Here is a 72,089-nt window from a genome sequence, read left to right on the forward strand (position 1 = left end):
AGGAGAAAGAAATGTAAGCAGTGCGGCTCAGGACAGACCGCCAAGTATTGATGGTTTGGGCTAAGAAACAAATAATAATAATCTGTTAGCCACAAGTGTAATAGATAGAATGCTCTGTTTCTGTAAGGATGTCTCCTGGAGCTGAGACATAAAGCAGAGAAACCTTACAACTGTCTGTCAAACCAGCTCAACAGAAATAAGATGAGTGTCCTGATAGCAGCAGCAGACAGTCAGCTATGTGACAGGCTCTGAATAAATTGCTATTTTCCAAAGATTTCTTCAAGAACAGAAACATAAAAGCCAAAGAAAAGAATACAAACAAAAATCCTCCACACAGTCTCCTTATCACCTGTGCCTGATTTTTCAGTGAGAAATACTACTTCTGAATAAACGTACTTCTGTGTCTGATCTCTCTTAGAATCTCTGAATTTATCGCCAGTACCTTTGCAAGCTGACTGAGCCCAACAGCAAAGGCTAGACACTGCTCTCCACTCTTGGATAGATGTCATTTCTTCTGGGTCATCCACAGCATGGGGGAAAGAATAAACTAGTAACAGCCTGAGCCCTGGAAGGAGGGGAAAAATTACCTCATTTGTGCAGAATTTCTTTTTCACTAGACCTCCAAGGGGGCTAAAAGGATGCATAAATTACAAAACTGTTGGCTCCCAGATGGGGAAATACTGGACGAAGAGCAACCTGTATGATCGTAACTCACGTTCTCCCTGCTCTGTTTCCATAACCAGGCTCTGCTTTAGCTTTTCCCCCTTATCTCTTCTCTTACCTCCTCATGCAGATGTTTTCCTTCCTCCTCCAGTCTGCTGCTGCCCACTTCTTCAAAGACATTTCTCAGGTCCAGGCTTCAAACTCCTTGTGCAGTTTCATCCCTTTCCACCATCCTCTTGTCTTGAGGCCATCAGTCAGCCAGTGCCTGCCTGAGATGCTGGTCAAACCTCTGTTTTCCCTTTCTTGTTGTCACTCACACTGATGTCCTAGCCTGACCTTTTCCAGGCTCTTCCTTCTCACACCAGTCCCAGTCTCCTTGTCCTCCTCTACTCCACCTGCTGGTTCCTGTACTGGATGCTGAATAATAACATGCAAGGACTAGGAGCTTGTAACACTGGTCATGGAGAAGCATTTCCCGAGCAGCTGTCATGCATGCTGCAAGTGAACAGGAGGACCTTCTGCCACCTTCTCCAAGTAGATTTTGCTCCACTGTTGATTTTTCTTCCAATAGATATAGAGCTATCCCTGAGCAATTCATTTTGGTATTGAATGCAGTTTAATCACTTCAGCAGAGCTTTCTTCCCAGCTTTGTTAGCCTGTCTGTTAGTCTGGACAGACTGCCGGAAGAATGGGGCCATACTGCTTCTCACACTTGAGAGAGAGCTCAGGTGTCATAGAATCACAGAATGTGTTGGGTTGGGAGGGACCTTTAAAGGTCATCTAGTCCAACCCCCCTGCAGTCAGCAGGGACATCTGTAACTAGATCAGGTTGCTCAGAGCCTCATCCAGCCTGGCCTTGAATGTCTCCAGGGATGGGGCCTCCACCACCGATCTGGGCAACCTGTTCCAGTGTCTCACCACCCTTGTGGTGAGAACTTCTTCCTAATGTCTAATCTAAACCTGCCCTGCTCTAGTTTAAAGCCACTGCCCCTCATTCTATCGCTACATGCCCTCGCAAACAGCCCCTCCCCAGCTTTCTTGTAGGCCCCCTTCAGGTACTGGAAGGCCGCTATTAGGCCTCCTCGGAGCCTTCTCTTCTCTATGCTGAACAACCCCTTTGTGTCCCTATAAAGGGTTCGATTTGTTCAAGCAACACCGTCTCTTTCCCTTCTGATCTGGGCAACCTGTTTTCTTTCCATGATACCTGAAAAGGGTATTTACAGCATAACAGTGGAAAGCCTCCCTGGTTTAGTCTCTGATGTCCAGTCTGTATCATCCCATCCCAGTCTTTTGTTTCTAATAGTTTTCAGGTCAGGAACTATCTGTGACTGCAGTTAGAATGACAACAAAAGGAAAAAAAAAAAAAAGGAGGCGGAACAGGAATTAAAACTGTAGAAACTCTTAAAAATATTTATCTGACATACTCTTAATCATATATATGTGCTACCAAGTAATGCCTTGCATATCCTTTTCCAATGCTTTAAGCTTAATTATAATAGTGAAAGTTGCTTTATTTTTCCTTTGTGCATGGACTCAAAAATGATACTAGAACCTCCTAATGTGACTGTGGGACCACAGAGTTGTTCATTTGACTTTTGTGTGTACGTGCGCTGAAAACAAACATAAAATAGTTTGCAAAGACCAACCCCATCAGTTGTGACTGTATTACTATAATAGGTAACGGCGTATTGGGGTTAAGGGTATCTGGTAAACTATAGCATAAGTCTTTCCACTCTGATTTCTATTAGAGTCGCTATCCATCCTCAGCTTCTGAAATGAGTTTCACAACTAGTGTATTTCCTAAGGATCTCTCCAGTTTTGGTTTTCAACTCTTTTTTGGGGCTGCTGTTTTATTGCTTATTTTATAAGGGAAATAATGACAGGCTGGCCTACATAGTGATCAGTGGCAAGACTCCTCGTGATTTCAAGTTGCAACAGAATTTAGCTTAATGAATTCAATAACTTTTAGCATGTCTCAGATGTCCGCTAGTGCTATTTTTAATCAGCCTGCTGCCAGCTACTTGGACAATAGCTCCTTGTTCTTCATAGCCTGTTGCTTAATCAAGAAAGTATTGTTGCCTGAGAACTTGGCAAGGACTTTAAGCCAGATTCAGATTTCATTTACTTCTGTGTGAACTTTGAGAAATGGCGTGGACATAAGTGGTGCTATTCTGGGTTTGCCTCTGTATAAATGTGATCAGTATATGGCTCTTCAGTTTTTAAATTTTTCTCGAGAGATTTGTCACGTTCACAGGAAGCTTTTGCAGCAAGCTCTTCAGCAGTGAAAAAAAATCTTTGCTGTGGGTGTGTGCATGTGTGTGGATGTGCATGTGTTTATGCATGTTGCACAGAGCATTGAATCTTACCCTTTTCATTCGCCTGGTCCCTGCAGGCCAACACAATACTAATTACCTTGGAAAATGATTGATGTTTGTGTTAAAGCCAATATGCAGGTGGAATATGTGTTATAATTTTCCATTCTTTAATTTATCTCCTGTTAACAGCTGATTGCTGCCTTGCACATGGGACTGTGAAAGGCTTTACAAAAGGAAATATTTGGATACATACAAATTTAAATCACAATTGTGTGACTGAAAGGTCTTTTATTTCGTTCAACATTTTGTTTTTAATTTTTCCCCCCGTATGATTTGATTGTGTTCGTGTTGGCCAATCTGAGAGGGACCTTTCAGAGAGCTGACAAGTGGATGTGCTATGAAAGTGCAATCAAGTGAAGAGGCGAATTAAGTCTGTTCAAACATCTAAACAGACTGTGGTGAAAAAAAACCCTTCCCATTTAATCCTTCATGCTAGTGAGCAGACATTGCAGGTCAAATAATATAAAAAACCAAAGTTCATTATACATACAGGAATGCATTATTTCTATCTCTAATATCCAGCATAAATCTCTGTAAAGTTTTGATTGTAAAGCCGGGATTTATCAGTGGTCAATGTCACCAGCTCACTCTGTTCTTAATAGGAAGAGGAAGAAAAGGAGTTGATAGGAGACTGTCTCCTTGGACTGCCAAACTTTGTAGTCCGCTTCCTACTTAACTCACTAACTACCTGTTTCTTGCCTTGTCTGGACTCTTTTTCAAGTGTTCTTCTAGAACCTGTAACTTCTCACAAAACGCTCCTTTTATCATACAGAAATGAAGAGCAAGTGCGTAGAAGAATCAGAAATTTTACTCATCAGAAAAGTTGGATGCATTCAAGTTTATGCCTCTGGACCTATCAGAAAATCCTTAACTGCTCAGGCCATGTCTGGCAGTGGGATTTCACTCTGGTTTTACCAAGTGAGAGTGTAGTCAGGCCTGAGTGATAACACAGTATCTTTCAGCTGAAGTAGAGCCTTGAAGCTATTTTGGCCTCAACGCAAGGAGACCTGGATCTTTCTGTCTAGTTCTCAGGTATGTGTTATTCTGTTTGAAAGATCAGAAGACAAGGGCAGACAGCTAATAGTTAGCTTTTAGTGGTTTGCTGTATTTCAGAACATCAAGAGAACAATCTGTTAGTTCTGCAACTTTTCAATGAATAACGTAGAATCTCTTTCATCATTTCTTCTCCTCGAGCAATTGGTCTGAAATTATATTGGTTCACAGAAAAAAAAAGAATTAGAGGTGACATGGAGGACGACTGAAGTGACCCAGAGGTAAAAGCTTAAGCCTTATCCTCGGGTCACCCAACTGTAAATGGATCATTCGGGCAAAGGAATCAAATGCTTCCAAAATCCTGGATGTATCCCATCAGCTCCAGTAGATGAGGTGGATAGCCACACCTGCCCAGTGGGCCAGCTAGACTTGAACACACCGTGAACAAGAAAGTAAGTAAACTCCAGAGCTATCACTTCCACATCAAACGTACCTATAATTACTTTATAGTACAACAACATTAGGGAACAAATTTAGTATTATTACCAACAACGGTGCGTGCTACACTTTAGCCATTGGACTGAATCCTGTAAATGTTCCACATGAGAAAATCTCATTAAAATTAATGGCAGTCTTTTTGGTATAAGCATGTTTACTACTCTCTTGTGTTTGACATTTTAAAAAGTATTTCACTTAGGTTTTGCCATTCTTACTGGAGTTCAGTAGTAAGGATCCTTTTCCAAAACTGTTCGCGTAAAAGTGGGGGGTTACGGGAATGTTTTAAATAAATAAGCTTTGCATAGCAACAGAATAGTATAGAATTCAAAAACACAAACGGTGTCTGCTTTGTGGATTTAACAGCTAACCTAATTCATGTGCTTGTTCACCAGACTGGCCTCTACTGTTCCAGTCTCTTCTCTCATTTTCAGTTAGTGACACTTAAGGTGCTTCATTTCCCTACGTTATCTTTATGGGGTTCTTTTGGGTTGCCTGGCAGAGTTTCAGGGTTGGTTCTGTGCTTCTTATACATCTGGAATAAGGCTAACAGAATAATTTTTACTTTTGGAAAACGTCAATTAGGTGTCCTGAAACTGCTCTTGAGGAAATAACATTTTCATGAATGTACTGTCCTCACTGCAAAAAATAAGTTCTGAAATAGTCCCACCCTCTTGTTTTCTTTTTTCTTTTTTTTTTAAATTAAGATTTTCAATGCTTTGGGTCAAAGTGACTTTTCTTTGAAATTTTCAGTTACTGTAAAAAATCATAAATCTTAAAAATTCCAGATTGAGGAAAAACCTTAAGGTTTTTTATTGAGTTGATCCAATCCAAGGCAGTTTTATCACATTACCTGCCTGCAAAATTTGTATGCCTTTTCCAATTATAGAGTAATAAACCAGAAGGTATTATTATCATTATTATGCATTTTCAAAAATATTAAGAATTAAATTCTGCCTAATTACTCACAGAACTATTGCTCTCTTTGCACAGAAGTGTAATGACAGGTTCCCATTGCTTCAGTCTTTAAGCTGCATTTTTGTTTTAGGAATGACATAAGTCACAGCTACTCGGCCTGCTTTCTCAGATGCATCATGTTGTACTTTTTCCTACCTGGGTAATTAATAGCCAGCGTACCCCAGTGAATTTGATTACTGCCAATGACTTTGAGGCTAAAGAGTTTATATCTCCTGCAGAACAGATGATATATTACTCAGTTCTGAAAACCAAGTAACTTCAGGAGGATAAGAAGGAGGGTGGGAAACACATTTTCCAATAGATACAAGCCCAAATATTTAAGTGGAACATGAACAAGGTCTCCTGGGAGATGTTTATGTTATAGCTATAGGAGGAAAAGCAATAAAGGAAACGCTTTAGCAGTGTTGAAACAATCTGTCACAGAACTGACACGAGGACGTTGGCGTACCTGCAGATATCTGTTTCCCGCGTGCACTTGTAGAATTCCCAGGATCCTCCTCCTCTGTGCTATTGATTTCTGTGCTATTTCTTTGATAGATACAGGCACCTCATGATACTCTATCATTGCATGTTTATAACCCTGCCATTTCAACATGGCAGGGAGTTATATTAATGATGAGGGTGAAGGGAAAGGTAAATGTTTAATTGTATTGAATGGAATCCATCTCATGTCTGATAAAATGATGCTTCCTTGATCTATGCCATTTAATCATAGTAGAGAGATGTTTCCTAACTTTAACAGGCATTAGCTGAATTTCTTCTATTTGTCCTTCCACTCAATAGAAAACTGTGGGTTTTAGTCCCTGTGTGAGTATCAACATGTAATTTAATAATACTTTGCTTATTTCAACTAGCTATTTACTTCTTTTCCTAATCATTCACATCTACATTTTTCAGCAGCTCATTAGACTAGAAACAAGAATGCAAAGCACTTGCGGTAACTTGCATTTCTATTTTGTTACTATAGAAGATGAATTAGCTTTTTTTTTTCTTCCCAAGGCTATGACTGTAAATATGAAAAACATTTTCAGTCTGTGCTCTGCTAGCATTTAAGGCTGGGGAGAAAGTGGGCAAACACCTACCCGTGTGGAGACTGTCCACTGCTCAGCTTCTGCAGAGTTGATTGTAAGTTTGGAATTTTTCTGGGGGATGAAAGAGTTCAGAGCACATTTCTTTACAAAAATCTCAAAGAACTTAAAAACTGGTATATGCTGCCAAAAGCGTTTTCTTTTTTTTCAAAGATCTGATTAACAGGGGATGTAAAAGTATTTGCTACTTTTCACAAGCTTATATGGTATTTTCTTGGTTTTGCTGTTAAAGAAATCAAAGCAAAGCAGATCCAAAAGGCTCTGCAGTTCACTAGACATGGGATAAGTACTAAACTTCAACAAGACCAGTCCAGGTTAGCCATTAGGTAAAAAACCAAACCAAAACAAACTAGTAAAGATAGTGAAGTGCCGGAATGGATTGCCTAAAGATGTGGTGTCCGTATCCTTGGAGGCCTTGATTAGGCAACCATCTGTCAGTAATGATGGAAGTATACATGATCCTTCTGTGAGTAGAACAGATGATCTTTTGAGGGCCCATATAGCCACATTTTCCTATTATCTATGGCAAATATTGCTGTTCTTAACTGTGTAGGCACCTCAGACTACAAACTGTAAAACCCAGTGCACTGAGCACAAAGTCATCTGAAATAGTTGAGGGAGTTTCGTGTTTTAAAGCCCAGGTCTAGACATCCAATATAGTTACTGGAAGCAATTTAGGTTTGTAAGCCAAAGTTACGTTTTTCACATCTCTGCTTCATCCGCAGCCTAGCTTTAGCATCTAACCTAAATTAACAGGCCCTGTAGCACCTCAGCTTTGACCACTGTGTGTGCTCAAATGCTTTTCTGCACTGCTGGAGCGTGGCAGTGTGGTGTCAGCCTGCCCCCAGTGCCTGCTGTCAACCACACGCAAAGTGCTCTCCCTTACCATGTGTGAGTGGTACTCTCAGGCCGTGCTTACCAGCTGGGACTCAGCACAAGGTATGGTGATACATGCCGCTTCTATATGAAACCTAGCCAGAGTCGAAGATGTGTTGTTGCTCTGTTGAGAGAAATAAATAAAATATTATGTCTCTGAATTGCATAGCAAAAAGAGCAGTAGATCAAGCTGTTGTCAGCTAAAGCGTGAGAGGGGTCAGTGCTCTAGATGTTCTTCTCCTGAAGGATTATGTATTTGTTCATCAGAGCGATACCAGAGCGATATGTGACTTGCTAGTTGTAAAACTAATGCCACTTTTTCTGGGCAACAGTCTGAGGGATCTGGCCATACTTGCCACTTGCTTAACGCTCCCTGCTGAAAGGTTCTGTGCGGAGGGGGTGGCAGGTGCTGGAGAGGCTGGTGGTACAGGGCTGATGCTGGAGGGAGGGGGGCGTGTTATGCACAGCAGGCACAAAGGATTGTCAGGGCTGGGGAGATCCAAGTGTAGTCTGGGAGAGCACCGTAAAAGGGGGATGTAATAGTAAAAGGAGAAACAGCCATCCTTTGTGACTCTTTCTGCTGCAGCCTTTGGCATGGGGTTTTCCTCCCATACCTCCCTAATTTAACAGAGTAACAGCACAGAGGATTTTTTTATTTTTTTCCTAACTGGAAGTTCTTCACAGAACTAATACAATTTGTGTACTTCTTAAAGGATCAGAGGAACCTCCTCCTAATAGGAGAGGTACCTAATAACACCAGTACAGTACAGCTGCAGTGATTCATTTTCAGCTAACTAGCTCCAGCACCAAGAGCTTGACAGCCAGGGTCTTACCTGGAAAATATTCCTGCAGGGCAAACGGCTGGGCTGTTTGCTAGCGCTGAGCTCCACACTGTTGCCGGTAAACTGCTGCCAGCTCCTGAACTGACTAATTTAAGGCACGCTCGGATACAGCTGCACTGTGGCCATAATGCAGTGACTAGCATTAAGACGTGTACTGCAGAGTATGTTCTCTCACTAAAAGAGAACAGGATCAGTTGACTGTTAAGTGGAAAACAACCAAAACCACATTCATTAAATACCTGTATGCCTCTCTAAACATTCTGATGGAAGTTATTAAACATTGAAGTTATTAGAGCAAGTATTGTGCACTTGGACAAGTGAAAGAAACAAAATGCAAGTTCCCAGTCTGTTGAGAAAATCAAGAAATAATTTGAAATTTTCAGTTTCTTATACTTAAAATCTCCTTGACTTCACAGGAGCTAGATATCAGAAGGTTTATTTTGGGAAAAGTCCTCTCAGCTCTTCCCCTCCTGCAAACACTCACTGTTAGCTCCTAAAGACACCTAGGGCCTTTACTCGCTTCTTAGCTATTTAAGATTATGCAGTCCATAATATACCTTAAGATACCTTATTTTATCTGTCAGATGGTAAATTTAATTTTAAAATTAACGTAATGCATAAAAACTTGACCTTCTATCTCAAAATGTATTATGGTGAAAATCTGATTACACTAATATCTTTTAAGGACATTGGCTACTTAAACGTCTTTATTACCTTGTCTGTACATACTTCAAAATAACATATTAACACATTACTCATTTTATTGTTTTATTATCCCATTAATAAAACTATAAGCCCTCTCTTAAATTACAGTCCTACATTTATTTCTGTTATTCGAACCCACAAAACCCTTAACAAGAGAGGCTTTTCAGCAGCAAATTGGTCTTTTATTTGCAGTGATAAGATTGAGTTTCACATGCTCAAGCTTCATAGTTGGGATTCATCTCCCGTTTTAGACATTTTAGGCTGCTCTATGCAACCAGGTGCCCATCAGCGATTTGGCATTTCTATAACATATTTGTTGTCTGTATCCACCAGGTTTTCAAAGGTCCCTGTAGTCAATGGTTCTCTTTCACACGTGTGAGATTTTTTTTCACGTCATGCTCACACCTGTATGTCTACGCATTAAGCCTTGCCCAGGCCTCACTGCAAGATGTCTCTCATGCCATATTCTTGCCCTTGTCATCTGCCAAGCTCCTATGTTCACCTGTGTCTGGACCACGACTAGCTTATGCTGGCGCGTTTTTAAATCAGAGACCTGGAAGACGGAACAAAGCTTCAGCCTTGAGAACAAAGAGCCAGACTCAGATGCCTGGTGGTATTTCTAGACCTTAACCATCAGTATGGGTGAAGACAAATAGGAGACGAGGACTTCACAAGCCTTTTACGTTACCTAATCATCTCCCTCAAGCCAAGCAATGAAATTAGGATCTTGTTCATTTGCTGCTGGCAGCACCTGCCCGCTGACTAGCCTCAATGAGTCAATGCCCTCCTGAGATCTCTGGGATATTTGTAGATGCTTAGAAGATGCTGAGCAATCCATTAACTTCTCCTCGGACATCAGAACGTGAATCCAGATCACTGAATGCCTGCTGTTGTTCAGGTAGTAATCTTAGGTTTGGATTCCCCACAGTGATGTCAACATCCATGAGTGGGCTGGTGTCACAAGTATGTGTGATACACCTCTCTATTAGGCTGCTCTTGACTGCTCTTTTGTCACTGGGGTCAGAATATAAACCACCCTGTCTTTGTCTTTTGTCCTTTATCTTTAATTGATAATTAGGGCTACTATCTCAGTTCCCGATTCCTTCTGTGTCCTCTACAGCCTTTAGTGCCTAGACAGGGCAATACATGTCACAATTAGGTACGAAACCTAATCTGTAGCCACTTTGGATTCCTAGAACGTTCTCTTCAGATACGCCAAACATCCCCTGTGCCCAGCTGCCTGGAGTGCGGGTTGTCTTCTGTAAAGCAAGCATTTCAAGTTTTCCACCATGTATCTGAAAGCCCTGCAATGGTATTTAAGGATATCTGCAGGAACAACAGCTTTGATCATGTATGGTAATGTCTCTGTCCTAAGCATAAATATGGGCCTTTCACGGGAATTTATAGGAAAGCATGGGATTATCTCATAACACAAACTGATGCTGAAACAAGGCAGCCCAGGGAAATGGTGAACATTTCAAAATTCTTAGCAGTTATATTAAAGCAATAATATATGTTTAAATGTTTCTGGTTTGTTTATTAAATGTTACCCTTTGTGTATGCCAAGAATAAGTTATCTTGCTTTCAAAATAGAAAAAAAAGAACTGTTTTAAAGCAGCAACCAAAAGATGTAGATTAACTTTTTTGATCTGATTGCCTCTGTGGTGTGTTTTTGTAGAGTTATTATAGCAAGGATTGGATTACTTATTAGACAAATAGCTTTCTATCCAGTGATTTTGTAAACCCATCCATTCATCTTTTGAATAATTACTATGTTTGTAAGTAAGCAGCAAGATTAATAAAATGTAAATTGGAGGGAAAAACAAGATACATCACAAAGATAAAATAACAAAAACCATATTTATAGTCCCTTTTGAGGAGGGGTTTCTGCCTACAGATTTAATCTTTAATTAAATTTATGCTTTTATTTATAGTTCCTTTTATTATTTTTTCCAGAACATGCTGACACAGGAGTGGTTTTGCTAACAGAATCTATGGTATTGCTATAATAAATACTATGGCAAAAATCCCCTCTGGATTATTTCCCTAAGCGTTAGCATTTTGAGAGTGCATTTGGGTTTGGCCACCATGAATTCATGCATTGTATATTTGATTGTAAAATCATCATTGTTAAAATATATGGCCTTAATGGGTCTTGAACTGGCACAGAAAAACCAAAGGCAGAGCTAAGAAACAAGGAGAGAAATATATGTATTTTGGCACAGAGCAGCAGCAGCCAGCAGCTCACCAAACTTGTATTGTCCAGTGACTGAAATGATGTTTCTTAGTTTTGGTTAGTTGTTGGCGTTTTTTTGTTGTTGTTGTAATTAATTCCCTTCCTTGCTTGCTGGGGTTGTCTCTGGTAAGTCTGCCATTGTTACCTATTTTCCACCATCAGCTATGAAGATACTTAAGAAATAAGGTTTGGGGCTGAGGCAGGTACAGGAAGATGCTATGTTAGGGAAAAAAGAAGTGAACGCGCCTTTACCTCTGAAAGGCCAAGCCCTGAGGAAGAAATTCTCCCTTGGTGCCAGACCATAGACTAGGCTGAGATTGATAAGCAGCTTTATATGCTATGTGACTACCTCATTTAACAAATGTACCTAAACAGGCAGACTAAGTAACATCTTCAGACTCCATGTAACTATTTTCTTCTTCACTGGGGACTTTCCCTGTAAGGTCCCAGATGACTACTGTTACTGGATAGAAGGATGATGAGGGCGGCAGAATGTGATGCATCAGTAGAAGAAAGGGCAGATTTATCTCGTATATTGGTGGGATCCATCCCTCCTTACAGGATAAAAATTTTGAACAAATAAAATATGAGAGATGAAGACAAACACTAATGCCTGAAAACAATGGACTAATGTTTCAGAGAGTGATGTTGAGAGCAGAAGGAAACTTTGATGAAGGAAGGTGCAGATTGATTGATTTTGGGAGAGTTTATCACAGTGGAATAAGGTAAGAAGCAGTAAGCAAACTTTAGTAATGCCTCAGATCGGAAGGAGTTCATGGAGCACATTACTAAACTTCCCCTCTTTCCTTCCCAAAATATACACTACCAAAGGACAGTTTTGGAATAGAGCCCAAAATGAATTGGGAAACAGTGCAATTGTATAGGCTACATGTAAATTACTTTTCATTCAAGACAGCTTTATTCTGTCTTGATAGGATGAATAAATGTTGATCAAGGTTGTGAGATCAAGAGCTTTTATGAGTAGGTTTTGAATACGGTCAAAATACCAACACACTTCTCAAACAGCACAGCTTAAATTCAGGCTTCCCCCTTCTAGGTGGTAGCAAAAAGGAGAATTGCATGGATAAGCAAAGTTTTCCAGCCAAACAGGATGCTTTCCAAAGCACTAACTTTCTTTTGTCTTGAAGAAAGCAGTTTCTTAACTGCCGCTTTAACTCTCTTTAACCCAGTCACCTAGAGTGAGGTAGAAAAATACTTTAATTTACCACAGCTGACTAAGAGTACTAACACTGGTATCGTGTCCCCGCACTTAGTGCAAACAGCTGTGAATTTTCTTCAATGGCAAGAGAGAGAAAGAGGGGAAAAACCCAGAAAGTGAACTAGCACTTTCTTATCAACGTGTGTTTCAGGTGACATGACGTCTGTACAACTGGAATGTAAGGAAGTCAAAGAAAAGGCGATGGATGCTTTAGATATGGTAGATCTTGATGTGAGAAGGGTAGATCAAACGGTTTCATGATCTTCCAGGTCTATTTTGTACAGTTCTACAAAATGCTGGTGAAATATAGCCACTCGCGCTTGAAAATCCTGACAAGGTGGCAATACAGTTGACAGGAGGGCTGCTTTTGATTGTTTGTTTTTATTATCTGCTTGTAATTCTCAATACTAGACATACGAAGTTAGCTGCAATAGTTTCAGCAGTGTTGTATGACAATGTATGAAAAGTTTTTAATAATTCTGAAAACATAACAGATAGGGAAGAAGAAAGTATGTTCCTCGAATCTGAAAAATACTGGGAAGAAGTGAAGCAAGCAGTAGGTGGTGGTACAGTAATTAAAAACAGATCTGTCTACAGATGTTTTTTCCCCCTTTACTGATGTAATGTCTGAATTTCAGATGTTTCACTGACTGTATCTTGGAAGAAAACTTAAGCGCATTCTGTCAAGACAGGGAGAGAATCTGGGCAGATTATTAAAAAACACGTCAAAGCAACAGTTGGATAATATCAAGATCGAAGTGATAGATAAACAGACAAAAAGGAGAACCAGAAAGTGGAGAAGAAAGTGGCAAGATTTCATTCGTAATGATTTTTTTTTCCATAGGGGACACTCCCTGGGATAGACCAGGGGTGAGCCACATGAATAGAAGGATACAATAATTACACAGAGCCTGCACTCAAAACCAAACTCCTCTCATTCAGATACTTTGAACAAAAGGCTGTGTTCAGAGGTGGGCTGGAGCTAGGTGTTGGGAGCACTGGGACACAAGTGTACCAGGCTGTATACCACCACCTCACTCATCTACCTGTGGAGCAACTACAGCTAACACCAGGGTCCTTCCTTCCAGCAAATCCCCAGTGTCACCTGCTAGGATCTGTAGGAGCCAGAGTGCGTGAAGACACAGCACAGAGAAGAGAAATCCCTGGAGAAGAGGTTCTCATTGCAAAACATTTGGTAGGCTGAACTGGCTTTGAGGAATGGAACCATACTGTTCTCTTAGCCCCCGCAGGAGCTCTCTGGTTGTTCCTTATAGCGAAGCAGCCATTCAAGGGTCAGGTGAAGCAAGCTCTTAATGAGTCTCCTCTGCTGCCTGTGGGGGACCTGAGCAGTCAGAAAAAAAGAAATTTTAAGAAAAAAGTTGCTTTGAGAAAAACATTAATGGCATAATTAATTTTTGCAATGAGAAAAATGGAGCTGTTAGCAGCCTTTAACTTGCCTTGACTTATTGTAACCTATGTGTTTTGGTCAAAGTTGATGGAAATTAAAAATTTCTGTATTTTTTTGATGGGCTGGCATTTTCTAATGGGAAAAAAACTATTTTATCATAAAGTGCCATCAAGTCTTGTGGGAAATATTTATTTTTTTCTATATAGGAGGGATTTTATCATGTGTGTTATTGTTATTTAGCAACAATAGCAAAACTTTTAAGTGTTTTCAGTTGAGAGTGCTGGCCTCCCACTCTTTCTTTTTAAATCCAAGCTACAACAGACCGGTTCCCTGAAAGACTCTGCTTGTTCCTTTTTTGCCTTATTTAGGTTTAAGAAGCATTTGTCAAGCAGGGAGCTCAAGGCTACCTCTTGCTGATGGCAAATAGTGTCTGCAGGTTTGACTTTCCTGCTATGCACACGTGACTGGTACTGAACCTTCACCCTTATGGTAACTTGACTGACAGCAGTGGAGAAAAAGATCTGTACAACTAAATAAAGTATTTGAAAAGAAATAGACCCAAGTCTGGATACTTGAGAAGGGGAAGAAATAGCAAAACATGCCAGATTTATGAGGGGCCGTGAGGGGTATTGTACAGGTTTGCATGAGCAGTTATTTAATTTAGTGACTCTCATGTGATATTCTGCATTATATTTACAATGGAGACAGAGAGTGAACTGCACCCAACTGTATTAAATAGAACTATTTTTTATCAAGGGTTCCTGGTGACAATGTTACTCCGACAGCTTGTGCCTGTCATCAGAACTCAGAGGTAAAAAATATAGCGCTCTTTGGGTGTATTTTATTATTCCACAATAATTGGATAGCGTGACACCTAATGAAAATTTACATTAGGCAGACACCTAGTGTAAACTGCACACTTTTTCAGTCTCATATCCTTTCTTGGTTGGCTCAGTATACCTGTTCTGATATTTTGGAAAATAAGATTTTTGATGGATTCTTATGAAATTAAAATATCTAGGGAGTTTTTAGAAGTATTTTTCAGCAGGGAAACAATTAATAGCAGTGCTGAGAATGAGTTGTTTGCTTAAAAGTCAGCAGGAGTTTGTTATCATTAGCAGGTTCGGAGCACAGGTTCAGAGAAATGGTAAAAAAGAATTTCTTAGCCTCTGAGTCTACAAACAGTGATGTACTTGCTTATATTTATACAAGCAACTAATCTTGCTGGAAACCCTCCTAAACTTGAGCACATGTGTAAGCATTTGAAGAAGCAGCCCTCAGTTTGGTTACAACTGACTCATCTGAAATCAATAAAAATAGGTTCTTGAACTTTTTCTGAAATTTAAAAGTCCCTGTGAGTACTGAATGAAATTTAAGGTTAGTTCTCATTTTGGCTGAAAATCGCTTGGCCTTCCTTAATGAGAACAGTGTTTTGTTTTCAAAATAACAATCTTAATGGAAAGTGTTCGGGGGTTTTAATGGGATGTGCTTTCTAATAAATAGCAGTAACACATTGTAATTTTTATAATGCCTTTCATTGTAGGTTCCGAAAGTGTCTCGTGAATGTTTTAGTCTCACATCACCCTAAGTAGAACAGTATTGTTGTGCTTGTTTTGCAGACAGGAGGCTAAAACAGAGAGATTGTGTGAGAATGAAAATGAAAATATCGAACAGAGTCCACAGCGTAATGGCTATTCACAGACTTATTCTCACAAATAAATATCTTCTCCCGTATTTATTAGCCACTTTCCTTTGGATATACTTTTATGATTGACAACTAATGCCTGTGATGAAGATAACTATACCTTTAATTTGACAAACTATGCCTGGTTAGAGAATGCTTACTCATAGCCTCACTTTCTCATTGTTTTAAGCAGGACTTTAACAGGACTAAACAACCGTGCTCAAAGCCAACCCAATGCTTAAGTGCTTTTTGACTCAGGCCCTATTTGAGTGCTGGAGATCAACTCTGGTAGACAAAAGGACAGGTTTTATTTTCTGAATGGAGACCAACAAAACCCATGTTCATCTGGGCACTGACATTTGCCAGACAGATTAATGTAAATGTATGCAAAATGATTATTTAAATATCCATTTTCTATAAATGGTAGTAAAAACAGAATTCAGATCTCCTGTCTTTTTCTGTTTAAGAGAAAAGCCATTCCTATTGTCTTAAATTGACATGTTTAATGCTAAAATGCTGATAAATTCTGTATCTGAAATATTTTTTGTGCCTGTTTTCAAACTCTGAAACCGTTACAAGCCAAGGGCTGAATTGAGAATTCTGAACAATGGATATTTTACTGTTTCACACAAATGTTTCACTATAGTATGTGAGATTTTATAAAGAAAATTGTCTACTCATATATGAATCTGATTTTAGTTTCTAATACGGCCCTGCTAGAGACTGAATGAGCTTGAGTAATCTATCATATAATTACACAAAGAATAGATTTTGGTTACTTCACAACAATCTATTCTAAACTTGCACAGCTACTCTGATGAAAAAATAAATAAAACCATACCAGATAATTTACAAATAAATGTATTCACAGAGTGGTTTTTTTCTTCCAGTGAAGACTTCAATTAAAATGAGACTTATAAAAATTGTCAGTGTGCTTGACCAGTGTTAAAATTAGCAGATGGTTATTATACCAAAAGAGAGTATTTCAAGCAAATAATTCCACTTAAAATATTAAAAAAGCACATTTTTCAATTTATACTGTTGGAGGTTATGGTGGCATGTTTGATTAATGAGCTGTTTTATTGGTGATGCAAATAATGTGTAATGTCATAAGACCCATATGTTGTAGATTAGAGAGGTATTAAACTTACCTTGGCACAAAGTGAAAAATCTAAAATATCCCTCTGGTAAAATATATCATTCTAGAAGAAAAAGACATGTTGGCATTGCTTGTATTTATGCTTTTGATAAATTACATGTCATGTTTACTTAGTTTTAGTATCCAATCAAAATCTATTCTTTTTCATACTTCTGCTTCTCTTCATTTGTCAGGTTCCTCCTTCAAGTTGTGCTAGCAGTGGTCAACAACTCTGTGTGAAACCAGACTGTTTGTTACCTACCAGTTATAAACAAAGACATGAAGGAAGACAACAGTGTCCAATTTTTCATAAAATAATCTTGGTATTTTATTGCTATTTATCTAGAATGGTGTAAACTACAACAGAATGAGGAATGCATGTGCTTGCAGGAAGCACTGTGGGAAGGACCCTCAGCAAAGCTCCAAGCCACACAGCGAAAATTCACCTGATTCCATGTTGCATGGGAAACCTGAACCACAGATCAGGGTCTATTTAAAGATTAACTGAGATTCTGGGACCCTCTGGTAAAGTTCAATTGGGAAGTGATGGCCTGACTTATGAATCCAGCTGGAAACTGTATGTAAAAACCCCAACTAAACCCAGAAAAGGATGAAACTCAGTGGTTTAGGTTGAATTTTACTTTCAGGTTTTGAATTCTGTTGACACCACATTGTAGACAGGGAATCAGAAGGTGCACTGGAACTTTGTGTGCACTGCAATGCAATGAATCTGCCAAGTTTCATGTTATCCTCTCCAGGTCTATATCTGACCTGGAACAAAATCTGGCTTTCGGAAGTATTTGTGTTATTTGTTCCAGGGCCAAAAATGGCTACTTCTGGTGATAAAATTCCAAGTGAGAACTACCCCTCAGAGGAACACAACTATCTCCTCTTCAAATTTCATCTTTCCCTGCCAGTAAAGTAAGCCTGATTCTTCTTCCTTTGTTTTTTTTTCCCTAAATTTCTGTTGGCTTTGGTAACGTGGGAAATGCTTCCTTACTGATCATGACCTCCCTAGATAGGATGTCTTCTGCCATGGATGTCTTCTACACTGGGACCTTCAACTACCAAGGTAAAATGCACCAGCACATGGGACTATGCAGCCCATTTCTAGAATTTCTGCTCAGATGCATGTGAAAACAACCAGCCATCTCTCCTTATTTAGAGCAAAATGTAAACAGATGTCGTTTCCTACAGAAAAAGGCACTTCTGAATGAAGAGGAAATAGACTTAAAATCTTTAATTTACCTCACCAACATTTTTACACTTGTGTTATAGTCCAGTACTGTGATCATGAAAAAAGTGCACTATAAAAACTGATGCTTTTGATCCCATAACCACAGTGGTCTTTCTTTGAGGGCAGGGACCCTGTACTAAAATTCAGCCTGCGGATTCAGATAAAAATGAGCCCTTCAATAAAGACTGGAGTCAGAGCTCATACTACACAGACATAAATCATCTCTGCTTTGCCATCTTGGTCATCAGCATCCCAAGGAGGCAATCTCTTCAGGGTCTGCATGTGAGACCACTGCTCTTGTCTCTCTCAGGTTCCCTCTGAGGCTGTGTAGCTTTAACTTCTCTTAAGATCCACTGGCAAAAACTGTCCTGTGCTCTAGCTCTTTCAGGCAAAGAAATTGTTGGGTGGTATAACCTTGGGCTGAATTCAGTTCCTTGAAATTTCCTTCTTCCAGGAGTGCTGGTTCCTCCACTCTCTTTACAGCACATGCTCATCTGGAAATGATCATCTGGGCCCTGGTCTTGCAAACACTTACGCGTGTGCTGCACCGTACTATAGCAGATTGCTTCAAGGAAATCAGTGGGTCTGTTTGAAAGATTAAGAATGTGTGGAAGTGTTGACAGGATTTGGACCCTATTCCCCACAAGAGGATGTTAAAATACCAAGGTGGTGGTGGGGAATGCAGACAGAAAGGGCTTCCTTAGCCAGAGATCCTGTTTTCATGCAAATGTGCTTAAAAAAAAAAAAAAAAAACAGGGAAGAAATATACTGAAAATGTATTTTATGGTAAGTAGACCTTTCTCCCTAGGATATCTCTCATAATTTTCCAGAAGGATCCAGCCATGCATTAAGTATAGGATTAGTTTTCTCATCTTGGTAGTATTGTGACAGTTTAAAAAAAACCTCTCATAACTAATGTAGCCTCCATACATTGCAGAGTGATCATGTCCAAAGAATAGACATTGACAGATTTGAAATAATTATGTAAATTTACCTAGGGTCCTATTTAAATGCACATTTTTCAGACTTACAATCAAAAGAAAGAAAACACCCTCAACCAACCCTTAGTGATTGCTGAGGAAGCTATACTGACATGCCTACATTAAACCGAGCACAATATGCTATAAAAACCTCATTACACATCCAAGCTGTCTTTGTATCAGCATTAAATGCGCTTCCACACACATTCTGTAAATTACACACTTATAAATTACTCATTTATAATAGCTGCAGGCTGACGGCTACAGTGAAAATTGTACACTTTTTTTAACCATTGCTTTTTTGTGTGTGGTTTTTGCTTATCTGAGCACCTGACGATCCCAAACTGTCTGTCAATGGAAGGTAAAAAAAAAAAAGACATAAGGAAGTACTCCTGATACGCCCTCTTTTCATGATTAACTCTCCACTAATCAACTATGCCTCAAACTGGAAATTTGTAGTGGCAGACATGATCATATCTTTCTCCAGCATATTTCTGCTGGAGTTATGTTGAATAGTTATTGTTAGGTTGATAATTTAACACTCAGAAAACCTGCTGCAATAGCTCAGAAGGGCAAAAGACATTATACTGCCTGCTTTTTTCTTCATGAGGAATCACAATATGCATCTAGCTCTTTGGAACCATTAGGATCAGTGTTCCCTGACAACATACTGGGGAGGTTAACAGGCATATTAATCTTATTCTTTTCTACAAGATACTGTCCTCTGTGCTTCAGATGCAGATCCTCTGGTCACACCTGTAAAAGAATCTAGCTTTCAAAATGACCCATCTTCCAGGAGAGCCTCCTCTGCAGCTGCCCTTAAGGGTTGCTAGTCTGTCAGAGCTATAATAGAGATGCCACCATACTACCTCACTTTGGGTGTCCACTCTGGTATATGCCATTGTCACCTCCTTGTCTGTCTCATTTAATACTTTTTTGTGTATGATATTCTGGCTTTGGTAAGAAAGCTGGGAGGAACGTCTTTCAGGAGTACATACGTTTCTGTGCATGTGTATGCACACACAAATACATAGTCTTCAGAAGACTCTTACAAAGACCGTACCTAAGAAAGCTGAAGTTCTGCTGCCACAGCCATGTGTCTGTAGTCACATACTCTCTCAGTTAATGAGCGAGTGCTGCTCACTTCAACGAGCTCTAGATCAGACTCGTGATGCCACGTAGTGCATGCAATGGGCTGCAATTCAAAGTCTCTGATGCTGTAAGATTCTAAAAGCAGAAGATACGGTAATGAAGAACAAAAGAAGATATTATTTCACATAATATTTGTTTAATGTGTTGTAGCCTATTTGTGTAATATGATTGGAATCTTGATTAGAATGAAAACTTTCACATGTTAAGTCCATAAGAACCTATCATATCCAGCTAACCTTAGCCCCTGGATAATGTAGGCAGCAGAGTGCTACCCATCAACTCTCACTTTGCGATCACAAGCTGTGGCAGAGATACAGCTATATCTTTGACCTTGATTTAAATATTCAGGTCATAAAGAATCTACCACCTCCCTTAGTCTTGTTCCAGTGCTTGATTAGTTTTGTTGCATGCCCGTTTTGTAGCAGGAGTTTTCCAGCTTGGTTATGTTTCTAGTCAGGGACTATCATGTGATAGCAAAGATGCTTACAGACAATAATGAAGTCTTCAGTAATGAAGTTTTGAGGTGATTTGAGCTCCTTAGGCCTTTCATTGTGAGGGACAATCCCTCTGAAATATTTACAGAATCTTCCTAAGTGGAAGGAGGCATAGGAGAAGGAGAAAAGTCTCTCCATCACTATGTACTAAGGATAAAAAATGAAGTGAGAAAACGCTCAAGGAGAAAGATAGTCAAAGAGAAGGTGAAGGAAGATGGAATGAATGATGGAAATCTGAGGAGCTTGTACGTGAGATGGAACTGTACCTTTTTCAAGGACCATGTCCACTTGCGTAGGTATCTGAAGGAGGCAGACAAATCCTTAGTTTCTGGGGGTCTTCTATTTGTTTTGATTTTTATTAAACATGATGCAATTCTGTGTGTATGACCTGAGAATCTGGGATCCATAAATACTCTAATTTTAGCAGGAGGCATTTCTTAGAATGACCTTTTTTCTCACAAATACACAGAGAAAGCAAAAGTCTTTTGAACCTTTCTACTTGCAAATTAGCTTTAAAAGGTTACATGTATACACTAGAAAAATAGCACCACACAGTGTGACTTACGTCTCTCGTCAGATGTCTTGTGCTGCCTTTTCAATAAGTAAATACTCACATAAAGTGTTCAGAAAGCAAAGACGCACCAAACCAACAGAAAATCCAAATAAGCAACATTTTTTTCAAACAGATCAAAAGGTTACCTACAGTTAGAGTTAGAAATTGCTGGAAATAGCAAGTTGTTCATTTGACCCTAGTGTCCACCAATAATGAACTGCAATTTTTGGAAACATGCCGGAATAGTCATTGTGCCTTTTGTGTAAAACCTGAGATGACTTATCTAGGGCTATATTTATCTCAGTTATTCCCCACTTGTGATCATGTATCTTTAAGTAATGTTTTCTGGACTTTATAATTATCATATAGACAGAGGGTTCTTGAAAGAGCAGGCTGATGTTCAGATCCAGGACTGCCCCGGCCAGACCTTTACAGTTTGATGTTTGCACTGTAAAATCCAGATGCTTTGCTTTTATTATACAATTTATATTGGACGTTTGCTGCAATGGACTCTCACACCCTCCACTCCCACTTTTATGTTCACATTGAGAATGACTCTATTTTTGTTTTAAATGTGTCCAGCTACACAGCCTCAAGTTATTGTCTCAGTTCTCTCTTTATTGCTGCGTTCAATCATTCCTTCTCACAAACATTCTCTCTTTTGTAACCTACCTTTGAATTACATCTCTCTATCCCAGTCATTGCTGCTCATTTTCTCACAAAATTTAGTTAACTCTTACCTAGTAAATACCAGTAATGTAACATTTAATATATTTTCTTTCGTCTGTCTGTGTGTGTGTGTGGGGTGGGAGCAGGTGGTAATGCATTATTTTTTAAGGTGCCTTTTGTAAAAGGAATGGATTTTTGTAGCTCCTCCACTGGGGGTTCTTTGTGTTTGTCAGGTCACCGATGAAGAGACTGGAGAAAACTGATTGAAAAACAAATTCAGAAGCTCTCCACTCTCTGTAAGAACTGCAGCAGCATTACAGAGACAATAAGTGAGAGTCTCCAATGATCAGTTCAATCAGAGAGTGACAATAATATATTTGCACCTTGACACATGTTCTATAATTTTATCACATGGGAACATAAGAAAAGATAATATTTTTTTGGTGAATAAGACAAGAGAATTAAAAATATGTATGTTTTCATCCTTGTATCATATTATATTAAAGCAAACAACATTTTTTGTGCATGTTTTCTCCAAGATTCAAAGTGTAACACAGCCATTTTCTTCTCTAAGTAGGGAAATACCTTTGTGACACCCTCCCCCCGCCCTGGTCCCTATTAGCTCTATTTGTTATGATTAATTAAACCTCATGAAACGTGTAAAGTACCCATTTTGAGTAATGAAACTGAGGCCTGATTAGGTTGTGTGGCTGTATTTCATTATTTTAATTAAGGTGAGAATTGAGGAATCCTTGTTCACTGCTTCCTCTAAATATTGACTGTTCTTCCTAACACCTGAGCAGAACTTGATTTAGGGGAGGTTTCTTCCCAAACGTGGCTCAAATGATTAATGTGCAACAGAAGCAACTGTCGAACCTCTACGGTAAGAAATTTAAGATGTTGATTTTTCTTGCCTTATTCCCTGTTTTAGGATTAATATTTTATTTGTTTGAATAACTTTATTGCATTTTATGAAAAGAATTATTCATTTTGAGACGGGTATGGTGAATGCGATTCAAAAGATACTGAAAGAAACTGAAGATTATAGCGATGATTTGCTGTGATTGTGCTAAAAGTAGGTTTTTTTAAAGAACACAATCCTATGAGTTTTCCCCAAAGTAGGCAGATTCCATTTTTAATCAAAAGAAATATTTTACTTGTAATGTCCAAGGATGATTAAGTTCTTTAACTGGTGTAAATCGGCTTATAATATTTAGCTTCAGTGAAGTTTATGTCTATTTGCATCTGCTGAGGGTTTGCCCAGTTAAGTTTACAGGGATCAATAAACAGAATTTTTAGGTGTTTCAGAATCTTGGTTTAGGAGTTTTATTTGGGAACCAACTGACCTGCAGTTTTGGTAGCGGCACAGAGAGCATTTTAAGCTTACATGGCAATCAAATGCAGTCTAAGATCTTAAATGTTGAAAGCTACCTGTTGATGCTTGTTTGATGATTCTGGTGTAGTGAGCTGGGTGATCATAGGTTAGCTGTTATGAACCAGCATGTATTTCAAACCATGGCATCACCATTATAGTTTGGTAACATAATCTCCCTACAGAACATGGAATTTGGTAGAAAGGAGGCCAAATTTGACTGGTCTACAGGCTCCCCCCATCTGACTATCCCCAAGTCAAAAAAACTACTCAAAAAATTAAGACTTCACAGGGTTGGTAAGCATCTTATAAAAAATTATCTTTTTGCTTAGAATAAAAAGAGTGAGCGAACTTCTGCCTAAGAGCTTCTTGAGCTACACTCACCTCTACAGCACTTCACAAGATACTGATAAAATGAATTAAAGAAAGGAGTGCTTCTGGTGAAAGGAAGTAGCTTGTTCCATAAGAAGGTAACAACATAATACACGGTGGACCTAGGGGCATATATAGAAGGTGGAGGGATTATCCCTGTTTGCTCACCACCTTGTTATGCACTAGGTGCTCTCTGGGTGTCTGTTACCACTCTGTATGTGGTGGCATACAGAGCTAAAGGAAGTTTTCATTTGGCTGAGTACAGCCACTGCTATGTTCCCAGAATAAACCTGTGTGAATTGTGTTTGCTGTGATAAAGTGAAATATTTGATTAGATTTGCCTCCTTAAGAGTTAAATGAAGTTTTTATCTGGCTGAGTGCAGCCACTGTTACGTTCCCAGAATAAACCTGTGTAAATTGTGTTTGCTGTGGTAAAGCAAAATATTTAATTAGATTTGCCTCCTAATTCCCGCTCCTTACAGTGCGTTGTGCCTGTAAAGTGCTTGCTGTACAGAACCTGTGAGTAGTGATTACTCACAGGTGGATCACACATTTGAAGGAGATGCCTAAATTAAGCATTGGAACTCTCTATGTTATGAGCTCAATCTTAGATGAATATCCTTCCAAAGCATCCCTGATTATCCTGTGTGCAGCCTCTATGAAGGTTAGGATGCTAATTTAGATATTTAAATTAGATACCAAAAATATGGACTATGACTGTTGTTCTAGTAAAGGTGTTTGTTGTCAATATGCTTTTTTTTGTGTTGGCAGTTTTGGAGGCACTGCCTTCCTTTGAGTACTCCATGCACATAATGAAATTAAAGCAGGGTGACCAACGCACGATGACTATGGATTAAGCAGCATAAGATAGCCTGGGCAGAACATGATAGTTTCACCAGAGCCTGTGGCTTTAGAGCATGACCCAGACTTGATGGTATCATGCGCCTGCATCAACAGCTGATCCATCTGCAGTAGTTCAGAGGTCTGCAAGCATAGCATAACCCATTCTGAATTTAGGAGTCTTTAATCCATTGCTGAGCAGTAAGCAGCAGTTGTTAGACTTGTAATTATTTGGAAATGTGAAATACCTAGCTCATGCCTGCCTTCAGCAGACAATATTTGCTTAAGGGGATTTAGGATTGGTTTGCACCTTTGACTTCCTTAATCTAATTGCCTGGTAGTAGCTGTCTGACTGTGTGAATATTCCAGCTTGTGTTAACAAATATTTTTCTCATCTGGCCTTCATACTTCATGCATATTAGCAATTCATAAATGTTAGGAAATTCTCCAGACTATTTCTTTCCCTGAATACAGACCCATGAAAAGTGCTTCCCTGAATAAAATCTTAGTGGCAAAGTAGTTCAAAAAGCACCAGCCATATGTCTTAGAAACAAATAATTTCTTTTTTTCCTTCTCCTCTCTTCCGTCTTCCCCTAGCCTCCTACTCCATTTAAAGGGAATGTAACATCACCACAAAGGAAACTTTCTCTTTTCTGCACGATAAATCATTCATTTCCCCCCCATAACACCCAGTCCCTCCCATTTGGGAGGCCTTCCACATTTACCATTTGTGTTATAATCTCCACTGTATTTCTGCCTGCCACACTGATTTATCCTTTGCTAACAAATCAGTTTGTATGGAAAAGCTGCTGCTTTCCCATTCAGTCTTTGATGAAATGTTTTGGTGCTCTATAAATCATATATAGGATATGAGTATAGAGGAAGACAAAGTTAAGAGGAAAGAAGGATTTTTTTAAATAAAAATTTACATGTGGATGACTGAAAGAAATCCAGTCTCAGCCTTACCGTACAATGCTGATGAAATGTTGCTTTTGGGGTTATAAGTAGGTTAGGCTGGTAGAGAATCTTCTCTTTAACAGTCTTCTCCTTCCCATTCCAAATCATGGAACCTCTTATATAAGATGTCAAGCACTTGGGTTGGTGGTGAAAAAATACATAAGGAAGTTTCTGTGCAAGAGAGTACACATAAGATTTAAAGCAGAAAACAGAAAGTCTGAAGAGCTGACATTAATTCCAAGGTTTTCTCAATCACTCAAGTGTGACCAGGTGCAAAGCATCAGGCCTCTTTGCAACTGAGGTCTGTTTCTGTACAATGACGCTGATAATGCTACCTGGCAGAAGTGGTGTGGGCTTCAGAAATAAAGCAATCAGAACACATTTTAGAACTTCATAAATGAATGTAAAGCCCAGTGGTGGCTGCAAGATCCTCTGTTGCTTGTTGCTTATTTTAGTTCCCCAAATACAAGATTGTTTGAAGAACTTCCATTCTGAAACTATCTAACCCTGAAAATAGCTAGAATCATTATACCCTTGAGGAGAAGAAAGTACAAGGACTAAGGTCAACGATCTTGACTAGACATGAGTTTCAGTTTGGGGAGAACCTCTTTAATCCAATGGTTTAGGATGAAGTGCTTGCGGATCATGGGGAGAAGCCAGGTTCAATTCCTACCTCTGTCAGAGGGTATTTGCTTCTTCATTTTACAGTAGCTAAATCCTTCCATGCGTGTAGTCCTAGGTCTAGGCAACTTTGGCATGAAACCCTGGGATGCCATCAGCTGGCAGAATATTCAGCCTTGAGTCAGAAGTCCAGCATCCCAATTCATTGCACAGGGAAAGCAAAGTGCCTATGAGCAGGATTGACGAATCACACAGGAATATTTAGAAAGGCTTGGGGGAGAATCCCTGTCTCATAACTAAAAGTTCCTGGAAAATATCTACTAAACTCTAGGCTATCTCAATTCTTTCCCAAAAAGAGATAAAATGGGATATGGTCTTTCCATTAGTCACCTTCATCTTTGGATTCCAGAATTTTTATTTCTCTTTCCTCTATTCCAATAAATAATTAAGTACATAGTGCGACAGGAAAGATTGAGGGAGGCTGACCTGGCACATGAGCTAGGAGTCAATAGTACCTTATTTCCTAAGGAATGTAGAAACAATTTTTTTTCTGATCTTCCCCATTAACATCTTAATTTCCCAATACAGTTCTGAGAGAATTAGATTAATCACTCTCGCCACTCTGCCAATTTTGATCGGAAACAATGACTGCCTGTGAATAATAATTTTTTTCTTGTTTGCAGCTCCAGATGTTTGTAGAATAAACCATCGCTTCCTTTGCTTACATTTAAAGCCTACAAGAGTTTTAGTTTCAACTTTTTGACTCAAAGTGGGCAGAACTTGGGATTTGGAAAACAGGTCTTTGGCTGTTCATCTTTGTATTCACACGTGCTGAAACCATTTCTCAAATAGTTTAGTCTGTGACTGTTCTGGTCAAGATACTGTTAAGGTGAAACAGGCAAGCAACCTCTGGATTGGGAATGCCAGCGGAATCTAGAGCTTCAGATGCGAAGGCAGCTCTCAGGAAGGACAGATTTACAGGACATACGAGGAGATCTTGGATACAACTACAGGAGCCAGTTCAGTCTTAGAAACGTCAAGGCCTTTCTCACAAAAAAACAATGCAAAGATGTTCAAGCATGCTATTGTACCTTTCAAATCTTTTTGGCACAGGTTCTTTATCTTGGTCTCATTATACAACTGGCCTCCTTACCCGGCTCCTGCAGAGTCCTTCCACTCCTCACACATTTCCCTTCAGTACCCCTCTGCCTTTGCTTTTTTATCCATATAGCTTATCCCTGCTCTCAGCTATGCTCCACCCCCATTTGCCAGCAGGAGGAAAAGAAACTTGGGGACAAGCTTGTTGATTGCCAGACTCCTATACTGTTATCTTTCTTTCTCTTATCTTTGGGGTCTCTATTTTAGAAAGGTTACTTTTTAAGGAAAGTATATCTATTATTCAGTACTTGCAAAGTATGCAGCATAAGGGAAGGTTAATTTACAGATAGTGTTATGGAAAACAGTAATTCATAATTTTGTTAGCATTTAGCGCATCTGCCAATACGCGTATGGAGAGCACATACATCCACCCTCTCCTGTGGAAACAAATTCTTCTTTGATGTCCCAAACTCTTCTGGAACAATATTAGTCACGGTCCTTAGGTATCACCAATACTTAATATTATCAAAATAATTTTCCAATTAATGCATTCTTGGGCAGTAGGGGTTCTAGAATATGACCTTCAACCTTTCCTTTTCCATGCTTTGGGATCTGTGGAGCTAAAAAAAGCAGTTATGTGCTAACAGTTACTATTGCCAGGTAACTAAACGTATTATCTTCTGCTTTGAAATTCTTCTTTTACCTTTATATCTGAAAGCTCTGTACACTAATAAGAAAAAACACCACAGGAGCTTGAAGCAAGGGAGTATGAATATTCCAAATGATCATTAGATCATTATTTCTACCTGCAAGCTTGTCATCCCTATAACCTATTGTATTAATAAAGCCGCAGAATACTAGTTGGCACTGACAGACAGAGCAATGCACTGCATGTTTTATGAACTATGTATGCAGTTCCCTCTGATTGGTGTAGAGACACAAATTCATACAATTTCCTATCAAGAACCTGCTTCTTAATCATAAGCTAACATCCATTCAAATTAAAGAAGCGTAACTCTCTTCACCAAGAGCATGGAAGAGTCTTACAGCTTCTAACAGTTTGATTTATTTCAACATGACAATATTGGGAACATTACATTTTAATATCAGTGCTGTCACTTTAATCATAGACTAAGTATAACTCTTGCACTGAAGTGCTCAGAAATTAGTTCATTTTTAAAAGGAAATTTATCGCACTGTATAGGCAGGTGTGTAATTCTTTCTTTCAGAGAACTTGTGGGTTATGTTATCTGCTTTCAGAAGAGGCTGAACTTGTGATTCATATTTGCTCTGTCACTTTTTTTTTTGCATAAGTAATCTCTCACTTATGTCTCCTTTCACTTTTTAGCAGTAGGGAACTTAATGCATCTTTACTGTCTTGGTAAGAATAATTAGAAATAGAAAACTAATTCAAGCAAGAAAAATATAAAAATCAGTTAGAAATTCAAACCAGATCTCCATCAGAAGAAATTAGATTTTTCTAATTAAAATAATCAAAACTGTTCCCTCTCTTCTGTTAACGTCTCTATATTCTACCCATGGTCTCTATATCCATTGCTAACACTTTTATTTGTAGACAGTAGTAGTTCCTGGTCTTCAAAAAAGTTCCTATGTTTTCATGCTGCTAGTTTGGTAAAAATGCACATATCTCTCTCACAAAGAACAAGCTATCTCACTAGACAAGACCATCAAAGGATGATAGGGAGCAATATTATTATCATGGTTTAACTGATGGGAAATGGAGATATCATTTGAATAAACTATTCATCAAGGTCTCTGTTGGGTCTTTTTTTTCTGTCATACAAGAAGCATTATATTGGAAAGGTAGCTACAAGTTCAAGTAAGTCTACTTAAATTCACCCTGTAGAGGCTACTTATGTATGAGTATTGATGATCTAATTAGGATCTAACATTTTCTTTAAGATAGAGCATGCTTCCATTAGGAAGCAGACAAACTACTTAAAGGGATTAAGCTTCTCTTGCTTCGCCTGCCACTTCTGGAGACTAAGTTGCAGTCTAGTCCAGGAAAGCTGAAAGCTCACTTCTCCTTTGTAATCAGGTTTATGGGATATCAGTTTCCTACATCTGCAGCGGCGGTCCAATCTACTGTGTTTCTTCAGAAAAATCATCAAAACAACTTAATGAAGTGACAGACCTACAGCTGCCCAGTTAAAAACTGGAAGAAGGAGCTGAGACCTTTGTTATCAGAGGACAAATCTGAGGAAGAGCCTGACTCAAGGGAAAAATGTCTTAAGGAACAAAAAGGTCAGAGAGATTGTGATGGAAGCAGAGAGAAAAATGAGACAGATTTACAGGGAAAGAAACAACAGGGTTGCCAGAATAAGGGAAGATCTCAGGATGTCTGGATAAGCTGCAGTGATGCAACAGAGCAGTTCCTGCATAGAGAACAAGCTTAAGTAAATCTTTCACTAGTCTCAAATCAAACCCACTACAAAGATTCACACCTGACATTTAAGCTTGTCTGCTTGCAGTTCCTAATGGTGGAGATACCAGCTGGATCCAATTCTCATTACAGCTAATAGCTGGGATATGGAGCAGCTTCAACCAGATTTCAAAAGCCAGTAAAATAAAAATAAACTTATATGTGTTGCTTTTATAAGACAACAGAGATATTTTCATAGGAAGTAACAAAACCAAATCAGAAGAGCAAGTAATTCTGTTTACCAGATGGGAGAGACTGAGGGGCAGTTTATAGCTGGCAGATACAGAGTAGCTATTTTACAGCTGCAAAAAATTTTGAATTCAAATCATATTTAAAGGGTCAAATGCTGGAAATTTATAAGAACAACCAGTATCTGTTTCTCATGTATCACTATGAACAGGGAAATTATGTGTGTTTCTGTGTTCAAATTGTTCAAAATTCACTGCAGTTACATTCAAAAGTCTTATAAAAAGGACTTTCTTCCGGAGTGAAATGATCGACTTGTTTTCCCATCCTCCTTAATTCTCTTTAATTGCAGGTGGATAAGGTGGGACAAAAGCAGCAAATTTCTTTGGAATTCCCTGGGTTGAGGTACGGTGTGATATAAGATAAAGGTGTTATAGATAAGTAATTTCTAGAGCAGACTGCCTTTTCATTTAAGTAACAAAAATTAAACAGGAAAGCAGTTATACTTTTCCAGTCATAAATATTAAAATACACATTATTTAATATTTTTTCTTTTCCAAATGCCTACTTTCATGACGAGGTTTGTTCAACTGCTTGCCTTGACAAATCCATAAATTCTAGATGAAATTTTATTTGGAAACATGTCAGGACTGTAATTAAAAAAAACCAAATTGATACTTAGTATTTGTCTATTTTCTTGCACAGTAATGGATTGAAGAGGGGATAGGAAAATACATATTTGCATCCGTGTAAATAGAAATAAAGATAATAGAACCTGGATTCCACATAGTGATAATATTAGTAAACCCCAACGTGCTTTACAGTTAAAATATTGTTCTCCAGATGTACACAGGACCTGGGTAAAAATCTTAACAGCATTTCAGAATTCTGTCTACTGATGACAACTTTTGTCACTTCCGTGACACTTCCCATCATAGGAGCTTGTTTACAGATGCTCACAAGCAGTTCAACCAGTTAGGGTGAAGAGCTTGCCTAAGGCATGCTTTCTCCCGCTTTTCCTTCCAATTTTATTGTTACTCAGAACAAGTTACAGGAAAACATAGAGTTTTGCTTTCACTAAAAGTTCATATTATTTTTTTAGCTGAGAAACTCTGACAACTTTATCCTTTGGAACACGCACAGCTGCAGTTGAGGTTGGTGAGAGGTGTGCTGTCACTTAAAACTTTGAAGTACAATGTAATTTTCAATATAAAGCAAAATAAGAAGGTGAAGTTGTTTCAGTATGAAAAATGTAAATGACTGATTCTGAAAATATTGTCTGTCGATGTTTTCCACTCTTTTCTGGCAAGTATGTTGTTTGTGTATTACTTCAGTTTCAGTGACACCGCATGTGGATAGACTGTCAGTGGAGACTCACTGTCTCTCTGGGAGTGCAGTATATTGCACGGTAGCCTCTACCCTCATGCTATTTGCACACAACCATATCTTATTTCATGTTTTCCTACAGCTGACATTGTTCGTGCTTCTGATTTCTAGGATCCCTGAAAATATTTTAGAGAAGTAGGAATTTCAAGAGATTATTTTTGCAAAATACTAATTCACCTCTGCTTTCACAGACCTATGGAGCCAAAATTGCTCTGGTTGTACTGATTGCTGAGAAATGTTTTATTTTGTTTTAAAGCAAAGTATTTAAATAATATTGGCAGACCAGTGTGGACTGTGTGGCCCTGGTTGTACAGCATGGGAGCTGGGATGCACTGCTCAATGCTAAAGACCTTTTGTCCCACAGTAAATTCTGTATAGAAGCACCATACATCAAAGTTAAGTCTTGTGCTAGAAATGGGTTTTGGTTCTACACAGACAAAGGTTTTCTCCATAGACTAAAGACCACCATTCTTTGCATCTGAATGTACTGATATGAAAACTTATCCACTCACAGACACTGCACTTTGGGAAAGGGGGGGGGGGGGGAAAGAACGTGTCTTGGACAACATGGTGAAGGAAGAATGTGACATCAAGGTGTCATGGCTCACTCGTTGCTCAGAATTTGTTTAGGATTCACCTTAAATAACTTCATGACTCAAATATATCTTTCTTTAAAAAAAAAAAAATCCAGTTTGGTTTGAAATGCTATGGGGGTTGGTAACAAGCCAATGTGAGCTCTCTTATGATCCATTTGCTCTGTTCTGTAGCTTTTCATTCTGGACATCTAAAGGAATGCCTTAAAAGTATTCTAAGGAATGATATGGATACGGAATTTTATAATAATACCTTGTGTCTCTGTGCACCTTCAAAGAAAGGGCAAGGAAATGCAGTGTAGGACTCCACCAACATTCCTAAGTAGGTTGCAGTAGCTACCTGCAGTAACTATTCCGAATTTATGTGGGAAAGTTTCATTGTGGACAGTGAATTTGATAGGTTACATCCAGCCACCATCTGACGGCTGAAGCAGTCAGAGAATGGAGGTGAATATGGAAATTAATGAAGACTTGAATTACAGACAGTGCTGTAAAACACTAACGCAGGTGAGTGCTGTTCTAACCTTATCTACTTTGCTAGTCTTCATTACGGTAATGTTTGGTACACTACAGAGTGTTTTATTAACCTGAAGAAACCATTGAACGTGCTGTTACTTATTAACTAGAGATGATTTCTAGATTATGCAGAACTTAGGCTCCCAGCATGATGCATTTAGTAAAAGCAAAGTGAAGCATATACCTATTCTAAGAAACCATAGATGTTTATGTTTCCCCTGGAAGAATTTATTTGGTATCCAAAGTCCTGCTGTGTAGGATCACAAGTACCTCCGTTCTGGCTCAGCTGAATATCTAATTATCTTCCTTAACTTATCTTCCATTTAAAGATGCTTTTGGTTCACAGGTCCCTGAGAATCCCCATTGGACAGGGCTGTTTAGATGATAATGGACCCTGGAAGTACTGTGCTAATCACAAAACAAAGCAGTAAAATAAATTTAAAGTGTGATTGTGGGAGGAAATACTTATGGTGGAAGTGCCTTATGTTCAGAAAACACGTGCAGGAAGTTGAGATCTCACCTCAGCTGCAGGGAATTTGAACCTGCTCTTCTGCTTTACAAGAGGATGCCTTGATTGTTAATCTGCTGCCAAGGTGCCTGCTTCATATCTTCTGTTGAATCAAGACCACCATGCAAGTGAAAATGCCACAGACCTGGTCATTACACTTGTTCATGTACAATGTCTTCTCTTTAGATTAAGTATTTGCTGCACTCAGATCACAGTCTGGAAAAAAATATTAAAAAAACAATCAAGCCTAATGACGCTTCAGATCTCTGGGTTACTTAGCTCTTGTTCCCAAGTTGCCTGTTCCCCTGCTCCCTTAGCCTCACCCTGAGGTTACTAACTACTCTATTCTGATAGTTAACTCTTTACTCTGCAATCTTGGGATGGATCTGGGTGATATGGAGGCAAGTCAACGCTCGGGGTGGTAGGCAAACCCCCTCCTTGTGGTTCAATATCTGGACGGAGATCAGTGACAAGTGGTGTTCCTCAGGGGCCCATACTGGGACCAGTACTATTCAATATCTTCATCAATGACATAGACAGTGTGATCGAGTGCACCCTCAGCAAGTTTGCAGATGACACCAAGCTGAGTGGTGTGGTTGACATGCCTGAGGGATGGGATGCCATCCAGAGGGACCTGGACAAGCTTGAGAAGTGGGCCTGTGTGAACATCTTGAGGTTCAACAAGGCCAAATGCAAGGTCCTGCAGCTGGGTTGGGGAAATCCCCAGTATCAATAGAGGCTGGGATTTGAAGGGATTGGGAGCAGCCCTGCCGAGAAGGACTTGGGGGTACTGGTGGAGGAAAAGCTGGGCATAAGCCAGCAATGTGCACTCAGTCCAGAAGGCCAACTGTATCCTGGGCTGCATCAAAAGAAGTGTGGCCAACAGGTCGAAGAAAGGGATTCTACCCCTCTACTCTGCTCTGGTGAGGCCCCACCTGGAGTACTGCGTCCAGCCCTGGATTCCTCAGCACCGGAAAGACATGGACCTGTTGGAGTGGGTCCAGTGTAGGATCACAAAAATGATCAGAGGGATGGAGCACCTCTCCTATGAGGACAGGCTGAGAGAGTTGGGGTTGTTCAGCCTGGAGAAGGCTCTGAGGAGATCTTATTGCGGCATTTCAGTACTTAAAGGGGGCTTATAAGAAAGATGGGGACAAACTTTGTAGCAGGGCCTGTAGTGATAGGACAAGGGGTAATGGTTTTAAACTAAAAGAGGGCAGATTTAGACTAAATATAAGGAAGAAATTTTTTACAATGAGGGCGGTGAAACACTGGCAGAGGTTGCCCAGAGAGGTGGTAGCTGCGCCATCTCTGGAAACATTCAAGGTCAGGTTGGACCGGGTTCAGCAACCTGATGCAGTCAAAGATGTCCCTGCTCGTTGTAGGGCATTGGACTAGATAAACTTGAAAGGTCCCTTCCCACCCAAACTGTTCTATGATATACATTGATTCCCTTTCCCTTTTCCCAGTTTCCTTTGCGCAACTGTGTTAGAGGACAAACAGACACACAGCTAAACAGGCAGATACTAGGAAAGGAGAAATGGAAATGGTAATCTCCAGTGTGAGAGTAAATGAGGTGTATAATGACAAGAAGCTGGTACGTGCTGATGGTGGTATCTGTATAACCTTGATCAGCAGCAGCTGGGTTAGTTCACCTCCTTGTGTCCTAAGAAGGTAAATGGTCTTCATTTTGAAAGATGACCAAGAACTATTAAGATCCACTTACCAAGACTTCCTTGTTCACTCTGTAGTTTATTGCTTGTGTAATGCTTTCTGCTAAGTCGTTGAAAGACGAGATTCTGGCATATGCTTCAGTGAAGAATTAAATGGAGAATAGAAGGAGAAAGGGGGATTTCATAATACGGACTATAGAGTCTCCACGCACCATTACATTGCATCCCAAGCACAGGACATATGGGATTTATCTCTACTATGAGAGGCAGCCCTGATAGCCTCTTATGCCTTTGCTCACTGTGGAATGAAGGTATGCTATGTTATTCTAACTGAAGTATTTAGACAAAACCAAACCTTTGCTTATCTTTAAAATTAAAAGTTATGCCTAGCCAGAAACAAGGGCATTTATCAAGATGCTTACACCTTCTGTATCAGAGCAAGCATAAACTCTTTGAGGCCATTACTGGACATCAGTAATAATCTTTAAGTTCTACAACAACAAATAAAAAGCAAGGGCAGAAACCTTCACTGGTAAAGTGCTTAAACCCATACAACCTTAGAAGAAGTTGAGAAGAGCTAGCTCCTTTGTTTTGACAACAGTTTCTTCCAGAATCACCAATGACAAAGCCACATTAAATGATGGCTCTTCCTTTCCACTTCCATATGTTTCCTCTGGCAACCTGAGAGCACTGGACTCCCCTTCTCTCAACTTGCCATCTTGCAGGTAATCTGGAAGTCAGATCTGGGCCCTCTGCCAAAGCTGAGCCCTTGGCTGTGCTCTACTATGCTTTTCAATAAAGCTTCTGTTTCACAAAGTAAACTCAGTGTGTAGAATAAAATCTTTCTGAAATTTAGACTCTAGTTTTGCCTTCCCAGGTGTGAAGGAAGTTTGATGAGTTAAAAAACAGCTGAGCTGACTTCCTATGTGTAGAAAGTTATTATACAGGCAGGTCACAAATCCTTTTGTTCTTTTTCACACACATATCAAATGAGTTTCCAAAACTAATGGTGCAATTGTGCAATGGTTGACATATTTCTCGTATCTCATGAACTAGAAGTCAGCCAGCTGACTTTTGAAGCTTTCAAAACCAACCATCTATCATGCCGAGTATCGATCTTTGTGCATTATAGGGAGGTTTCCAGCATGGAAATATAGCATAAAACATTATTTCAATTATTTGCCCTAAGCTACATCAACCTTTTGTTTTGTCGTTAAGTTTCGAGGGTTGATATATTGGTCGTTCAATTAAGATGAATTACCAAGCATTTCCTTTTCCAGTTCATTCCAGTTTTACCAGTGTTTGAGGATACAAACCAGAGTGAACACTAATATGATATACTTCTCAGTTATTTCACACGCTGCAAATACAAAACAATATTGCTATCTTCATTGCATCCCTCTAGAAAGGAATGGAAACTAAATCTTGTACTATGTCTCTCATGTGTCTCGTGTCCTTTTTCTGGTAGATGAAGGACCTTTTGAATCTGACACTTTTGCACTGACTCTGGCTACTGGCTGTCCTTGAGGAGGTTCTTGAATCTTGAAGTTCTGAGTTGCTGTTGTCATATTGTCAGAAATCAGTGAGTTTTCAGTCATGACAAACAATTCTTTGCAGCACTGCCTGTAGATATTAAAGTCTTCAACAGGATCTGGATGGAAACTAGAATTAAGCTAAAGGGGAAACTTCACAATCAATTTTTTAGTGCCAGTGGAGGCCCAAGTACTCACTGCCTCCTTCTGGGCATTCATTCTTGCTCTTGGAATGGCCCACTGGGCTGGTTTGTCAGAAATGTTTGCATTAGCTGCTGCGTGGTGGGCTGCACTGGGGAAGGAGGAAGGTGGCAGATGGCCAAAAAAAGATGGCTTGGGAAACTGGTTGTGTCAGTTACCCAGGGCCGTTCAAGCAGTTTCACAGTTGAAGTTTTATCCACAGCCTCAGAGTTCAGATTTCTGGCAGATCAGATTTCAGGTTTTCATTCAAGGCACTATCAGATATGTCTGGGTCAGAGCCTGGAAACAGTCCTTGTCTGGTTTCAGTTTGACTTGGCTGTAACTAAAACCATAGGAGCTGTTCACAGAACCAAAGAACTGGAAAGGAAGACGACTGGTGCTCAAATGCTGACTTATCTTAAAGTGATGTTATCTTTAGTATGGGCTTAGTTTTTGTGTTGGTTTTTGCATGTACCCCACTGCCTATAGGGTTTTACCAAAGGTGAACTTAAACCAGAAAATGTTCTCCTGCTACTTACAGGTTACAAAAACCATCCCACACCACATCAGTTGCAGTCGCAATGCTAGTAGAAAAGCCAATCTGTGCTGTAGCATCTGCAAGGCAGCTTACTGTCACTCTGTATAAACTTGGCTATTTACTTACCAGAATGTAATTCAGACTATTCATTTGGTAAATATCACAGATTTCCATTGAATAATGGTGAGTTGATGAGCCTGATTTAGTTAGACATTATAATTAATTGTTCCAAAAATGCCTGAGCAAAGGGGTATCATCAAATTATCAATTATCCAGCGGCTTTTAATTGAGATAGTTACATCTATTTTTTGTTGTCAGCCTTTCAGAAGTTTAGGATCCTGTTTTAATGATCAGAAAATTGTATTTGTGTTTATAGAGATATAGATACTTTTAAAAAAAGGACAAAATTCATGGCTGGTTCAATCAAATGTCATAGACTGGCAGATATAATGAAAACACTAAATTTACTCTACTATTAAAAGTTAATGATGTGTGTATATAATAACTTAAAATCTAACATTTTCAAGTGCTAGCTATGGATTTTCCAGAACAGCTGGATACAACATGCGTGCTAATTCAGAGAGCAGCTGGATTTTCCTCTGCTGTTGTGAATAGGTGGCATTTAAAGGGAAGAGTGCTACCCAGTGCCAAACAATTTCCAAGCGGTTGTGTTCTCCTGGGATGTTTTGACTGAATTAAGAGGTTTCAGCTAGTTCAGTAAGTGCAATGTAATGGGTAGCAAAAGGTCCCGTTCACCACACTTTACTGTACCCAATATGTAGGAACTTTTGCTCATTTGTTAAGACTGCAAGTGAAAATTCCTGAAGTACTATCAGGATTGTCTGAGCTTTTTAAGTCATATTAGACATCGCAATATGTTACAAAGATATTCAAACGTTGGATTACCCCCACATAATACATTATGTGTTTTTTATTTGCCCAAACTAGAATGTTTTTTAAAGAAAAAATTTACTGTATGACAAAGAGCAACAGAAATACATTACTCATAATGACTGCAAGTGTCTGAAGGAAAAGGTCCTGTACTTTTAAATTCTTCCATTCTTGACTCCCATCCTTGCTACAAGATGTCACTGTCTTTATTCCTGACAGATTGATTTATTCCCAGAGCAAATATGACTTTATTATTCCAGTTTTTACAAGTTTGAGTTCCTGTCATTGTTTGGGCTGAAATCTTTACCATCTCTTCTTTTTTCTGTTTACTCAGTGTGAATATCCGGTACATGCAGTAATTCAGTTTAGCCTTATCAGACATGTGGTCCCATGGTAACAGTGGGGAATATCTTCATTATAAATAATATTATGAGTACAGCGGTCTACTTATGGAAGCTGTGTCTGCATATTTCTGGAGTTTGTCTAGTGTTATCTGTCCTCTGCTAATTAGAATTTAGCTGACAAAGGCATGGAGTGAAAAGGAGGGAGGACATTTTTGCTTTGACTGCTTATTATAGTCAGCTCTTGTAATGTGTCTATACTGCAGATTGCAGCACAGAAGAGATGCATCTAAGTTCAGTTTTAAATTAATGTGCCCAGATAATAAAAGGAATTCATCCACTGAAATATGGAACTTTGTGTAAGATTCCCAAGGACAATGAACTTGGAATGCTATGAAAAGTGAAAAATTAATCTTAACCAAAATTGTATAGGTTCTGTGGGATATACTGGCTCATTTGCTGTCACACAGTGTTATTTTTACTCTGTGTGCTTCATGCTATCACAGCTTGGAGGTGAGTAATATGAATGGTATATGAATTCAACCGTATTGGTTTCCTATGGTACTAATCTAGAAGAAGCTTGGAAACGGATATAATGCAATGCATCGAAATTTTGATCACCTTCCACATAACAGAGCTCACCAGGAGTATTGAAAGCTCAGCTTCTCCTGGACAAATATCAATAAGGAGCTGAAACTTCTAAGACATGGTTGAATACATAGCAGCAAATATTCAGTGGAGAACTGCACGTGTTCCTGCCATATGTTTTGTCTGTAACAATGTCCGTGAAGGGGGGAAAGTATTTTGTCAGTCTTGAGTTTTTCAGCTTTTACTTTCTTTGACTGCGCTTTTGACTGTTCTTATGAGAGAAATTGGGCGTAACATATCTTCAGCCATGGGTAGGAACTCCTTTATGTCAGTGCTGCATGAATACTATCCACACCATGCTCTTCTGTCCCATGGAGTGGAATGTGTTTCACTTGCATGTTAAGGCTCCGGCACCACATGTTAGCAAAACGTCCACATGTCAAGGCTGTGGGTGGAAAGCGTTGATATCTACAGGGCTCCTTGGCGGGTGGGCCACCTTGGAGACACTTTTCTTCATATGTTTCTCAGTGGGGAGCTTCAGTGTTGTGCTGGGATCTTTCTCCAGCTCCATAGTTCAAGACAATCACGGAGTGGAGAACAGGCTGTGTGATGCACTGGTATGTAAGTGGGGTGCTAGTAATGAGCAAATGTGAGGTAGAAGTCAGCTGTGAGTTTCGTTTCAATGAATGAGACTTCATAGACCTGAAGCAGAGAACAAAAAGAGTTTCCTTCTTCCAACAGCTTAGGCAGTTGGAGTTATTTTTAGATATGTATTATTTTTAAAGAAAATTGGAGAAACCCTGGATTGATATAAATGTTTTTCACTGAACAGACAGCTCTAAGTTCTGTTACACATTTTTCCATGGAGCTACTTAATCTTTTCCTGGAGTAATTTTTTACACATGAAGTAAGAGAAGGTGGGTTTCCACTATTTATCTCTAGCCTGAAGAAACAGCCACAGAGACATAACAAAGGATTCGCATCCCAAGTCTGAAATGAAGTCTGGGAGGTACACCTTAAAGACAAACTGAGACACAGCATGTGCTACTGGCATTGATAAAAGGGTCTATTTCAAACAATAATCCAGTACAGAGAAACAAAAAGTAGGGTGGAAGAAGACCTCAAGAAAAGAAATAGCACAGCTTGTCGGTAGCACTAATGTGTAGAGATCTTCCCACCAACAGGTTCTGAGGCTGCACAGGGAAGCTGTTTCTTTTTCCATTACCCAGAAGATCTCATGAGGGAAAGAAAACAGTTGTTTCTCATCTGTTCCTAGTAAAATTTCAGAATGTTTGGGCCCCTTGGTGGGATGATTCCTGGAGCTAATGTTTATCATTTTTCCCTCTTTTTTTTTTTAAACAAAATCTTTTCAACATTTCTCAGGCTAGAATGGATTTGTGCTCAGCGTGAATGCTATTCTCTGCCCCTTACATCAATGGGAGCAGGAGCAGAGCTTGTTTTAGAACCAGTGGAAATATTGGCAAGGACCTTGGAATCTGTGCATAGCTTTGAGTCCTACAGGCAAATAATAGCATGCAGCAGAAATATTTAATGAACTGGATATCTAGTGATTTCTTTTCTAAAAGGGCAAGCATCACTTGCAAAATTAGCAGTCAGGATATAGAAACTAAGGCAAGCAAAGAGCCTGCTGGCATTTTGACTTTTCTCTGGTACATCTGGCAAAGTTCATTCATTAGGTGAAAATGGGTGTATGCTATGCTATCCATTTTGTGTTACTGAAGGAGGTGGGCATTTGGTGACATTCATTCCTTCCTATTTTCTGCTTCTGTACTTCAGAGATAATTCATCTGTCTCTCATTGGTTAGAAGAAAAAGAAGAAAAGCTTGTAGTTCAGGTATACAGTTTTGACAGTTCTTTTATCCCCTTTGCACACATCCCTTCCAATAAGGAAATAATAAGGGATTTTACTGTCAAAATCAGGACAAAAAGGGGAAGAGCACAAAGAGCAAAATAAATTAATTCAACTTCTAGAATAAAAACAACTGTACCTTATGGTTCAGTTGTAGTCACTGAATGTAACCTTAACTGAGACAAGATTGATAGGTTCTGCAGATGCTCACGGAAATATAATTAATAGTAGTGATTACCTAATAACTAATTTGTTAATGATTGTTAAGGGCTTGAAAGATAATGTCAAGACACTTCTCCGATCATCAACACAGAGATAGATAGACCCTCCTTCCCAAAGGATGTTAGCTGACTGTTTGTCAGCTCCAGTTATGCTGGAGATGTCCACAGGTGAATACAGACATGGCACTTGTGACCCTCAGGTCAAGCAATAGCTGCACATTCAGCAGAAGTCTTTGTTAGCCTACGTGGATGTCCAGGCCTCTTTCTGATGCAATACTATGCCTCAGATGCCTTTTGCCTGAATCTTAAGCAAACAAATTCCTTACTAGGCAAGGAGGTAGTGCACAGATGGATCCACGTGATCTATTGTAAAAGTCATTGCCAAAGCTTTTGGAATAAACGTGAAAAGAAACAGCTGATATTTCAAAACTGAATTGCAGATCTTGCATCCCCGCAAAGTTACAAATATACAAATCTTATTACACATCTCCTGAGTGACTACATTAGGGTGATTCATGAAGATACAGAAAATTCATCCCTGTCAGCTGGGGCTGATAAGGATAAATTACCTGGGAGCAGCCTATTATGCTTGTTCTTAGTACTCTTAAAATTACAGTTGACATTTATTTCTAAGATGTTATAATGTACAAGGGAGGATAACATTCTCTGCTACTATAGAGCTCTGAACACCTGCATTCAATAATCATTTGCATGTCTCTCTCCTCTTTAATTCAAGGATTTAGATTCCCTTTACAAATATTTACCAATTAAGTAGCTCCACAGACTATGCTGTGGGAACATGTTGTTTATATTTTATGGTTGTGCAAAGTAAGAATACAGAGAGATTAAAGGATTTATCTGCAGTTGTATCAGAGGTCAAAAGAAAGTAAAGTGTCAGGACCCAGGTGTCTTGCCCTGTATAGGCTTCAGTCAGTCCATCTTTTACATGTACATTTGTCTTTGAGTGATATACTCATCAAAATGCAGCAGTAATTTTTCAGGTCAAATCTTACATACTCATAGATTTTTTTAAAGGCAGATGGGACTATTGTGATCCTTTAGTCTGACCTCCTGTGGAATACAGAGGATTTCCAAGACTTAATTCTTGCTTCAAGTCCAGAGGCTGTCACGGACTAGAATATTTCAGGAGGAAAACCAAAACAACAATAGAAGAGCAAAACAACCCTCTCAAAAAACAATCCTCCTTTGAAGATTCTATCAATGGAGAATCCACTAGACCCTTGATAGAGCTGTGGCAATAAGGACCCTTATGGTTTAAGTGTTTGCATTATTTCAGTTAACATCAATTTCTAAACATAAGCTGCTGCTTTACCAATAATATTTATTTCATGGGATTTAAGTTGCTGAATGTCATAAGGGATACAGACCTAACCCTCAAAGACCAAGTTTTAGTTTTTCCCAAACGTATTTAGAAGTGTTTATTCCTGCATCTGTGGATATTTTTATTATCTTTACAAATGTTCGATCTCTTTATTAAATCATATCAAATTCTGACATAGATCTATTTGTAAAAATGTCTGCAGTTCAGTTATGCAGAATGGAAGAAAAGATTTCATTTGAAATTTTCTTATTTAATTGATTGTCTTCTTCATGAATATTGAGACAAAGATCACAGAAGGTGTTGATTCCCCTTTTCATAGTTAGTCATTGATTTTGTATATTTTATCATATCCTTTTAGAGTTCTCTCACCTCAGGTAAACAACATTAGTTTCAGGACTCAGTGTCTCTTCAGTGAAGGCATTTGACCAGTCTATTCTCATTAGTTTTCTTGAAATGTGTTCTTGCTTGTGACCTGTTACTTTTTTTTTCCCATGGGAAGCTCGACTAGGACTCAGTGAACAATGGCAAACAAAAAAATGCGTCAATTGTAATTTAATCCATCCTGCAATGTTTTTTATTTCTTTCTGCGAACTTTGAACACAAATATTTGAGGAACAGAGATGCTGAGAGGAGTGATTCAGGACAAGCAAGGTTTCAGTTGTGAGTCCTGGGATTTAGAATCGGTAAGACAGTAAGCTATGTACGCATTATGGTTTGATTTCTACTTCCTTTACTGGACTGTGTATGTAGCTCTTCAGCAACATGAACTAGCAATAATATCGGTGAACAAGTTACAGTGTAGTTAGATGTTGATAATTACATACATCTGCCGTCTATACAAAGCTAACTACGTTATAGTGAAACGTGTGTATTCAGTGGTACTACTTAATCTGAATCAAATGCAGATTTAGAGCCCGAGAGTCCGATGCTGATATAGTTCTACATGAAAAGTACATTTGCAGCATTGGTCTGTTTGCTTGAGGGTATAAAGTAGTTTAAAGTCATAGAAGAAATACTAAATTACAGATCATTTTCTGACTGCTAGTCCATGCCTGCTTGCTTCAGTTGTATCCTGAGCATTGTCTCTGAGCACAGTAAAATGCAGAGAATGTAGAGCACACATACAGAAGGAAGAACTGGCATAGGGTGTATGGTCTTTGTGGATCCTATAAAGTCCACAATAAGAGTCTGGTCCATTATTATTAATCTTTTGTATTTTAATAATTATAACGACCTGGGCATCTGTTATAGAGGACACTGTATCCGTTTCAGCGCCATTATCTGGAACGAGGATCAACACTTAGCTCTCCCATTTGAGAATTTTAAAACTACTTAAGAGGATTAATTTGTTTTTACAACACAGCTGTTTCACAGGACTAGATGATTCTTTGCATTTTTTGAGACAGGAAAATTACTTGGGTAGATAGCATGCTGTTGACAGAGGCAATGGCACAGGACATGTAGCCTCGTTCACACTTTTCTCTGTCCATAATCCAAGCTCAAAGGTTTTCCCTCATGCTGCTTATATAATAAAGCAGCCCAAGACAAATTATTATATTAATTGTTGGCTTGTTAGATCATAAGATTAATGATCTTAACAGAGCTGTGACCTGGAAACAAATGTGATTTAAAACAACAACGGTGACATGGACACATCTGCCCAGACGTTTCTACATGAAACTAATGCTCCTTCTCTGAGTAGAAGAGATTATATGGAAGTGCGCACGATCTTTTCTCCTTTTAATCTTGACCTTTGACCTTTTAATGCATTTTTAATATGAAGTGGTTTCTGTGGCTCTACAGGTGTTTTACCAAGAAAATGGCTACGTTCAATGTGCCTGATTTATCTATGAATACTGAACTGCATCTGATTTTTCATTTTAGTGCCTGTTTGAGTTTGAAGTCAGTTTTCCAGCTGGTGGATAGGCAAGGAAAAAGAGGTCAAACTTCTTATCCAGCAGGCTCCAATGGTTAGCAGCCCGGTAAACCTCACAATGCACATTTCACTGTCTGAATAACCTAGCAGTGTCCTGCAATGAAAGCATCCAGTGAAATAAGCGTAAAAGCTCAGGTGGACATATATCAGAATAATATCAGAGGAGTCAAATAGTAATTTTTTTTGAGTGAAGAATTGATGTGCCTCTACAGAATCTCCTTCAAGAGCCACATTGAACTGCCTGATAAGACTCAGTTAAGATCTGTAAAGCCGTTTGGAGATGGAAAAGTGTTTATGAAAGATAAGCCTTATGAAGATTATGACTATGTATTACAGGTGTAGGCCACATGAGCGTTGGAAAAGTTGAGAATAGAATTGTAAGGGTGATAATGACAGGCATGTGTGAATAACGCATTTACCCAGGATGCACACAGACATAACTGTTGCAGACTTAGGTCCCCACCTCCTTACCCGGTATTTCTAGTGTATTTTAAAGAAGGTAAATATCTCCAACCAAAACATCCTGGGATCCGCAGAATCCAATGGAATTACTCCAAGAATTAACTGATACAGAACAGGGGAGCAAAAAACATCTCTGGAAGGATGGAGAAGCACATGGTAGGAGTAGTGAGCACTCAGTGAGACTAGAAACATCAGTGGATGACAGCAGTTACGGATGAAGCAATGGTAGGTGAAAACTGGAATGGGACAAGATAAAAATAATCTTCCAGGGAATTTTAATCTTCACCATAACACTATTTTTTTTTTCTGTGGAATTGGACAAATAATTGAGCTTTTATGTCTCCGTGTCCTTGTTGATCAAATGGACAAAATCAGTAATCAGATGCCTAAAATTCACTCTATAAGGAAGGTAATTGTGTGTGCTAAGTGCTTTGGAGGAGAGACGTTATGATTGAGGTACATTTGGCTGGGGGTCCTGGGGAACGTCCCCATAGCAGGCAGCCCCTGTCACTCACCATGGTGTTTACACTACTAAATGCAGCAGAGGTACTCGGTGCTAACTCAAACCAGCTGTGTTCACAACAGGACTGGGTTTGTGCGTCTGGGGATCTGATGGCACTTCCAAGGTGCCTCCCGGAGACTATTGTGGGTCAGGACGGCCTGAAACATTACAAGGCCGCTCTTTGCTGATGGATTTTTATTTCAACACTTACCTCCTGGTGAAATGCAGAGGGTGAGAATCAACCATATTCTCCTAGGCAGCCCAATGACAAATCTTGTAGTGCTGGCTCAGTCAGCCCGTCATTGTGATTTCCCTGTGAGCCTGTCCCTCCCCCGTGAGGCAACACCCTCCAGGGCCCCTGATGCAGCCGGCGCCGCCTCACAGTAAATGGCGGCTGCGGTGCTGCTCTGGGGAGAGGCTCCCGCCAGGCCCCAAGTCTGCCCTGTTGCAGCTGGCAGGGGCTTGGCCGGGGAGGCAGCATGAAGCCTCTGCAAGGCAGCCAGGATCTGCCCAGATCCCACAACAGAGCATGACCAGTCGTTCAGGAACGGCCTTAGTAACCAGCAGGGCGCTTAGGTGTGGGTGCCTCACCCGCCATCAGACAGTACACACCGGCAGTGCGCGCTCTCAAGGAGCAACATCCCCGAACAGATGTAAGCTTAACGCCCAGTCTCACGCTTTCTCATGAAGTGCTGTAGCCGTGTGTGATTTTGGCTCCTGTAGATGTATATTAGGGTTGCTGTGTACCAGGACGGCAAGTCTGAGGGTGCCTAGTCTGTCGTGGCTGGAGGCCTTTGCTTGTGAATGGTGCTCTGAGATCTTTTCGTCAGTGAAAACGGGGCCTTGCTTGGCGGGAGAGTGATAAGCATCTGGAGAATTTTTTTAACAGATTAGGTGAGGATGGTGTGGATTATTCGTTTGGGTCCAGACCTCCAGACCATACTTGCCCAGGAGCTGGAGGACTGTTATCTTTCTGTACTGTGACCTCTCCCACTCTTCTTATAAAACCGAAATGCTGCGGGGCTTGAGAGCTGTGCACAGCAGGTCCCCTCAGGGGATGGATACAGGCTCGTTCTGGAAACAGAACGGGTGACTGTATTTTGAAGCAAACTTTTTAAAGAAGTGGAAGCTTTTCCACAGCTCAATAAGCATATTGAGAGGCTTATTAAAATAATAACAGCACATTTGTTAATAATTAATCACTGGCATTAACGAAGAGACTTCCAGCCAAAGATGCTGAAGTTCTCTCCAAATTTCATGGACCAAAATTGAAAAACAGATAGGGATTGCCTAATCCATCATCATGTATTGCCACCCCTGACAGCTATTTAATTGCTCACAGCGGAACAACTGCTCAGTAGCTATCAGGTTGGTGCAGAAAGCAAAGAATATGCTGTATATCCCAGAAAAAGCGTCAAGGAAATAGTAGGTGAAGGAGTGCAGCTGTCACTCCAAGATGGCCTGGGTCATGTAATGGTATCCCCACTTTTTAGTGGGGATCATTCATGAATCTCAGTTTACAAGGTGCAATTTTACATGTCACTTCGTTCAGGTAGTCCCCACTAAAACAGTGGTGCAGAAAGATGTGATGTGTTCAGAGTTATCATTGTTATAATTTCTGCTGAAGGCTGACATTCATACCAATCCTGAGATTCTTTTGGCTTCTTTCTTGTGTTTAAATGCATTGAAAACGATGATAAGCCCTGTTCCAGACCTCTCAGTAAAGCCTTGACCTATACTCCGAGTATTTCGTTTTAGCTCTGCTCTCCGATTTCATTGCCAATCTCTGATGGCCTAAATTGGCTTATAGTGATCTGTGCTGACTAAGGAACAAGACCAGATGCCTAATTTACGTGCCTCAGTTAAATGCCTAAAAGGTAGTGAATGCAAATCCAGCCAAAAATGTTTGTGAGTTTTTGACTGTCTCGCTGTCTTAGTGATGTTACACCTGGCTGTATCTGAATATATCTGCAACCTCTCCATATTAAATAGAGGAAATTTATCCTCATTATGAAATCGCTCTTGAGAGTCCATTGCTAATGAAACTGCTTCTTATTTATTTTTGAAGTTGTATATAAACAACTAGCATTATTAGTACACAATTACCAGAGAGTAATCACAGAATTACTGTAAACATAGTCTACAAAACATACTGCAAATTAATATTCATGCATTCCTCTAATCTACCATTTGGAGCAAATGTATAAATCCGACCTAGACTTCATCACAAAAGCATAATATCACCAGGGGAAGCTGGAATGTTTCGTACTTTAGAAATTAAAGAGAAAAATCCTGCGACTCTATTCCTGGTTCTGGGGAAGGGGACTACTGTGGCTGCTGATGCGCAATTCATCTCTCCATTAAAATTGTTGAGAGTTTAGGAAAAATAGGAGGAGAAAACAGTGGAAAACTGTGATAATTCTTCTGCTTTTTAAAATGACTTTGCTGTAAGTGTCATCGTTGTTCTTGCGTACCCATTTCTGCAGAGGTCCAAATAGTTATGTTCTATAGAAATGAAGGCCATAATGGACCACATTTAGCTTAGATATTTCAAGAGCAAAAGTCTTGTTTCCACGAGACTGCAATTGTAAGGACTAGCTTGCTAGTGAGAACTGAGCACTCAGTTATGTGGTGATATGACTACAAGATATGTTAACACAAGTGACCTTCAATATATTTGTTTATCATCTAAGTCACAGAAACCATGAACTGTGTTCATGAACTCCCTGCTTATTGAAGGTTGCATATACTCTTCTACTTCCAACTCTTACATTTATTTCTCTTATATTCAAGAAACAAACAGTGGTGTTGAACAGATGCTCAGAAATTGTGCATATGTTGTTTCATTTTTCTTTCATTTAACTTGCTTTCACATTGCATTCTGTACTGCGTTGGACACAGGGCTGCCTGTCGTCTCGTGGCCTGGGAATGTATCTGAAAGAATGATAGGTACTCTGTTTTACAGAAATTCCCACAAAATTAAATGGAATCATGGCAAAGCCTGTTTTCCTTCCTGCTCACAAAAGAAACCATTCTGTACATTTCTCGTTACTTCAGCCTGTCTCTCAAACTGTATCCAACTATAGCTCAACGAATGAGGCAGAGTGTTCCCATTGAATGTCTCCTTAAGTAGATAAGGCTCATAGTTAGAAACATTATAATAGAGTTCACGTTTAAAGAAAAAAAGAATAGAGATTAAACAAGAATGACTAATACATATTTTCCAAACATATTTTAACAGAGAATGTTCCAGTGAAGTAGAATGATGCTGAACGTAAGGTAGTAAGAAGTGGAAGGCATCTTCAGGCACCAGGTGTTGTAGAAGAGGTAGGTTCTTGCTGCAGTAATTGTGAGGGAAAGAAAGAAAGCTGGCCTATTCTTAAATCTATTTTGATTACCGAGGTCACAGAAACCATCGTGAACCACGTTTGGGAAATGCACAATGAAAGGATGAAAGTGTTTAACAGGGAATCTGAGGCATCAAGGGGAAGGAGGGCAGAACAGATTCTTGGTTATAGCACTAATATAAAAAAAAGTCATGTGTGACTTCTTATATACTTGTGTTTCTTTATGCAGATCCTTTGAGGATGCTTTATGCTTGATGACTAATACTATAGAATCTTACCCTTTGTATTTCTAAAGATGTGTTCACAAATGTTTTGCAGCTTATGTGGCAGAGGTTGTTTAAATGTGAATTCTTAGATGCAGATTCTGCAGGAAAGCTAAAAAAGAATTGATTGAGTGATAGAATACAACAACCATCTGAGAAAGTTTAATGGCAAGTGATTCTATATGAAACACCAGGTAGCTTGATAGCGAGAAAGGATACAGAAAAGGCAAAGGGGAAAAAAAATAATAAGACATTATTTTTAGAAAGGTTATTGTGGTGCAAGAGTTGAGGAGAATGAGTATTTCTAGGAAGTCCTTAAAATCTGACATGAAAAGTCTGTTCTGCATGCGCCAACAATGAAGGTTTTTATTTTAGGACATAGATAACAAATTGTATATTAAGTTCTTGCTGGGCTGAGAACTTATTTTAATACTTATTTCCCATATATCTGAAAAAAAAAATCTGTGTCAGTCAGTTCTGGGTACTTGATGAAGGACCAAAATGAAAATTGAAACATTTAAATTTGTATCCCTTGATGGGAAGATGATGGCCGTGCCGATGGTAAGCATTTACAGCTATATATAGAGGAAGATCAAGAAGATGATTAAAAATCTAGGGGTAGCACTTCGGTATATAGGGTAACATTGAGCAAAGAAATCAAAAGACAATGTCTAACTTATTCCTGATTGTTCCTTTATTCTGGCTATATTTTTGTTACATATATTTCTTCTGTTGAATAAAGAGGAATGTAGTAATGATTTTTTTCCACATTTTTTTCTTTCGGATTTAAAAAAGCATGTGATGATGTATCATCTGCACTCAAAAATCACAAGAAAAGAATGTGGGACCCTTGATAAAACGGCTAGGAAGATACAGCTATGTACTTGATAGCTCTGACATTGAATTAAGGCAGGGTGCTGTTTTATTCCTACTGTTTCTTGGTGAAGCTATTAGAAAAGTTGACCAGTTTTTGCAAAGCTATCTTGCATATGCTGATGATTTCATTGCAGAAGATGTAGTGTAATAGATGACTGAGATGTGAAGAAAACAGAAAACAAATGGGATATAATGTAAGGAAGAAAAATTGGTTATATGCCAGCAGAAATGTTCTGGATGAGTATACCCAGCAGTTGATGATCATGAATATAGAGCATCATTACTTAGAAAGCACTGACAATGAGGAAGGGGATAAGGACTCGAGCACACAATGCGAATACTTATTAATTTAACCTCTAGCGAAACAGTAGCTTGAGCCAACTTTTGAAAAAGGCCAAATTTCATCTATGAAAACCATTATTAGTTGTACTATTTTTGTGGGTATTAGTAAAAGCAACTTCATATTTTCAACAGAGTATTGAGGTGTTTTTGAGCCAAAAAGTGAGACTGATGTTTCAAAGAGACGGTCTGATAAGGAAATATGAGAGGTCAAAGGGTAAAGGTAGTTTAATTATCCCATATTCAGAAGATAGCTTCAGAGGTTAGGACAGTGGGAAACAAACAAGCTACGTCCCTCAGTAAAGACCATTCTGATGGTGTTTGACCTGTGACCAAACATTGAGAAGATGGAGGAATAATGATGATTTGGGAGGAAATGACTAGTGAAGGGGGGAAATACTGTCACAACAAAGTGAGGGCAAACTATCAGTGTGCCCCAGGATCTATACGGTTTCAAGAACCTGGATCAAGTGGATTAGTATCCCATTTAAATAAGATGATATTACTTGCAGAGTGCATCTCTACCCTGTGACAAATGGCAGCAGTCTCTAGCTCTAAGGGAATAATAGGAGAAAGAAGCTTTTGTGGAGAATATAAAACTTGTCATGAGAGGTATCACAGCTTCAATTAGATGGGAGAATCTACCATAATGGATAATTCTGGACTATGAAGGTGATAGAGTGTGATTCAAAGAGATATTTTCTTCCCCAATTTGTGCGATTGTGTGACACAGCTTTGACTCTTGATTTACAGCCTTTCATTTGTTAAACACATTTTTGGAAAGGATGGGATTTTAGTATTTCTGTACCTTGTTCACTGGTTGCATTAAAAGTAACAGCAGAAGATGGCAGCAGAGATTGCTGACTCCGTCTCGTTTCTTTATACGTGCAGCAGAACATGGATGCTCAGTGAAAGAACACAGGGTGAACTTTTCTTTAAAAACACACTGATTTAATTCTGGAAAGATAAACTCATTGAATCTAAGAGCATATTCATCAATTCATTTTTTATGGAAATGATGTGGGAGTTATGAAAGAAAAAACACATTCCCTGTCCCTTCCATATGTCCTAATGGCAACACTCACAAGCAGATAAGACGGTCCTTGCAGAAGGCTGTGGGCACACTCCCTTTACATAGCCCTCCTGCCTTACCAATAGGTCACCAGAGGCAGGTGCCTTACATTCCATAAAAATATATAAGATTGGAAATGATGAAGAAGCTCTGAAAAACTTTATATAAAGTTGCTTAAATTTCAACGGGTGTCTCAAAGCACAGGTATTAATGCCAAAAAAGTATCTTTGTCAGACTAGTTCTTCCCCTAATAGCAAGCCATTGTGAGGATCTGCCTGTGGGTTAACTTGGCTGTGTCATCACACGCAGTGCACATGGGCGTGAGCTTAGATACATCATTTTGTTGAGAGAGTAATGTCTTTTTTTCAGACCAACTGATATAGCTGGAAAACAAAAGCTTTTGGACATTCAACCCCCTTCTAATGTCACAGAGAGACATGCACCTATGCTGATTTGTGCACAGACTACAGTTGTGCTTTGTGGCTTATCCTACCTTAGGGAGAGCAAGGGCATTGTTTCTCAGAGACAGGGGAATACCAGGGTGGATATATTTATAGAGGATGGAGCTGAAGTAGATGCAGTGGAATATCAATTCCAGGTTTTTTTTCTACAGAGCCACTGCTGCCTCGTTGCCCAAAGTGTATTTAGAGCAGCTGTCTCTGCTTCTACTCTGGCTGCTGCACACTAATGTGTTTGTACTTCTGCCTGTGCCTAAGGAAGCTCACTTGAAATCTGTCTGTGCTTCTGCTGCTTTTCCAATGGCTATAGCAAAGTCAAGATGCTCTTGTTTTTTTCATCCAGCATCTCTGCTTCTGTGCTGAGTATTAACTGTTTGTAGAACTGTATAATGGAGGCTGACAGACAACCTAATTGCTTGAGTGAAGACAGAGGCATGATTCGGGTTTGCAAATTCAAGCCCCCATTAGCCTTCATGATGCTTCAGATTAAAGCAAAATCAGTGGGCACATAATCATGCTTCCCGGAAGTGGCATTTCCTAGAGCATCCTTGAATTCTGACAGAAATTTTCCGAACTTTTGCCGCCTCCCTTCCCAGTTGTGAGTGCCACTTGTCAAATGGGAGACATGGAGTTAGGAACACATTGAGTGTTTGACCAAGAGTTGCACAGTATTGTCTCTTATACCTACTTTTCTGTCTGGTGAATGTAACTCAGTTGTCCTTCTCTGGCAATTTCCTTATAATCCAACTATAGGCGAAAGTATTCGTGATCACTGTGTCAACCAGAATAAGTTTCTGAAGCAGTAAACTCAGGTGTGGATATACCTTACCTCAATATTGCTTTTTTTTAGGTTGGAGTGAGAGCACTTATTCCTCCTAATAAACTTTTCCCTGGACTTTTTCTGCTTGGAGCAATCATGAAAGGATTTGAAAAAAAATTTAAATGTACCCCAGAATGCATTCAGTTAAAGTGTGCTTGCTTATAAGCATGGCAGTGTATGAGGAGTTATCCTTCCTGCCACAGATTGCAGCATGTTGCAACAAATGGCTGTGATAATTGATTACATCTTTCTCGTTTTCTTTAAACATTTATGAGTTTAGATTTCTAGTGTTTCTCTCTGAGGTTCAGGATGGATTGGGGTTTTGAAGTGATGGGCTTTTCAGAACTTGCTACATTCAGAAAGCAGAGATGGGAATACTGGTATTACTGTGAAACTGTACTTTCTATATCTTTTTCATTACCTGGAGCTTTCATTTGTACTTAATTTGGCTTATTTGTACCAGTTTTTCAGAAATCAAGTGTACAAAACGTTTATAATTATGTAATTTCTGACATAAGGTCTGGTGAGTAGCTGTTGTATTGTTTCCACATAAACTTTGTTTTATGTGGTTGCAGGTACTGCTGGTCTGTGTCTAGCTACTTAGCAAAGGCCTTCCAACATCAGTGTGCCAAATTTAACTTTTAAAAGTTAAATTTGTGGCTTTGAAACAGCCACAGGGAGAGACTCTTTATATCCTAAGATATAATGATCTCATCTAGCTCTATGATGGCTTCTTGATTTTTCATTGGTGGAAAATTCAGTCCAATGGAAGCTTCTATTGAAGGTGTGGACATCACGTATTTGGCCTGCATAGCTGTCATTGTGAGCTAGGACTCATACCAGCAGAAATCAAAAATTAAAAAATTAAATTAAAAAATAATAAAAAAGAAACCCACTCCAGACCACAGGTTTTTTCGGTTAGACTGGGGGAACACTTATTCCCAGTGGGAAGTCGTTACCTAGTGTCTTACAGGCTGGTAGGACCATGTAGTTGTAGTGGACGTAAGCACCGGACTCATAACTGTATGTAAAAAGAAACATATATTGAGAGTATTTTTTTTTGCCATTCTAATAATTTTCCCCCAGAGGCTCAAAAAGCTTATTGGCCTTCACAGATGGCAAAGACAGGGGCATCACAAACGGCCAGACAGAAGAACCTGGCGTCCAACTGAAACATAATTTCTTCTGTTATTCCCTGCTGTGGCTGGGCCTCAGACGGCAACAAAGAACCACGTGCCGCTCCCTCGGACTCCCCCCCGCGCCCCCACACGGGGAAGGATGGGAAGAAAAAGGGAAAACTCGCGGGTTGAGGCAAAGGCAGTTTAACAGAACAGCAAAAGGTCCAGGAAAGCAACAACAATAACACGGACAGAGGAATGTACAAACACAGTTACGGAACCGCCGCTCACCGACCGCACCCGGGACGCCCCAGCCCGCTCCCGAGCGGCGACTTCCCGCCCCCTCCCCCGGCAGCTCAGTGGCATGGCTCACATGGCGCGGAATACCTGTGTCCCTGCCGGAGCCTGGGGAGAATTAACCCTATCCGCGCCGGAACCAGGACATTCTCCCATTGCTTCGTTCCAATTTTGCCACCTTTGATTTGTGAATATTTAAATAAAGTAGCGCCTGACCAGCAAAGAGCAAATTGTAGTAACTGGCCTAGGAAATAAACCATCACCACTGGGAAGATTGTTCATTTACTTAGGTCGCTGCTGTGTTTAGTTCTTTTCTAAAAGGATGTGCTGCAAACCAAATCTTTACCATCTACTGGTGTGGGTCTTGGGAGCTTTGGGATGCAGCCTGGTATTAGGATCTGACAGGCAGTTTGGCACCTCTCTGTAAATCAAATGATCATTTTGGTTTGAGCCTGGTAGGACTTCACTGATGCACTTAGAGCTTCAGATGGTAGAGTTACAGCTTCTCAAAAAGGCATGGCAATACTAGGGAGCAAAGTATTGCAAAGAAATAAAAAGATCTGCTTTGGATCTGTGATTTCCATAGTCATTTCCATTAAATGGCAGTAATATTAGAAGACTGTCTTCCTCCTACTTCTGCGATTCTTTTTAAGAGTGGACAATTAATAAATTATCTAGCAGAAAACCTCCAGTGGACAGCAGGGAATAAATCCATGCTTTATGTTCCTCTTTAGATATACAAATCAGTCTTTTAGCATGGCATCCCATAACTAGACACTGTTGTTGATGAAGCTTGTAGAATTACCAGTATGTCATTGATGATTTGAATTTATTTGCACTCAGCCTATTCATTTCAAACTTTCGTACTTTAAATTGGGAAGGTTTATCTACCATTTTGAGCAAATAAAAAACTGGTCACATTGGTTTTTACTGCTTCAAATGGGGATAAAGGTGGTTACTGAAAATGTCTTCTAGTTCTAAAGCCAAATCCTAGTGGTTCCATCAATACACTGTGCTACAGCTTTCAGGTTTTAATGATCAGTGTCAGTTCTGACAAAGATGAGCTAATTTTTATTGAAAGAGATATTTCTCCCTTTTTTCCACTCAGTACCTCAGCTTGTTGCTAGCACAGAACTGACATCTGTGCCTGTAGGATTTAGTAGTGCTGCCTACCAAGAAAACTTTCCTTCTTTTTCCAACTCTGAATTTCAAGCTTTTTAGGCCTGGAACCAATGCTTTTCCTAAAGAAGTGGGTTAGCGATATCCTTCTGAAGCCTGGCTGCTCTTCAGTAGACAGGATGTTTCTGAAACCTTTGATTCCACTACCTTTCAAATTTAGCTAAATCTGGACTATTCCAGTATTAGACTGAATTCATCTCTCACTTTCCTAGATTTCTGATGGCCACTCCTTTCTAACTAATACCACAAATTAGAAGATACAGTAGCAAAGCCGCTTCATAAACATCATCTATGCTAACTATTTGTGCATACTGTTGTTATCCCTACTTTACAGATGTGGATGTGGAGAGAGACTTCTCATTAGTCGGTTTACCTACTCTCATCTTAACTCAAGTCACTAGTGATAGAACTGTAATCCCAGAACTTCTGGCACTTTCCTACTCATCCTTAGTTGTTTTGGACATCTCGGCCTCATTATAGATGCTGATCTGTTCCATTTTGAAGGTCCTGTTCCATTTTTAAAATCTTAAAGACAGATGGCTCTTGTGGGCACAAGAGGTTCACATTTTATTCTGCCATTAGCAGTGAAAAGAATTCTAGATGAGTATTTCTTCTTTATGAGTTATTTAACTACTTCAGGTTTTAATTTATTTAAACTTTATGGGAGCATTCATGGAAAGAATTCATTTGACAGCAGAGAAATTTGGACAGAGAGGAGTTCTGCTGCTGCATAGAAGCATTCCTTGACTGCCTTGCTCTGAACAAAAATACATCAAAAATTCTGTGATGCTTTCTCTAAGACGCAAGACATCAAATTGGTAACAGCTATCATATTCTGCCTTAGAGACTGCTGAATTCAATGATGCTGGAGAATCACAGGATCATGGACTGGATGATGTTGGAAGAGACTCCAGAGGTCATCTGGTGCAACCCACCTGCTCATGCTGAGTCACCTAGAGCAGGCTGCCCAGAACCATGTCCACACAGCTTTTGAATATCTCCAAGGATATTCAGAGTCCTTTTCTCATGAGTTCTTCTTATATTTTATCACAGTGAGTGACAGTCTTTCAAAAATGTATCTTAATTTTTGAACTATTCCAATAAAAGCTGTGCTAGAATGAGTTGAAATCTTGGAGGGAGTTTCCTTGGTGACCTTGATCGTCTATGCTTCACTCTTTCTAAGGGTAAAGCGGGAGGAAAAATGGCACCTTCATACATCTCTCTGTAGTGAGTCACAGTATAATGTTCTGTACTATGAATTGGTTACTTGGGTTTTTAACTGACTGAGAAATAAAAGAAAGGATGTAAAACTCTTTCATATACCTAGCATTAAGTGACTTTCATAAAGAAACAGATGAAAAAAATATTTAGATACAATATTTTATTGCTTTTCTGCATCTGTACTTATAGCGCCTGGCACAAGAATCTTTTGAAATGCTTTGTAGTGCTGTGCTAATTAATATGTGCTTTTTATCTCCCTTTGGTTGCTGGGGGAACTGAGGCAGGTATTTAATTTGTCTGCAATCACACAAAGAATTAATATTAGAATGATGATAGAGTCTGGGAGTTGCCCATCCCAGAATAACCTTCTACATCACATTACAAATGTGATTCAGTCATTAACATTCAGAATGTTAATGTTGATATGCCTTCCTCAGAGCAAGCACAGAAAGAAGAAAAAGCCATTTTGGAAATTTAAGATACCTAGAGTATCTCAGAAATTAGAAGGTAACATTGTGAGAAAAACACTAAAGATATGGTAAATTCAAAGTAGAGATAGAGATGAAAATGCTATTTTGTTCATAAAAGGTAAATAGAAAGCTTTCTTAGTGTAAATGGATGATTATTCAGAAAGAAAAAAAAAAAGTAGAAAACTCCGTAACAGTGTGTAGAATTGGAAAAAGGTATGTGAACAATTATGCTGACAGATCCAGGGCTCCTATTGCTTGCTTCTTTGTGTGGATATCTATCTACATCACCAGTATAGGGTTATAGTCACAGAGGAATTGGGCTGATGACATCTGGCCTCCCTTTTTTCATTCTGTCATTGAGTCTGGTTTTCTAGCCCTGAGAAAACATTCAGCTTATCTTTGTGAGCTGTGATCTCCTCTTACATACTTTCAAGCTTTCATTGGAGGAGCTGCACGTAAACGGTCTCTTTCATATATGAAGTGGGAAGAGAAAGCATCTTATGTGTTTCTTTCTTGCATGTTTCTTCTGAGGTGGAAGACCTTACAGCAGTCATGGGCTTCTCTTAGCCATGTCCCCTAACCAGTAAGACTGGAAGCATGGCTACATAGGACTAGTCGGTATGCCAGTTAATATACATATGCAAAAGGGATGATCGGGCATCAATGTCAGTACACGCAGGTGGATTTGTTATGTTCTGGCACTGTGAAAGCAACCATCTTTACATGTTTTTTTCTTCTATATTTGCATTCATTCCAGGTTAGAAATGAGATATTCCTCTCCCATGCCTTGGTATATAATGCGATACTCAGTCTGAGTATCAGACTAAATCTAACTTGGAAAATTTAATATTAACAACTCCTTTGGCCGCTGGATCATTTCTATCTATGAAGAGTTTTCTGTGTCCAGCAAGAAAAAAAAAAGGCAGGAAATGGAAGCATCCAGGCATCCTGTTTGTTTGCATCATGTTGGTGAATAAACTCAGTTAACAGCAAGTACAAGGTGAAGGCTATAGATGTGATGGAAACCATTTTAAAACTTTATATTTAGAATTATTATACAGCCCATCTGTTTTGAATTTTCTGTGTATTTTTAAAGTAAGATAATCCCTTAAAAGTAGTTACTAACCCTTTCTTTTAACTAATACTGAAATATCTCATCAACATTATGCAGGTATATATACGTAACAATTTTCATATATATTACTTTAGATTATATAGTGTGAGTATACGCTATATGCAGCTTGGATCAGAGAAGTGTCTTTAGATTCCCACGTACTCTGCAGGGACATAGAATATATTTTTCTTTTTTTCCCATTTTGTTTCCTAAAAATCAGGAATTTAATATTATTCAGTGGAATAACTGTACTGGAGGCAATGTCCTTTGAGCGCCTAAGGTGAAAGAAAAAGGTTCTGTGAAAAACACTAGATTATTCCTAAAACTGTTCAGTAGTTTTGTCTGTAATTATTCAGAGGCAATTGCCATAATGAATTCAGTGAGGGCTGGCTTCCTTTCCGGGTGATAGGGATTTCTTGCACAGTATCTCTCAATGAACCTTTCTATGAGTTGTGATTAGATGGCCTGTAAAGAAACTGACACTGTCGCTTAGGTATCCTTTGTGAAGAAAATGTCAACTCATCTGTCTGGCATTGATATTTGGGATTGAAAAGGCAGTAGGATTGTTTAAAGATTAACCTCCCTAATGTTTCAGTTAATCTTCCCAAAAAGGGATTTGACAGACAACTCCATGAATTTCCTCCCCAAGTGTGAATCTGAACGTGAACATTTATAAGAACAAAGGAGTAAGTGGGGAAAAAAAATCTACATCATAAACCCATAGATGCTTCGGGGGCCTAAACCCGTAGATGCTTCGGGGGCCTAAACCCATAGATGCTTCGGGGGCCTCACAAACATTAGACACTTTGTCATTAAGTTGCAGAAGGCTTTTGTCCTCCTCTCTAATAATCAGGTTCCTTGACAAACTACATGACATCTCTTGGTTCTGTGGACTGGAGAAGTCAAGTTTTTGTTCTTCTCCAATAATGCTGGCAAAGAAGGCATATTAAGAGGCGGGTACAATATATATAAGATACTTAATGCATAGAAAATCAGTGATTCATTTTTTCTTCTGAGGTCAAATTGTTGTTCACTGCTATGAAAATGCAAATAGTTTTTATGGAGCAGGTCCCTGGCTAGGAATATCTGGGAATTCAGGAACAAGAGAGAGAGGCTTTACTGTAGGATATAACACAGATTTTATTCAAGCTAACCTAGAATATGTTGAACTTGGCCAGTCATCTCAAGAAAATAGTTTTTTTGGTGAGATTGATAATCTCTTGGAGATAGAGTCTGTTCTTTCAATCTGTTCAATGTGGGTACTTCTTCCTTTGCAGGTCTCTGGCAAAACATGGAAAAACTTGAATTAAAGAGAAACAGACCAAATATGTATAGGAAAGCTCTATCATACTGTAAGGACTTTAGTAGGTTTTGCTTAAGCATGGTTCTAACAATAAAAAAATAGTGTCAACTAGTACAAGCAAATTATTGGAACTGCTTTGTTGTCCCTTTTTATAGATCAGGGTTACAGCCTGTTAGAAAGTCTATGTAGATGTTGCCTGATTTAGACAACTAATTACTGTAGCTTAATGCTGTATCTGGCTGTGCTTTGGTGTTTTTGTCGTCTGGAAAATAACTTGCTAGCTTCTAAAAGCTTCTGCAAGATGCATAAACTGAATAAACAGAAGACATGAAGAAGCTTCATGCTATTTCTTCATATGAATGCCACTATGATTGATTTCAGAAAAAAGGAAATTGTTTCCCTTGAGAAGTATATTATCATTTCCTTGCATTCCTTGATGCCTTCCTCCCTGCATGTGAAGAGTAGAAAGGTCTCTTCCTGGGCTATAATGCTTAAAAACTAAAAGACATCTCTGGATAAACTGCTCTGTGACCAAAAAGATTTGAAATGGGTCAAATTGATTATACTCAAGCTGACGTTTATAAGTGATGCTATCTGTTGGCTCCAGCTGTAGAGCACAGAAAAAGCAGAAAAACATAGGGACAGGGTAAGACTTCTTTGCTTGCAGTGAAGGTTTAACCTTGCCCAGAGGCTGGGTAAGTGCAAGGCAACCAGAGAGCACTTAATTGGTTAGATTTACTGATCTGCTCCTTATTGTGATAAGATACAATTACTTAAAGGGAAAAAACTGTCAGCTCAATACAGGAGAAACAGTTCATAGAATCATAGAATCATAGGGTTGGAAGGGACCTCTGGAGATCATCTAGTCCAACCCCCCTGCCAGAGCAGGGTCACCTAGAGCAGGTTACACAGGAACACGTCCAGGTGGGTTTTGAATGTCTCCAGAGTTGGAGACTCCACCACCTCTCTGGGCAGCCTGTTCCAGTGCTCTGCCACCCTCAGGGTAAAGAAGTTCCTCCTCATGTTTAGGTGGAACTTCCTATGTTCCAGTTTGTGCCCATTGCCTCTTGTCCTGTCCCCGGGCACCACTGAAAAGAGCCTCGCCCCATCGTCCTGACACCCACCCTTTAAGTATTTATAAGCGTTGATAAGGTCACCCCTCAGACGTCTTTTTTCCAGACTGAAGAGACCCAAATCCCTCAGCCTTTCCTCATAAGAGAGGTGTTCCAGTCCCCTAATCATCTTTGTAGCCCTCCGCTGCACCCTTTCCAGCAGTTCCCCGTCCCTCTTGAACCGGGGAGCCCAGAACTGGACACAGTACTCCAGGTGCGGCCTCACCAAGGCAGAGTAGAGGGGGAGGATGACCTCCCTTGACCTGCTGGCCACGCTCTTCTTGATGCACCCCAGGATGCCATTGGCCTTCTTGGCCACAAGGGCACATTGCTGACTCATGGTCATCCTGTTGTCCACCAGGACTCCCAGGTCTCTTTCCACAGAGCTGCTCTCCAGCAGGTCAGCACCCAACCTGTACTGGTGCATGGGGTTGTTCCTCCCCAGGTGCAGCACCCTACACTTGCCCTTGTTGAACTTCATAAGGTTTCTCTCTGCCCAGATCTCCAACCTGTCCAGGTCTCTCTGTATGGTGGCACAGCCTTCCGGTGTGTCAGCCACCCCACCTAGCTTGGTGTCATCAGCAAACTTGCTGAGGGTGCACTCTATCCCCTCATCCAGGTCATTGATGAATATGTTGAACAGGACTGGACCCAGTACTGACCCCTGGGGAACACCACTCGTCACTGGTCTCCAACTAGACCCTGTGCCCCTAATCACAACCCTCTGAGCTCTATCTTTCAACCAGTTTTCTATCCACCCCACTGTCCATTCATCTAACCCACACTTCCTAAGCTTCCCTATGAGGATGCTGTGGGAGACCGTGTCAAACGCCTTGCTTAAGTCAAGGTAGACCACATCTACCGCCCTCCCCTCATCTATCCATCTAGTCATGCCATCGTAGAAGGCTATCAGGTTAGTCAGACATGATTTCCCCTTGGTGAATCCATGCTGAGTACTTCTGATAGCTTTCCTTTCCTCCACGTGCCTTGAGATGACACCCAGAACGAGCTGTTCCATCATCTTTCCAGGGATGGAGGTGAGGCTGACCGGCCTGTAGTTCCCCGGCTCCTCCTTCTTGCCTTTCTTGAAGACTGGAGTGACATTGGCTTTCCTCCAGTCCGCAGGCACCTCGCCTGTTCTCCAGGACCTTTCAAAGATGATGGAGAGCGGCCCAGCAATGACTTCTGCCAGCTCCCTCAGCACTCTCGGGTGCATCCCATCAGGGCCCATGGACTTGTGAATATCTAGATGATCTAATTGGTCCCTCACTCGCTCCTCCTCAACCCAAGGGAAGTCGTCTTCTTTCCCTGTTACTTTATTCAATGCCTGGGACTCCTGAGGGCTGGGCCGAGCAGAAAAGACCGAAGCAAAGAAGGCATTCAGTAACTCTGCCTTCTCCACATCCTCCGTCACCATGACTCCTGCCTCATTCAGCAGTGGGCCTACAACTTCTCTGGTCTTCCTTTTGCTTCCAATATACTTGTAGAAGCTCTTTTTGTTGTGCTTGATGTCCCTAGCCAGGTCTAATTCCAAGGCGGCCTTGGCTTTCCTTGTTTCATCCCTGCATGCTCTGGTGGCATTCTTGTAATCCTCCCAAGGGGTCAGTCCCTTCTTCCACTTGTTATAAACTTCCTTCTTCCACTTGAGCTTTTTCTGAAGCTCCCTGCTCAACCATGCAGGTCTCCTGCGTCCCTTGGCCGATTTCTTTCTCTTAGGGATGCACCGATCCTGAGCTTGGAGGAAGTGGTCTTTGAATATCAACCAGCTTTCTTGAGCCCCTTTGCCTTCCAGAGCCCTAGCCCACGGGATCTCTCCAAGCAGTTTCTTGAAGAGGTCGAAGTTAGCCCTCCTGAAATCCAAGGCTGTAATTTTACTTCTTGTTGTTGTTTTGTGGATAGTACCCATGATCCTGAACTCAATCATTTCATGATCACTACAACCTAGGGTGCCCCCAACCTTAATGTCCTCCACCAATCCCTCTGTGTTTGTCAGTACCAGGTCTAGAAGTGCTCCTCTCCTTGTTGGCTCCTGTACCACCTGTGTCAAAAAGTTGTCATCAATGCACTGGAGGAGCCTCCTGGACTGTGCATGCCTGGCTGTGTGGTCTTCCCAGCAGATATCGGGGTGATTGAAGTCCCCCATGAGAACCAGGGCCTGCGCTTGCGAGGCTACCTTCAGTCGTCTGTAGAAAGCCTCATCAGTCTCCCCATCCTGATCAGGTGGCCTGTAATAAACACCCACAACAGTGTCCCTCATATTTGCCTGTCCCTTAATCCTCACCCATAAGCTCTCAACCCGCTCTTCATCCGCCCCTAGTGAGAGCTCGATGCATTCCAAATGCTCTCTCACATAGAGTGCAATTCCACCACCTCGCCTCGCTGGTCTGTCTTTCCTGAAAAGGACATAGCCATCCATGACAGCATTCCAGTCATGCGAGTTGTCCCACCACGTCTCAGTAAAACAGTTGATTTATTTAAAACTGGTGAGAAATAGAGAAAGAAATGAGGTGACTGCAAGCTCAGGAGGAGAATTGTTGTCAACAGATATAAATTAAAAACCCAGTGTATGGTCATTTCAGGAAGTCATGGTTCCAAAGATGATGATGTTACACTTTGGAAAGAACAAAGAGAATGGAAGTTAAGATAAACCACCGTAGCTTGACTGAGCTGAGCAGAATGGAGGAAGAAAATATCAGCTCAAAACCCCACTGCCTTGATGATGGACAGTGATGAGACAAAAGCCATGCAAATGAGATAAGACATTTTGAAGATCCTTGATCAACCCAGTTGAAAAAGAAAAGCCCAGAAGGTGGCATTTCAGATGGCTATCAAACACCAATCTGCTTATTATTTTTTGAGTGTTAGAAGGAAAGTGATTAACTAAATATCTCTATAAATAAAAAATTATATATACACACACGCACACACATACACACACACATAAATATAGATGCCAAAAATAGTCATAGGGAAAAAAACCCTCATTATTCTGTCCTCATGATATTCTTTTTTTGTTCGAGCAGGTAGAAATTACTGTGTTCTGAAGTAAAAAAGAGATGGCTGCTTGATTGAATTAATTAGATATGTTTGGTCCTGTCTTGGGACAGGGATGTAAGGGAGGTACTAGATGACCTCTTAGTACAACTCCTTTTTGTATTGAGGCTGTGTTGCCCTTTCTTTGGCAAATGATTATGAATTCAAAGCTAGTTGAGGCAGTGACAGGAGTGTTGATAAGACCAGAGCCAAGGAGGCACCTGGGGCTTATCCTTCCTCTGCAGTGCCAGGAGCTTCTGGGTCTGTGAAATGAGCAAGGACCCATAGGATAGGTGGAGAAGGGTTAGTTTTGGAACTTCTCCTGCCTGTTATCTTCTTATGCTTGGCTCTGGAGACTCTTGCCCCTGTGCTAACATGAGCGGTGGGCAATGAAGGGGTTGGGAGTCAGAAGAACATCTGTTAGCTTCAGTGGAGGCAAGGAAGGTAAGGAAACCAGCTGAATTTCTAAGCTCTGATCGCACTGAACCTTCATACTGAATCCCGCCTGAACAGTCCTTCTAAGATCTCTAAATAAGTCCATGTTTATAATATGAAAATGCTAGCAAAGTCATGCTGTTGCAATACTGAAAGGCATGAATTGCCATTTATTGACCTCCTTTACCAAACTGGAATGAGTACAGATTATCATTTTAAGACGAACAAGAAGTAACAGCAAAGGCCAATTACTCTTGTAATTACTACCTATAGTCACAGAAGAAGATTATGGGAGTTTTAATTAAGCACAATAGTGAAGACTCGACAAAGTTTCCAGCTCCCTAAATATTATTGTGATTTTGTGATAGTTGGCACTACATTACAGTGTTGGCTGCTGAACCAATAGGTCCTGGCTTGAGAATTTCAGCCACCATGCAGAACAAATAAGCTTCTACCTTGTGTGGATGAGGAAAAAATTTAAAACATGGTATTATGGGAATATACGAGATAGCCTCCAGGGCTGTTCGAAATTACGAAGCCAGCTGCTGCTTTGTTAGCTTTCCTTTTAAAGCATTTTGGTTTTTTTTTCCCCTCTTCATTGCTACATCGCCAAGTGAGTATTAAAGATTGAGAGATCAGAAAGAAACTAACCTTTCCACATTTTTTTTCTCTTTTTGGAAATATGACTTTCAGGATTTTTATGATCTGGCTCATAACCTCTGAAAACTGCTTCATTTTACATCTTATTTAAAGTATAGTCTTTCCATTAGATCATTATCTTTTAGCGTTCTGTGAAGCTGGCTCAATGTTGATTTAAAGGTGAATTCAGCCTACAGAGCTACCAGATTTGTTTCCTCTCTCAACTTATTTTTCTGTAATAATTTCACAATACATTCTTACATCTTCTAAATGAATAGGTCATTTGAGTTTGATGCAGCTGAACTTCTGAACATCACCAGAGGAGACATATCTTTCGATCTTTCCTTTTTTTTTTTTTCAATCATATGTTTATTTTCTTCTTTTAGAAAAAGGTAGTGAGGACGAAAGTGCAAAAAACCCAAGTTGTTGGATGATGTTTTTGTTCCTGTTTCAAAAATTACAATTTCCTCATCAAAAGATGCACTCAACAGTGAACGTCGAATTTTTGCTGGTAGATAGCCATTGAAATTCCACTAAGGGCAAGAGAAACCAGTTACTTGGAATGGAACAGAATATGTGGCTGCAGAATCCAGTTACAATTATTCTGGGGTTTTTTTGAGCACCGACCTGCAGTTACCTGCAATTCAGTTTTCTATTCTGTAGCTATCTAATCTTTCAGTAAAGATGAAATGTGGTTTTTGAAGTGAAGGAGATCAGAGAACAGGAAGGAAGAATATTCACAGCAACTCTAGAGACAGGGGAGTACTTATGTGGCTTGTGAAGAGAAGTAGCTTAAAAGCATTGTAAGAATTATGCAATGGAATAATATGAAAGGCTTATGGAAATGTTTCAGATTGTTGTTCTTTCATGTCACTGCTGTGGGTAGAAAGGCAATATAAGTGATACCAGTATGGTGGTTTAGCATCAGCGTGCAGAAGCATGACAGGATGTGTGGGTTTTTTTTAGTAATTCCAGTTTTCATTCCTGAACAGAACTGTTTTTGATAGACCCTGTCTAGAACCAGTGGTAAATTTTTAATGAAAAGTTTTTACACTATGGTTGCAAGAGAAGTATTTAATGAGAAATATATTCTGGAATGTTTTGCCTGGATGAAGTGAATACTTTTTGTCCACTTCTGTAAGTGATAGCAGATAGGTCCCCAAAACCCCAAGTGTTACATCTCAGTGAACTGATCAACAGAGAGCATTGTTTCTTAGTGTCAGCAGACTTTCCTGATAAGTTCTGTTCCCCTGTTGGGGAGATACGCACTAAAGAAGCCATTTAACGTCTGCTGAACCTTTGTTCCAAAGGAGGTTTTCCTTTTAAGTTGGAGTTGTGGTGACTTCATTTAATTTGGTGTTCTACTCTCAGCTTTCTAAGTGGTGCAATGGCCAACATATTTCAGTGCTAAAAGCCAGGAACTGGCTTGTGAATAGTTACTGCTGAACTTAAAACTTCTCTACATCTTTGATAACAGACACTGATAAAAAAGGAAGCAGAAAGGGGTTGGTGTTGGCTGTGGAAGCTGGGCCAGCTGTGGCTGAACAGGCTGATCCTCATCTGTTGGAGCACAGGAAAGTCTCTGCAGTTGTTGGAAAAGAGCACTGTTCCTGCCTGCATGACTTCTCCTTCACCATTGTCTGTGTGAGGTTTTTGTTTCGCCAACTGTCACGTCTTTGCACCAAATATTTGAATTCCCATATTGAGTGTGAATGGAGGAAAGAGAAACAGATTCAAGCAGACTTGTTTGTGTTCATACCAGAAGTCAGTGGGCCTTTCCCATCCTTTGTAACGCTGCTGTAGAATTTCTGTGTGACTCTGTGTGCTGTAACATATGTAACTCTTATCTTTTGGTTAAAAGATTGTTGTCCCACATGTCACTAGGTCTGCTTTTCCTGTCTGACTTAGTAAAGATATTTCTTTGCATCCTCTGAAGAAACCGAAAAGATGTAAAAGAGCCCAACGTCCAATGCAAAGCATATGATCATATTCAACATTTCTGAAGAGCTAAAGTAAAAAACATACTAAGCATCATGGATTTTGCAAATCAACTGAAAAAATGGTATTATTTTCCACCATCTTTAAAGACAGATATATAAAATATTTACAGATTTGTAGTTGTCGTGGTTTAACCCTAGCCAGCAACTAAGCCCCACACAGCCACTTGCTTACACCACCCAAACAGAATTGGGGGGAGAATCAGAAGGGTAAAAGTGTGAAAACTTGTGGGTTGAGACAAAGGCAGTTTAATAAGTAAAGCAAAAGCTGCACACACAAGCAAAGCAAAACAAGGAATTCATTCACTACCTCCCATCAGCCGGCATGTGTTCAGCTATCCCTAGGAAAGCAGGACTCCATCATGCATAACGGTTACTTGGGAAGGCAAATATCATCACTCCAAATATCCTCCCCTTCCTTATTCTTCCCTCAGCTTTATATGCTAAGCATAATGTCATATAGTATGGAATATCCCTTCAGTCAGTTGAGGACAGCTGTCTCAGCTGTATCGCCTCCCAACTTCTTGTGCCCCCCCAGCCTACTTGCTTATGGGGTGGTGTGAGAAGCAGAAAAGGCCTTGATGCTGTGTAAGCACTGCTCAGCAATAAGTAAAACATCCCTCTGCTGTCAACACTGTTTTCAGCACAAATCCAAAACATAGACCCATGCTAGTTACTATGAAGAAAATCAAGTCTGTCCCAGCCAAACCAGCACAGCAGTCCAATATTTGAATGTTTAGAAAAAAAATTTCCAAAGCTTCCAGTGGTTTGAAGACCTGTTGTCTGAAAATCTATGGATTTTACTTAAAAGCACTTTGGCTTGAGTAGATAGTGCTTTTTTTATATGTGTGTGTATATATATATATATACACATGCATATGTGCGTGTATGTGTGTGATTTATACATATTGCAATAATATATATATCATATATAAATGTATACACAATATATATTTATACATATATGTAAAAGAAAGATACCTATATAAACCTTTTTTTTTTTAAAGGAGAGGTGGTAGAGGTGCTATTAGAGTAGAGGAACATAGTTGTAGCCACAAAACTTGTGTAAATTATTACTTATATACGCATGTGACTGTATGATTTGATGACAGAAGAGACTTTCAGCCTTATCCTGAGGTCTCAGGATTTGTCCCTTCATTTGCGGGTGCTGCTTATGGGTAGCATGTCTCTGTAAGGAACCCGTGCACCTGGGATAAGCAAAGCTGCTTCACAGAAATATAGTTATGATATTGGTACAGTGCTGTAAGTGGTGTAGACAAGTAAGAAATACAGCCTGTTAAAAAGACCCCTCCCCCTCAGTGACTTATAGTTATCTAAGGCCATGGAATAATTTTTCTTCTTCTTAAAGAAAAACAATACCAAGAGGAAGAATGAGTTTTCATTCTGCTAACACAGTGTCTGTTTTATTTCTAGGGGCTCTTTTGGGAAAGAATATCCTGGCAGAATAACTGAGTGACCAGAGTGAGTGTTTAAACCCCTAGAAAAATAACATGTCCCTCATGAAAAATGCTGACCACAGAAATGTTGACCCACTACATTCAGCTGAGAACATGATCAATCCAAGGGTTAGATGACGTGAAAACATGTATACACTTTGCGTTAACCTTTCATGTCTGTGAAGGACAGATGATAAGCCCTTTACCCTACTGACAAAGTGAAGAGGGATTCAATCTTTCTACTGCTTCCACTCTAATTAAATGTGGATTTTATGTAAACCGCAATGCAAACTTTTTATGAATTCAGAAAATGCTGGCTTCATTTTTCTTGTCAGGCTACAAAACTAGACCATGACAGATGAGTTTGAGCATTTGCTGATCATTCATCTACAAAACATAATAGTTTGATTCTTTCACTTATGGCTATTTACAGAAACAGAAGTTAATTAATTGAAGCATTGGTGCTCAGCAAATTATTTTTATTTTTTCCCCTTTAGCCAGATTTCATTGTATCCTAAGAAAAATGTTTAATAACATGATACGAATGAAAGATCATAGACACCATTTCCTATCAAAAGGGCACATTTATTTAGCCTTAATATAAGAATAATAACAGTGGCTACATGTACCCATACAAATATACTGTAACTCAATCAAGAATGCAATCAACTGGTTTGGCGCTATTCATGCGGCACCTAAATAATTCAAATTAATCAAATCCGCTAGAATCAAATGGAGCAGTCACAGCTATGCAAAGCAAGTGCGAAATTTAATTTGTGCCTAATCTGCCTTGGAATATACTAGAATATTAGCATCAGTTGCCTGTTTTGGAGTTCAGTTCTTTCTTTTTTTCTTCCTCTTGTTTTCTCTGTGTCTTATAGACATGAACATATTTAAGGAAATGTGATTTTAAATGTGTTTTTTACATTACAGAACAGTAGAAAAGTCCTTACTTAAAAAAATGTTACCTTTTAGCACTATTTATTAAGGGGCAACTCTGTTGCAGAAATATCAGAAGAGGAAATTATTTATTCACAAAAATGAAACTAAGCAACCTGTCTTTAGCATTGTATAGGAATGAAATCCATAAGCAAAATTCAGACAATAAACAGAAGATTTTTAAATTTCTTCAGTGATCCAAGGCATAGCAGTTGAAGTTGAAATCAAGACAAATACAGGTATCAACTTAAGGGATAAATTTAGCTCTAGATTCTTTCTTTCTTGGGTTCCTTTGACCTGAAATAAGAAGTTATATACCCCAGACTCCAACAAGCGTACTGCTCCCCATGTAATATTGGAGGCACAGTATCAGTTAAAAGAAGTAGAGCAGTGCCACTTCTGTGTGTGTTCAAATGCGTATACAAATTTTACATGAATACTCAGTTCTAGGATGATTGGCTAACAGTCATTGTCAATAATCTGGCTTTAATAAAGTAGAGATTCTCTATTAAGATTTTTTTTTCCAGCTTATAGGTGAAGTCATTACATATTTTAATAGACTGAAATGTAGCAAGTGCAGGTTATTTCTTATTCCCATGAGAAGTAAGGACCTGCATAGCTTAGTTTAGACACATGAGATGCGCAGGGGAAGAGAAGGGGTGTTTTTAGAATGGTCGCAGAGGCCATCACGATCATAGAATTCATAGAATTGCCTAGGTTGGAAGGGACCTTTCAGATCATCCCAAGCTAGGGACTGGTGTTGGTATTAATGCAGACTCCTTCACTTAGAGTGACACTCTAAAAGGCCCAGTGGTGTAAAGGAGTCTGGGATCATGGGCTGGTATGCAACAAGAAATAGAAATTAGAGAAGGAATGGGCTGTGAGAGGCCATGTCAGTGAAGAGAAAGAATAAGGGGGATCAGTAGAGAAATGACAAAAGAGAAGTGACATAGCTGAAGTAACACTCTTCGCAGTGGTGTTCCAAGTGCTTGTAAGGGAGGAAATACTGTCTTTAACAAGGCGAGAAATAATAATACTGCTTGAGGAGAATTTGGATAGATGCTTTAGCTGGACAATAGAAACATTACTTAGAACATAAATATAGGATTTGTAGTGTGAGTATGGTGGCTTAGAAATATTATGGCATAAAATGAAAGATTGTGATGAGAATATTGGTAACTTTATGCTTCTACAAGTTTTATAAGATAAAGGTGTTGATTCATCCTAAGCCACCATGAAACTTTGTTGTGTGTAACTGCAGTGGTCTTCCCACCTACAGCCTCAGGGGCGTAAAGCCACAAGAACATGCCTAGCAAAACTGTGAAGTTTTGCTTGAACAAGTCAGTTGATTTATTGCTCATTTCTCTTTTACATATTAATAGTTTTCAAAGACAATTACAAGATGTTTAAAAAAAAAGAATCTCGAATGCCACTGTATCACCAGAGCCTGGAATCAGAGTCTGAGAGAATTGTGGTTTTTTTTCCAAAAATGCACATGCCAAACCGTCAGCTGCTATGTATCAGCTTAGGTGTCTGGAAGCCGTTTTACACCAAAGGAGAGTCTGGCTCTTCTTCCCTGCAGTTTTGTTGATTTCATCCTGTTTTCATTCAAGTGTGTGCTTCTGAGAGGATAAGCACTGAGCTGTAGTTCTTAAGGGCTGCAATCTCTTAAAATATAAAATAAATAACTAGCTTTGGGATAAACATTTTCTTTCCGCCAGCGGCATAATGCTTGGGCTTGCAATGTTATCATCCAAGAAAGTTTTATCTCAAAAAACTTTTCATTCTGTCTGGCACTGAACATCAACCCAAGTAAGATCCGCAAAGTACTGAATCATCTGCAAAAAAATGAGAACTGAAAAGTAGCAAGGATTCAATCCTTTCCCTAAGCATCGCTTTGAGCAAAGGCAGTGTCAGGTCTTGAATCTGTCATTAGAATGTGCTAATCTGAGACATTCATGCAGCTGAAGCATGACTGTATGGTCTGTCTGGCTCCATTTGTAATATTGCAAATCTGTACAAGCAGAAATCATTTGGGATTTGCTGTGTTATCATTAGAATCCTCATTACAGAAGCAGAAGTGACCATTGCAGATAATGTTATGAAACTGTTTCTACTCTAACATTTCAAATTTACTTGCTCAGAAGTGGGAAACTTTGTACCTTTTATGCTGAAGTTTTCATACTTTAGCACTGCTGGAAACATGTCTTTTATTTAATTTTACTTGGAAATGAAGAAAAAAAGATAAATGGTTCTGGAGAAGAGTAGAAGAAATATATATTTATTGTACGTGTACCTCTCAATAAAGTAGGTACCCTGAAGTTGTCAGACTTACTTCTCCAATCATTTGTTTCAAAAATGTTTATTCCCCTGCCTTATTCTATTTCTCTACTTTTTGCTGACTTCCTCCCGCAGTTTTCTATGGCCTGCACAATAGCTATAATTAATCAACTCCATAACTGCAGCCTTTGAAAATCCTTTGAAGACTTCTCAGGCCATGTTACTGGGCTCTGTGACAGGCTGGTCAGAGCATGTGTCTTCTGAGGTGAGTTTTCTCCCGGATGCAACCATAGGCTGAAAAAATCTTTTGATACAGAAGTTTTCCAGTGAGATGAGTAAATCTTCTGTCCCGTTACCATATTTTTATGCACCTGGGCACACTGCTGGCTCATATTCGTCCGGCTGTCGACCAGCATTCTTGGGTCCTTTTCCACCAGGCAGCTTTTCAGCCGCTCTTCCCCAAGCCTGTAGTGTTGCATGGGGTTGTTATGACCCAAGTGCAGGACACGGCACTTGGCCTTGAAGTGGGAATGAATGAAAGGGAAAGGACAATTTTTAGGCAAGTACATCGATGTCTTAAAAGTAGCTTCACCTTTTATTAGTCTTTTGCTATGGTGCAACCATATCTGTGCAACCCTTTAGTTACACCAAAATTCAGTCACAAGATCATTTAAATCAGATGAGGAATTTCCAACAAATATTCACACTGGATAAAACACATCAAAAAGGACAAATAAGACAAGGCCAGCTGTGGACTATGGCAAACGCAGTTTAGTTGTAGTACTGCCAACCAATGCCTCCTGTCATAGGAAAAAAGATAAAAGCAAACTGAGTCTGGATTATTCTGAGCTTTTTAGCTATTCTTCACAATTTTATCTCCTTAAAATAATGAGGAGTCATTTTATGTAAGTAGTTTGGCTCATGTAAAATAATGGTTCAAATTAAGTTTCCTAATTATGCATTTAAATGGAAGAAGATTGTAATTTAAATTTTCGTTGACTGCTAACAAGTTATTTAATAAGGATAACCAGAGTTCAACTGTGTATATCACATAGTTGTTGCACGATTTAAGACCCTGTGAAGTGACTCTCCAGGTGTTTTGCTTTGATAGCAACCAAAAAGTCCAAATTCTCACTCATGTTATATGAACACTTTAAATGGTTTTAAGGATTGAAAAATTGTCAAAGGCGTCTTGTAAGAGTTCTTTCTTACCATGTATTATATCGAAGTCTGTAGCCCTTATATCACTGTGATACCTGAGCATCTTCCAGAACTGCATTAATGACTTGCCAAACATCTGCTGCGTGTAGTTTTCTTTGCTGTTCCTGCTGTTGTTCAGCTGGAATGTAAATGGTAAATCTTACCTTTTTGTTCTCTCCAGGATATTATAATGTTGCAATCACTATGGTAGCTGAAAGCCTTAGAGGCTGGCGTTAGAGGATAGTGGCTTGATATTTTAGGTTAATATCAGTTTATTTTTGGTGGGATTCATGTGGCGCAAGCCCTGCTAACAAGGTAGCTGTGTGCTGGCTCAGGATTTGCCCAACCATCAGACACTGTATGTTAC

Source organism: Chroicocephalus ridibundus, chromosome 4 (genome assembly GCF_963924245.1).
Source record: "Chroicocephalus ridibundus chromosome 4, bChrRid1.1, whole genome shotgun sequence".
Classification (NCBI taxonomy): domain Eukaryota; kingdom Metazoa; phylum Chordata; class Aves; order Charadriiformes; family Laridae; genus Chroicocephalus; species Chroicocephalus ridibundus.